At 37.4% G+C, this 71,451-nt stretch overlaps 4 protein-coding genes across 5 annotated transcripts; 3 read left to right on the forward strand and 1 right to left on the reverse strand.

Annotated features, from left to right (window-relative positions):
* Positions 1–26,583: 26,583 nt before the first annotated feature.
* On the forward strand, positions 26,584–33,546 carry LOC133819540 (ATP-citrate synthase beta chain protein 2-like). Its single transcript, XM_062252812.1, has 16 exons — positions 26,584–26,692; positions 26,800–26,902; positions 27,561–27,626; positions 27,719–27,842; positions 27,911–28,045; positions 30,052–30,112; positions 30,220–30,296; positions 30,853–31,008; positions 31,098–31,217; positions 31,369–31,501; positions 31,597–31,724; positions 31,842–31,947; positions 32,043–32,128; positions 32,236–32,297; positions 32,397–32,681; positions 33,246–33,546. The coding sequence occupies exons 1-16, from the start codon at positions 26,593–26,595 to the stop codon at positions 33,319–33,321; spliced, it is 1,818 nt and encodes a 605-aa protein (XP_062108796.1). The 5' UTR covers positions 26,584–26,592; the 3' UTR covers positions 33,322–33,546.
* A 1,141-nt stretch (positions 33,547–34,687) lies between these two features.
* LOC133819542 (phytochrome B-like) lies at positions 34,688–40,528 on the forward strand. Of its 2 annotated transcripts, none has more exons than XM_062252813.1 (4): positions 34,688–37,052; positions 38,009–38,816; positions 39,232–39,525; positions 39,720–40,528. In XM_062252813.1, the coding sequence occupies exons 1-4, from the start codon at positions 34,982–34,984 to the stop codon at positions 39,940–39,942; spliced, it is 3,396 nt and encodes a 1,131-aa protein (XP_062108797.1). In that variant the 5' UTR covers positions 34,688–34,981; the 3' UTR covers positions 39,943–40,528. The 2 variants fall into 2 exon arrangements, with proteins under 2 accessions (XP_062108797.1, XP_062108798.1); XM_062252814.1 differs by having other exon boundaries at positions 34,691–37,052; positions 39,235–39,525.
* A 2,206-nt stretch (positions 40,529–42,734) lies between these two features.
* On the forward strand, positions 42,735–48,947 carry LOC133819543 (uncharacterized). Its single transcript, XM_062252815.1, has 13 exons — positions 42,735–43,721; positions 44,173–44,581; positions 44,660–45,317; positions 45,656–45,696; positions 46,073–46,141; positions 46,512–46,612; positions 46,793–46,871; positions 47,084–47,182; positions 47,282–47,350; positions 47,451–47,500; positions 47,643–47,724; positions 47,973–48,067; positions 48,311–48,947. The coding sequence occupies exons 1-13, from the start codon at positions 43,309–43,311 to the stop codon at positions 48,435–48,437; spliced, it is 2,292 nt and encodes a 763-aa protein (XP_062108799.1). The 5' UTR covers positions 42,735–43,308; the 3' UTR covers positions 48,438–48,947.
* A 434-nt stretch (positions 48,948–49,381) lies between these two features.
* On the reverse strand, positions 49,382–50,842 carry LOC133819544 (uncharacterized). The gene is made up of 4 exons (XM_062252816.1): positions 50,575–50,842; positions 50,413–50,468; positions 49,727–49,793; positions 49,382–49,634 (listed from the first exon to the last, which is right to left on the reverse strand). Exons 1-4 carry the CDS (start codon positions 50,707–50,709, stop codon positions 49,554–49,556), a joined length of 339 nt encoding a protein of 112 aa, XP_062108800.1. The 5' UTR covers positions 50,710–50,842; the 3' UTR covers positions 49,382–49,553.
* Between the last annotated feature and the right edge of the window lie 20,609 nt (positions 50,843–71,451).

Genomic DNA, 71,451 nt, shown 5'->3' on the forward strand with positions numbered 1-71,451 from the left:
TGGTCAAATATGTAATTGAGACAAATTAATTAATTAATAAATTAAATTTCAAAATTAATAAATTAATTAATTATATTTTTCGAAAATAATTTTTTTAATAAAATGGTATTTTCGAAAATAACATTTAAATAATTAAGATAACTAATTAGTTTTATTTATTTAAATAATGTGAAAAGATATTTCAAATAATTCAAATTGGATTTGAATTTGAAATGATATTTATTCTTAATTAATCTAATAACATAAGTTATCATTTAGATATTTTTGAATAAATAATTATTAAATAATAATTAAAAGAAAATGGTTGGAACACATCCCTGAAATCAGGGGCGTGTTACACACCAACTACAGTGCATGCACTGTAGTTGGCGGGTAACAAGGCCCGAGAATGGGTCTTTGATATTTCTTTTATTATTTAATAATTGATTTATAATTTAAATTTTAAATTTAAAAATTTTAATTAATTCTTTTATAAATCTATCGGATGGAAATAAATTCATAAGACTCTTGAGAGAGAGAAAAAAATATATCGTAATATTTTCCTATTCCTTAAAACTGTCTTAGACCTAAAATTCAAAGATCTTGTGTGTTGAGAATATCTTGTGAATCATAAATTTTTTCGCTACCATTACTCTAGAGATACATCTTGGAAGATCTTGGTCTGAGTATTTTGAAGGACTACTTTGGATTGGATGTTCGTTGGAGATACAAAAAGATAGTAATGATTTTTTATAGTTCTTCAATGTAACATCCCAAATTACCTAATAAGGCCTAGGGCCTTGATTAGGGGGGGCTAGGATGGAAAATTATGGAAATTATGTGTTTATGTGATATATACGTGTATCATTATATGATTATGTGAGTTGTATTATAATATGACTTGATATGCATGTTTAGGTGTATTAAATATGCATGTGGGCCCGCTTTTGATTAAAAGGGAAATTTTCGTAATTTGGCCTGTTATGGGTACATTTTGCATATATGTTGTTGACGCCGTTTTTCGTCAACAGTGAATAAAGAGTACAAAAACAGTAAATAGTTATGGCCAGAAAAATACAATAAGACAAACATGATTTTTTATGTGGTTCAACAGTTAACCCTGCCTAGTCCACGAGTCTTTGTTATTAGAACTTAAGATGATTTCTGGAAATTCTTCAAGAATGAATTCTCCAGAGTTTCTCTCAAGATCACAAAATTTCGGTCCTTTACAATGGTGCATGACTTCTCTATTTATAGAGAAGATTTCAGAATACTATCCCACACGTTTCGGGAAGTTATTCTGTATATGTAAATAAATTTAATGGCATTGAAAGCCTGTAACTCCTATATACAAGGAAACGTCCCCTGAAGACCAGGGGGCGTATAACTGAATAATAAATACCCCTTTATTATAAGGGATTTACAACAATAAATGTAGACTGCGTCTCTCCAAAATGACTCACTAAGATATTCAAAGTTATCAATCTACATCGTCAATGCCATGCTCACCCAGGTCTCTTAATGACTTTCGAGTTGTAGCATTTTCCCCGAGATCATGTGGCTTCGAGCTCATACTTATGTCAGGCTTGGAACCCCTGATCCGAGGTCATCCGAGAGTAGACGTACTTCGATGTCTGCCTTTTGAGCTTGTGAGGATTTTGAGGCTACCATCTTCGAGGTTGCCCCTGCTTTGTAGGTTCGGTGCCTAGGTTGCGGACACGTGTTCCAGACATTACGAGCCCATTCCTGACGAATCCAGCTTTCGAGATCACAATTCTTAAGGCTCGAAATCTGGGTGTAACATTTTGCCCCCTAAAAAGTATTTGTTCGAATCCTATGAGAAGGAAACTTTTGAACTACTTTCTTCGGGAACCGCACCGTCACACATACTTGAGGGTGGACACGTGTTAGTCGGGTATTGCTCATCCAAGGTACTCGAGTACCTTGGAAATCCGCCCACGATCGTTCGCTTGCCACCTTTTCGGTACCATCTTGTCATTTGTCCCTGGCCGTCGGATTTTATAAGGATTCTGGCCAATGGCTTAGATTAATCCCTTTTTACCACTTTTTACTATCTATATATAAGGCCCTGGACATCTTCTTCCTCTTATTTTACACTCATCAGAGAAAAAAGAAAAGAGACAAAACCAGAAGCCATCCCAGAGAGCTTTTTGCTTTTGCATGTTCTCCCAGCCAAAGAAACAAAGGACCGCCAGCTTGTTCGAGACCGTGAGGTTATACCTACAGCTTCTCCTTCAATCAACGATTTCTCTGCAATCGCCATCATTGTGTAAGTATCTGATGATCTTTTCGTTTTCCTTTATACTGGTTGCTGTCTGTGTTGTTCTTTTATTTTTGGGAATGTACTGGTTTATTTTTTAGTTTGACATGCTAGGAAGCTCTGACCGATAGGCATTTAAGTTTAAGTTTCCGCGCTAGGTTTAAGTCACTGGTTACAAATCCAGTTTTGATGTAGAACAAGCTCAAACAAGGTCTCTTTTTTCTGGGTTTTCAAAATTTAAAAGACATGTCTTGCACACCAAGATATCGGGTACAAAATCTTAGTTTTAAAGAATGCGCGTTACCCAAGACTACCATTTCTGAATAACCGTCACCTTTTTCCCTGATATTTCGGGATTCTCAAAAATTAGATCCACTCCCCTCCTTTTTCTCATAGAATACACGTTCTGACCCTTAATCGGGTTTCCAGGATCAAGCTCGTTTCGCACCCAAGCCCTTTCCGAGCTTGTCTTGCCAAGCTCGTAATTCTTGAATCCTTGCATGCATGACCCTCACCATTTTTTCTTTCTCGCTAGATGTCACAGAATCTAGAAAGACGGTGGGGGTCGCTGCTGGCAATTTCGTACTCGCCAAAAACTCCGAGCCCAGAATCACTGTTTGCTCAGAACCAACGTCTGATTCGTGAATACGATCTCGCACGCGAACAGGAAGAAACCCGAGCTCATTATCACCGCCAAATCGTCAAGGTCATAGAAAAGAAGAGGAGAATCCTTCGAGAGGCTCTTTATCCGGAAACTGATTCAAGGCCCAGGCCGATCCCCCTTGACCCTAGGCTAAAAGTGACCATCGCGTACAACCCGGGAGAGCTCCAATTCTCACTAATGGGGGAGCCCTCTACCTCGCAGCCGAGGAGGGAGTTCTTCGAGGCCGAGCACTACTGGAGCTTGGTTACCTCGCTAGGTTAGATAAATGATATCCGTGCCTTCCATGGTCTCAGACTGTCAGGCTCCTTAAGGTGCCGAGCTCCTACCTCCCAAGAGCGAAGCTGCCGTGCCCCAAGAGATGGAAATCCTGATAACAAGCTGAGGTATGCGGCTTGGAGCCAGGAGCATAAGCAATCGATATTTCACGATCAAGGGTGTAGTACTATTTGTAGTAGCGGTCCTTATATATCGTATTAACAATCGAAAGATGGTCGAAAGAAAAAATCTCTATTTGACAGGGCTTCTTCCTATACCTATGAATTTCATTGGACCCAGAAATGATACATTGGAAGAATCTTTTTGGTCTTCCAATATCAATAGGTTGATTGTTTCGCGGGAATGCAAGTTTTCGTTCTAGTCATAACGGGATTAAGTTCGAGGCTCGGGGTGAGTCTTGGGGTTATTTTGATGATTAGAACATTACCGGGAATTAAAGGGTAATGGGGTATGATTTATTGGCATTTGAGAATGTTGAGATTAGCGGGAATTGGAGAGCGTTAATTATAATTAACGGTATAGGTTGGAAAGGACGGTTTTACCCTCGGAAGCCTTTAGAGGGATTTATTTGGCCTAGGGGCATTATGGTCTTTTGACCTTAAGGATTTATATCAGCTCATTTAGTTTGGAAGGCTGTGGAAAAGTGTAAAACAGAGCATCAACCTCATCTCTTTCTCTCCCTCCCGTACATGTTCTTCCCTCCATCTTCCTTTCAATTTTTGAGAGCCAACTTGAGGTATCATGCTAGGAGATCAAAGGTGGGGGCTTAGGACTTTAGTTCAATCATTGAAGGGGGTCTAAATCCAACTTGAGGTAAGGTTTCATCCAAGAACTTAAGCTTTACTCTGTTTTCCTTATGGTTTTTCAGTTGGGAACTTGAGGTGTTAGTGGTGGGAATTCATGGAAGTTTTTGTATAAGTTTGAGTGGGTTTTGATGAGGGTATGATATAGATGATGTTTGGTGGTTGAATTGGATGTTTGGGTGATGTTTGGGATTGGTTGGGAGGTTTGGTTTCAAGAGAAATCGCAAAGAAGATGAACCAGAAAGTTTCTGGTCTGTAATTGGCGCAACAACGCCATTTAGGGCGCAGCAGCGCTAGGCAGGGCTTAGAGCTGGGCTCTCTGACTTGGAAATAGGGCTGCAGCGCCATTTATTAGGGCTGCAGTGCCACTTGATAGGGCTGCAGCGCCATTTGGTAGGGCTGCATCGCTAGTCCATTTTTCAGCAAACCTATTTTAGGGCTCGGAATGATCCTTAAGGCTCGGGGTTTGGTTCCTTTGCCCCGTTTGAGTATATTAAGATTCCCGAGAGTGGGGGATTGATCCCGGGAGTGTGGTTTTAGATTGTGAACCATTTATTAATTTATTTTATTAATGGATTATAATTGGTTATGACTAGGTGACCGCTAAAGGACTAAAAGTTGATCGTTCTCAAGGGTCATTCTTTAAATCATTCTAGCTCGAATCTGAGGTAAGAAAATTGCACCCCATATGTGACATGCATGGCTATGATTGATGCATGTTGGATGTTTAAATGTAAACATTGATAGCATAATGAATGCTTGGAAATCTTGCCCATTTGCATATGGTTATTATTGAGGCATGCTGGATGATTAAATGTGATGCATGTCATGCACGAGAAACATGTGATTAGGGCATGCCATGAATGATGAATATGAGATTGGTCAGAGCTTGAGTCTCTGAGTTTTTGCATGATCATAATTGTGCTAGCAACTATTTAGTAAGCATGCTGAATGCCCTGTTCTTGGATAATTGGCATATGATACATAATGATAGCATTGCTTACTTGTGCATGGTACTGGCTAATTAGTCAGGTTTGGCAAAGGTGCTAGTATCAACCGTGAAGCTGTGACTCATTAGTCAGGTTCGGCAGTGGTACTGGGCACTGGTCACACAGGGCTGACTCGTTAGTCAGAATTGGCAAAGGTGTTAGTATCAACTGTGAAGTTGTGACTCACTAGTCAGGTTCGGCAGTGGTACTGGGCAGTGGTCACATTGTGCTAACTCACTAGTCATGACAACCCTAGTGTGTTTAGTGCAAGCTATGTCGATTGGATCTAATCGACCCTCTGCATTGAATGACTCAAAGAGCATTAATGTAGGACCGACCTCAAGTTCGATGAGTATAAACAAGCGTTTATCTAGCCAAAGGCTAGACACTTAGAGCCATTGCAGGAAAGCCTAGGTAACTGTGTTGTTACACGGCTATGGGCACTGGGCCCCTAGTGACTTGGTTGTCAGTCACTCAGTAAGGTTTACCAGAACCTCAAAGTGATATTCACTCATCTGATCAGAGCTATGAGCTCTGTATGATCATTTTGCTCATCATTTTCATGGCTTTGGGCACTGAGGCCCTAGTGACTTGCTTGTTGGTCACTCAGTATGGTTTACCAGAACCTGTTGAAGGTTAGAGGCTTACCCAACAGCCACCCTTCCACTTGAATTAGTGACCCGCTTGTCGGTCACTCAGCATGGTTTATCGGAACCTCAAGTGTTGCGACACTCATCTGATTAGGATTGACTTGATAGTCCTCCAATCAGAAGGCCAGGACTTCTTATCCTGGATACCCCAGCATCTGTTTGAATTCACTTGCATGCTGAATAGAGCTATGAATACTAGGCATGCTAGATATGATTTGATATCATGATATGACTGTTTATGAGCATATGAGTTTTCTTGCTGGGCTTCGGCTCACAGGTGCTTTGTGGTGCAGGTAAAGGCAAAAGAAAACTGGACCATCCTTGAGTTGGAGAGCTTAGGTGATGACGTGTACATATGCAGCTGCTCGACCAATACTTGGGCGAGGTTTGAAAGTGGAACTAGGGCTGAACCCTGTTTTGCCGCTTAGAACGGCCTGTTGTAAACACTTTCTTGTAATAAACTCTGAAATTATATTTTTGGGATCCCAATGTATACAGTAAACGTTCTAGTGAAACGTTATACCTTAACCAAAGTTTTTAACCCCTAAACCGCTAATCATGCTTAGTTACACGTTTATGGCCAAACGACTCGATTAGCGAGTCTAGCACTGTTTGCAATGTGCACTGTAGCGGTCCCTGGAGTTGGGGCGTTACATTTGTCCTCACTCACATGCTTCCTAGGAAAACTTCCCAGGAGGTCACCCATCCCTAGATTACCCCAGGTCAAGCACGCTTAACTTTGGAGTTCTCAAGTGATGGGCTACCGAAAAGAAGATGCATCTTGTTGATATAGGTAGTACCCATCAATCCATTCAAGCCCTCTTCAACTGTGTAGTCTCATACCTACACAGTCTTAGAATCATCACACTTGACCTTCCCCAGGCGGTGTGGGATTGCACAGCTTACCCAGTCTTTCCCCTTACGGATCACGGGATTCTGACTGTCACAAACTCCATCATCTTGGTTGTTGAGACTGGGTAGTCTCCCAAGGTTACGGGGAGTTTGATGGATCCCATGCAAGCTGTCCCTTCTCCAGAAAAGTCGTACAGTGTTGTTGCACATGCTTTCAGGTCGCGAAGAGTGAGCCCCATTTTCTCCAAGGCGGCTTTATAAAGAATGTTAACCGAGCTCCCATTATCTATGAGAACCCGGTGAACTCTCTTATTTGCGAGCTGGAGAGTGATGAACAGTGGGTCATGGTGAGGAAACTGAACATGGGATGCGTCGTCCTCAGTGAAGGTTATTGGCTGGGATTCAATCTTTTGATTTTTTGGATCTCTAGGCTCGGGTTCATAAGGAGACCCGTCCCCAGTCTTTAGCTCGTTCACATATCTTTTTTGGGCATTTCTGCCCATGCCCGCGGGATGAGGCCCTCCCGAGATGGTTATCACGTCTTCTCCATCAATTGGAGGGGGCCTATCTTTTTCCCTAGCTCGGTAATTGTTGTTTTGTGTGGGCTGTGGCGCGACTGCCCTCTGGCTCGTTGACGCCTGATTAGTATTCTGGTTTTTGACATATTGTCTGAAATAACCTCTCAAGATCAATCCTTCGATCTCATCTTTCAGTTGTCGACATTCATCAGTAGTATGCCCGGTGTCTCTGTGAAATCGGCAATATTTGCTGGAGTCCCTCTTGGACTTCTGATTTCTCATTGGGTCTGGACGCCTGAAGGGGACTTGGTTTTCATTAGCCAGGTATATTTTCTCCCGAGACTCGTTGAGCTCGGTGTACACTCTATACACGAAGAAATATCTCCCCTTTCTTTTTCTTTCCTCCCTCGGCCTCGGGGTTACTCCCTTTGTTCTTTTTTCTCTTGGAAGGGTTTTCTGCAGCAGGCTTTGAAGCTGGTGGGTCCGTCGAAGTTGAGGCAGAGTTTACGTTTATCGTTGTAGTTACGGGTTGGGAAGTCACATTAAGTGTCGACCTCGCTTCCTCTACATTGACAAACCTCTGTGCTCGTTTGTTAAACTCGGTTAGGGACCTCACCGATTTTCTCTGCATGTCATCCCAGAGAGCACTTCCTGGCATTACTCCAGCTTGGACAGCCATTAGATGACCGTTGTCATCCACATTTCGAGCTCGGGCAACCTCCAAGTTAAACCTTGTAAGGTAACTTTTCAATGTCTCGCCTGGCTGCTACCGAACGTTAGTCATAGTTGATGCCTCGGGTCTAACCCCCATAATGGCTCTGAACTGCTTCTTGAAGTCTTTAGACAGCTGATCCCAAGAAGTTATTGAGTGTCTTCTATATTTTTTGAACCAGCTTTTGGCTGGTCTTGTCAGTGATGCTGGAAATAACATGCATCTGAGCTCGTAACCCACGTTACTCGCTCTCATTATGGTATTGAATGTACTCAAATGGCTGTACGGGTCAGACTTTCCCTCAAACGTTGGGACGTGAGGGATCCGAAATCCTTGGGGAAACGGAGTGTTGGAAATATGGGGAGCAAACGGTTCAAGCTCCTCGTCAGAATCTTCATATCGACCCTGACCTTGCTCATTTTTCAAGAGCATGAAGGCCTTTTCTAACTGATCAATTCTTTCCTGGACCACGTCCGCGAGGGGTATTGCCTGAAATTGGTTGTCGTCGATCAATATTCCAGGTTCGTGTCTCCGCAGGTGGTCTTTACGCCTATTTAAACAATCCCTCAGGTCCGGGTTTATTGGGTTAACATTACCCCGACTCTGATTCAAGTGTTCCCGCAGGTCGAAGCGATTCCTGCGGCTCCCAGTATTCTTTCGACCTCGATCATGCATGCTGACTGATCTGGTATCTCCAGAGTCGTCACTAGTAAGACTTGTCGCATGATTATTTCGAGATGGGTCTCTTTCATGCCGCCTCGTTTTTGCAGTGCGAGACCGGGACGTTTGACTTTTTTTCAGATAGGGCGCCTCTCCGCTCCCGGAAAACTTCCCTGTTCCCTTGTCTCCTCCCCGCACGTCTTCCGTCCTCATCTCGAACTGGTTGAGCATTCCTGCAAGGAGGTGAAGGATATTTTATAGGCGATGGAGGGAACCGTATGGGTGACAGTGGCTGCCACCCATTTCGCGGCCTGGATGGTCCGGAGTTTGCCCGAGATGGGTTGGTTGCATTTTGTGTGTTCCCAGGGACTTGAGACCGAGCCTCTGCAGGGGCTCGGTTGTTCTCAGTTCCCGCAGGTATCCCCGCAGGTGGATTAACCGGGGCCCTAGCTCGGGTACTTCTCTGGGGTCTCGGGGGAGCGGATGGCTCTGCTGGTGCTGGAGGTTGTTCCGGCCTTCTTGTGGCAGCATTCTTTCGTGGACGCCCACGAGGCCTGCGAGGAGGAACATGCACGTCCCTCAGAGGAGGAGCTTGGTTTTCACGCGGAGGCGGGGGCTGAGCCGCCTGCGCCTCTGCGGTTATCCTTGCTAACTCCTCATTCCGCTTGTTGGCTTCTGCCAACTGCTGTTTCAGCTGCCGGTTTTCAAGTTCCACAATGGGAACGTACCGCTCAGGATTGTAATACATATCCTCATCCCTTGGAGGTGCGGGTGGTCCCTGGGAATCGGAGGATTCGCTTCTCTCTTCAGCATCCGAGTTTACCATTGACTGTTTCCCAGGGCGTCTCGGATAGTTTTCTTCAGGAACGTTTTGATCGTTAGTGACCATAACTTGTTCAGGGACTGAATGCTTAAGGCTCTCAATGAAAGCACCAAACTGTTGACGCTGTTTTTCGTCAACAGTGAATAAAGAGCACAAAAACAGTAAATAGTTATGGCCAGAAAAATACAATAAGACAAACAGGATTTTTTACGTGGTTCAGCAGTTAACCCTGCCTAGTCCACGAGTCTTTGTTATTAGAACTTAAGATGATTTCTGGAAATTCTTCAAGAATGAATTCTCCAGAGTTTCTCTCAAGATCACAAAATTTCGGTCCTTTACAATGGTGCATGACTTCTCTATTTATAGAGGAGATTTCAGAATACTATCCCACACGTTTCGGGAAGTTATTCCGTATATGTAAATAAATTTAATGGAATTGAAAGCCTGTAACTCCTATATACAAGGAAACGTCCCCTAAAGACCAGGGGGCGTATAACTGAATAATAAATACCCCTTTATTATAAGGGATTTACAACAATAAATGTAGACTGCGTCTCTCCAAAATGACTTACTAAGATATTCAAAGTTATCAATGTACATCGTCAGTGCCGTGCTCACCCAAGTCTCTTAATGACTTTCGAGTTGTACCATTTTCCCCGAGATCATGTGGCTTCGAGCTCATACTTATGTCAGGCTCGGAACCCCTGATCCGAGGTCATCCGAGAGTAGACGTACTTCGATGTCTGCCTTTTAAGCTTGTGAGGATTTCAAGGCTACCATCTTCGATGTTACCCCTGCTTTGTAGGTTCGGTGCCTAGGTTGCGGACACGTGTTCCAGACATTACGAGCCCATTCCTGACGAATCCAGCTTTCGAGATCACAATTCTTAAGGCTCTAAATCTGGGTGTAACATATGTGATATATGTGTGAGATCACATTATTATGTGGATATATTTGGGTTACTCGGCACGAGGCGATCTTAGGGAGCAAGTTAGTGGGAAAGTCACAACGGGACCAATACTTGACTCGGGGTGAGTCAAGGGGTACTTTGGGTATTTAGTACATTACCGGGATATTGGGTGATGAGAATGAATATTTGAGGATATATTTGGAGTTAGTGAGATCAGGAGGGAATTCTAGGGATTTTGACTATTTTTCCCTTGGGGACGTTTTTGGGTACCCCGAGCCTTGGGATTTGCTTAAGGTTACTTAAGCTTGAAGTAACCTCTTAGAACTATAAAACTCATAGAACATTCTCATTTTCTCTGCCATTCTCCCATTTGACGCTCGTTAGCATTTTCGAAGGAAACTCGAGTTTTAGGGCTTGGATTCAAGCAAGGTTTGAGTCATAACGATTATAGAGAAGATCAGAAGGTTGTTAGCCTGAGGAATTCAGCTAGAAAACAACATAATCAGAGGTAATATAAGTTTTAAGTTTCTGAGTTTTGTTTCCTTAAGCTTGAATTGGATTTTATGATTTTGATGAGTTTTAATCCGAAGGAAAGTCAGGTTTTGTTGCCTAGGATGTACAATTGATGTTTTGGGATTGAATTGTGGGTTTGGTTTGGTTTTGTTTTGGGATGAGTTTTGGAGGATTTTAATTAGAGAAAGTTGGGTTCGTGGGGTTGTTGTTCTTGGGTGTTACGATCCTCATGAATCTAGGGGCCTAGACGGTTCTCTGAACCGCTATCGCGTTGCGGCGCCGCGGCTCGTGTCCAAAGAATTTTGGCTAGACTCTCTGTTTGTGGAGAGCCACGACCCTAAGTGTGGGGGCATCACAGCCCTAATTGGTGGTGTCGCGACGCTAATAGATGATTTTGGCCAATAAGTATTTTGAGTGCGGGAACTCAAACCTTAGGGCTCAAGATCGATCCTACTATCTGGTTTAGTAGAATTCAATGTCTCAGAGGCTAGGACTCGATCCAGAAGTTTTTATTCGCTCATTATTAATGGGATTTTATATTATGGTTGTGACTAGGTTATTGCTAGGGGCTTGGAATTGGGATTGTGCTCGAGGGTCGTTCATTTGTAACTTGTGCTTGGACCAAAGGTAAGAAACCTGCACCCAATACGTGATGTACGTGACTAGGGCATGGTCTGAATGTTTAATATAGATTTGATCAGAGCTTGGGCCTTTGAGAATGTGCATGATTATGATTATGCCTGTGAATGATTGATTAAGCATGCTGAATGCTCTGTATCTAGATATTTGTTATATTATGAATGCGTGTTAGCATTATATAATTGAGAAAAGCATTGACTTATGAGTCAAGGACGGTAATAGCGTTGAGCGCTGGTCGAAAAGCATTGATTTATGAGTCAAGGAAGACAATAGCGCTGATCGTTGGTCTAAAAGCATTGACTTATGAGTCAAGGATGATAATAGCGCTGAGCATTGGTCGAAAAGCATTGACTTACGAGTCAACGACGACAATAGCGCGTTGATCGTTGGTTGTTTTGGTTAGGCCTAATCAGAAGCGCATTATACACTTGTCTAACCCAATGGTCGTGGAAAATTCAGTGCCAGGTACATTGGGCCAGCTCCAAGGCTTGTTATACAAAGGATATGGCTAAAGGCCCTAGGGTGACTTATTAGTCCCAGATCCTAGGGTTGGGCCCCGGACTTGACTTATAAGTCAAGAATGACATAAGCGTGCTGAATGCTGGTTGAAAGCATTGACTTATAAGTAAAGGGCGATAATAGCGCGCTGAGCGCTAGTCGATATGGTTAGCCTAACCAGAAGCGCATCATACGCTTGTCCGACCTATTGGTCGTGGAAAAAATTCAGCATCAGGTACGCTGGGCCAGCTCCAAGGCTGGTTATACAGAGGATAGGGCAATGGACCCTAGGGTGACTTATTAGTCCCATATCCTAGGGAGCTGGGCCTCAGTTTGACTTATTAGTCAGTTAACTGTGGCAACCGGCCCCATATGACATTGTAGTCATTTATATGGATGGTATGCATGCATGAGTATGGTTATTACTGCTAGGCATGCTTATTATGATTTGGTAACATGTTATTAACTGCTCATGAGCATGTTTAAGTTTTTTTGCTGAGTCTGGGCTCACGGGTGCTTTGTGGTGCAGGTAAGGGGAAAAGAAAGTTGGACCATCCTTGAGTTGGAGAGCTTAAGTGACGATGTGTACATATGCAGCTGCTCGGCCACCACGACATACAGACAACGACATACATCAATCCCTTCCCAAGGGTTTTCTTCCCTTGAGAACCATATTTCTTAAGAGCATTCAACATACGGACAACGACCATGTGCGCGTACTTTTCATCCTCCTCCTTGTCACGCTACTCCTTTTGAGCAATGAACGCTAGGATGACACTTAGCTTAGACTTATAAGGGAAAATTGATGCTCCATATGGCCTCTGACAAAGCCAACAAGGTAGAGGCTTATTTCCCTTGGCAGTGTCAATCCTATTGGAAGAGCTGGACTCTGTGGTCTTCTTCTCTCCCCCACTCTTACTCTGCCACGACTTCCCTGACTTCTTACTCCCATCATTACTTGATATGGTTGGAGGGATTTTCTTCTTCGGTTGGGTGATTTTTGGTGTGTGGTCTGTCAAGCGCTTGGCAGTAGCTTGAGTGGTGGCCAGGTTAGTCACCTGCTCTTTGAAGTTCTTGCTTACTCATGCCTTTAAACCTTCAAGGAAATAGAAGATTCTATCCACTTCAGACATGTCCTTGATATCAAGCATCAGTCCCAAAGAGGTTCTAGGGTCAAACCCTATTTTGCCGCTTAGGTTGGCTGGTTGTAACTTTTCAATTGCAGTTAACCTTTTTAAATGTTGTTTTGGGATCCCATGTATGGAAGTAAACACTTTAGTGAAACGGCTGTACCTTTTGACTAAGATTTTTAACCCTAAACCATTAATCACGTTTAGTTACTCGATTATGGCCAAATGACTCGTTTAGCGAGTTTAACACTATTTAAAATACACAGTGTAATGGTCCTTGAGTAGTAGGGCGTTACATTCAACTGGTAAATCCTCATCTTTTATTTCTCTATGATTTATGTCTTGCATGTTAATGGTTTCGATTATTTAAAGTTTGTTTAAATAATTTTTTTTGAAATCTCTAGGCCCAACACCTCGTGCTTTCCGTTGCGCACATGGTAAACTAGTTACCAACAATGGGTACTAGAGCAATCATTAATCTCTACATGCATTAATTAATGTGTGGGTATAATATGCATTCTTATATTATCGTAATATGTGATGAATTGATGGATGTTTATTTTGGTGAATGTATGTTCTTAAGAGTCATTAATTATATGGAGTTTTTGGTTTAGGAATTGTTCTTATTTTTCTAGATCTATAAAATTGTAAGCCATATGGGGCATAAGATTTTTTGTAATTTAATTTTCTGCAATAGCATGATTAGTTGCAAAAGTGTAATCCCAAGCCCCGAGTCCCAAAGGGTGCCCAGACCCTCTCAGCATGCCCTAGCCCGAGCCCAGGCTCCTTGCGCACAAGACTCGCAACCCCTGCCTATCGCGCCTATGCGCACCTGATGCCCCAGCTTCAACCCGCGCTTGATGCGCACTTGGTGTGGTGCATGCCCACTGTTGTCTATGCACCAGGGGCCCAGCCAGCACCTCTGGCGCTCCTCTCACGTCCCCTAGCGCGTGCTCCCCTGTGTCTCGACACCTCTGTCGCGCCTAGCCGAGCCTCCTGGCTCCAACCGCGCATTATGTGCCATGCTTCCTAGCGTGCCCAGCCACACCCTGCTGCCTTGCATGCCTGAGCCTTTGTGGCTTGGTGGTTTGGTGGCTCGTTGAGCCACCCCACCAACTCGAGCCCTAAAATTGCAAACCCAACTCACTTGGCTCCTTACCCGAGCCCTAGAGTGATTATTGGTTTCCTTGAATTTGTGGGCTTCGCCCAAATTGTTAATTAGAATTTTAAAATTCTAAATAAATTTTGATTTAAGTGGCCCAAGTTCAAAATTGACCTAAATGACCAATTAGACTTTTATTAGCCAAGTTCAATATTTTAAAATATTGTTTAAAATTATTGAAGTCATTTATAATTCAAAAATGGGCTAGATGACATAAAAATAATAGAAGGTCCATAAAGATGGAGATGGAGATTGTACACGATGCCTTGGTTTTATTTTTATTTATTTTGTAAATTATTGCGAGTATTGTAATTTTTCTAGAATTACCCAAAACACCTGGCTCACATTTATTTACTTATTCATTATTTTATTTATTTATTTAAATTTTTGAATGTATTAAAAGTGTTTAATAACATTGCCATGCATTATAACATGTCATTCATATTACCCACATAGTATATCTAATTCAAGCATACATCTCATAGCAAGTAGAAACATGTTTGAATTAGGAACGTCCTTTTTTATTGTATGCATTAAATGAATCATACAATTAATCTAGATTAATCTAGACCAAAGTGGTAAATTGATTTTAAGTGTTACTTTAAAATCCTATTTGATAATTAATTTTATTAGATAGACAAATGATATTCTTAATAATTAGAGCATTTACTGACTAGATAGTTTATAGGCCTATTTAGTAAGATGACTGAATCTTGTTTAATGATTTAAATGCTTAATGAGATTAGTAATTATTAGAATATCATTTGGTAAATTAATTTGATTAATTTAATTAATTAAAAAGCATAGGATGTTTTGAGAAAACACATATTCTAAAATAATGAGTGGGAGAAGGGGTAATAACAATAACTCATATGGTCTCCATTATTAGTTAACATCGATGTTTCATGGAATGGGTCTCGAGGCGCCCTTGTTTGCATCCCCCTAAGGAAGGTTTCTGACTATGTTATTATTCAAGGTCAACTTCTATATAGAATAAGATTGATGATGTATTTCAAGTTTGACTGACCCTAAGGTACACTCTTGAGTTAAGTCATTAATCTAAAATAATGGGTTACACTCACAAAGCTTAACTAGGCTTTCAAGCGGCTAGTTAATCTTGACCAAACTAGTGATTGTTCATAAGTCAACAGAGAAAATTGTTGATTTTAAGTTTTCACTTATGAATTTGAGAAGTGTCTCAAAATTAATTTAAGATTAGTCTGACTTATGAACAATAATTTTAAAATTATTTTATCGCGGAATTAATAATAATTATTTATATGTGTTATTTAAATTTGTTGCATTCATGCATCATATTTACTATTCAAAAAATTGTTGATATTCATAATATATGCTAAATTCAATTTTGTTTTATTTATTTATTTCAGCAATGATGAATTCAAACCCTATTACTTCTTTAGTTGCAAACGAGAAACTTACTGGTGATAAATTTATGAAATGGAAATCAAATATAAACATTGTTTTGATCTGTGAGAACCACACATTTGTCTTTACTGAGGAATGTCCAGAGGTCCCTGCTGCCACTACTCCCAAAACTGCAAGGGAGAAGTGTGATGCTTGGATTTTATCCAACAACAAGGCTAAGTGTTACATGCTCGCTAGTATGAGTGATGTACTCAGAAAGAAGCATGAAGACATGGAGACTGCATATGAGATATGTGAGTCTCTTCAAGCCATGTTTAGACAGCAGTCCAATCAATGCAAACATGAGGCTACTAGAACCTACATGAACATGAAAATGAAGAAATGAATTTCTGTCAGAGAACATGTTCTAAAAATGATAAATACAATGCATGATGCAGAAGTTCATGGAGCAACCATTGATGAGAGAACTCAAGTTAGTCTGATACTTGTATCACTCACTCCAACTTTTCCACATTTACTACCAACTATGTTGTGAACAAGTTGGAGTATAATATGACCCAGCTGTTAAATGAGTTGCAGACTTTTGAATTCAATCAATAAGAGTAATTCAAAAGTAGAAGAAACAAATGTTATTGACTCTAAACCTTCCTCTTCAAAAGGGAAAAATAAGAAGAGAAATAAATCCTATGACAAGGCTTATGACAAACAGGAAAGGAGGCCTAAAAAGTCATCCAAAGGCAAGGAGAACAAAGATAACAAAACTTCCAAGAAAAAGCAACCCAAAGGGACATGCTTTCACTGTGGAGTTGGGGTTTATTGGAAGAGAAACTGTCCTAAGTATCTCTTAGACCTAAAAGAAAAGAAGAAAGGTAAATATGATTTACTTGTTTTAGAAGCCTGTTTATTGGAAGATGATACATTGTTGATTCTAGTGCCACTAACCATGTTTGCTTTTCTTTACAGATTCTTAGTTCTTCGAGGAAACTTGCTGATGAGGAGGTGACTATGAAGGTTGGCAATGGTCAGGACATCTCTACCAAAGCACTTGGAGCAACCCATCTGGAATTTGATTGAAATAAATTTCTTGTTTTGGCCAATGTTTATTTTATTCCTAGATTTACTAGGAACTTAATTTCAGTTTCTATGTTGCATTAAATGTCAAAAGATTGATTCTGACAGTGAAACATATCTATGGCATTTGAGATTAGGGCATATTGGTTTGGATAGAATTAACAAACTAGCAAAGGAGGGACCTTTAAAAGACTTAACTGTTGGTTCTCTTCCAGTCTGTGAATCCTATATGGAAGGCAAGATGACCAAAAGACCTTTTTCTACAAAGGGTTCAAGAGTCATAGAACCACTCCAACTTGTACACACTGATGTGTGTGGACCACTTAATGTGCAAGCTAGAGGAGGTTTTGAATATTTCATCACCTTCATTGACGATTATTCTAGATATGGTTACCTATATTTGATGCAAAAGAAATCTGAAACTTTTGGAATGTTTAAAGAATTCCAAGCTGAAGCTGAAAAGCAATTAGGTAAATCACTAAAAGTTCTTCGATCGGATCAAGGAGAAGAGTACCTGGATTATAAATTCGAGGACCACCTATGTGAGCATGGAATTCAATCCTAACTCACTACACCAGGAACGTCACATCAAAATGGTGTTTCTGAAAGAAGGAACATAATATTATTAGACATGGTTAGATCAATGATGAGTTATTCATCATTGCCATTGTCATTCTGGGGCTATGCCATTCAATGTGCAATGTACATATTGAATGTCGTTCCTCCCAAGTCTATCAAGAAGACACCATTGGAATTATGGAATGGTACTAAATCTAGTTTACACCATTTTCGTATTCGGGGGTGTCCAGCACATGTGCTGAAAGGAAAGACTGAAAAGCTGGAATCTCGCACTGAACTGTGCATGTTTGTGGGATATTCCAAAGAGACTAAAAGTGGTATATTTTATAGTTCTAAAGAAAACAAAACATTTGTATCGAAAAATGCTACTTTTCTTGAATATGACTATACCAACAACCACAAACCTCGTAGTAAAGGTTGTACTGAGGAGATAGTCTCAGATCAATTAATAAGATCACCAAATGTTTCCAATGAACAATGACAAGAGGAAATCACGAGTTCTAGTCAGAACAATAAAGAGCTTCGTCGTAGTAGGAAGGTTTCTAGGCAGCCAACTCGCTATGAACATGAAGTTCAGATGCTTGTGTCTGACACAAACAAAGATGACCCATTGGCATACAGAGATGCAATGGAAGATTCTGACAAAGAAAAATTGCAAGATGCCATGAACCTGGAAATGGAATCGATGTATTCCAATTCCGTCTGGACTCTAGAAGATCTTCCTGGAAATGTTAAACCTATTTGTTGCAAATAGATATTCAAGAAAAAAAGAGGAGCAGATGAGAAAGTGGAAACTTTCAAAGCTAGACTTGTGGCCAAGGGTTACACTCAGAGAGAAGGGGTAGATTATGAAGAAACCTTTTCTCCTGTAGCCATGCTTAAATCCATATGCATACTCTTGTCCATTGCTGCTTGCATGGATTATGAGATATGGCAAATGGATGTTAAGACTTTTCTGAATGACTATCTTGACGAAACCATTTATATATTTCAACCATAAGGGTACATAGTAAAAGGTCAAGAGCAAAAAAATTTCAAGCTTCTTAGATCCATTTATGGACTCAAACAAGCTTTGAGATCTCGGAATTCAAGATTTGATGACACAATAAAAACGTATGGTTTTGAACAAAACGTTGATGAGCCTCGTGTCTACAAAAAAAATCAAAGATGACATCGTGATGTTCTTGGTTCTTTACGTTGATGATATCCTATTGAATGGGAATGACATAGGAACATTGACAAAAGTAAAGAAATGGCTAGCCAAGCAATTCTAAATGAAAGATTTGGGAGATGCAAACTATGTTCTAGGCATAAAGATCCTTCAGGATCGTCAGAACAAAGTTTTGGCTCTGTCTCAAGTTACTAATATAGATAAGGTACATGAGAGATTCAACATGCAAAATTTCAAGAATGGTGATATGCCAACCCATCATGGAATTATCCTTTATAAAGAACATTGTCCTAAAACACCTCAAGAAGAAGAGGATATGAGACATTATCCATATGCCTCTACAGTAGGCAGTCTAATGTACGACATGCTGTGTATAACACCTAACATTTGTTATGCGGTAGGGATAGTCAGTCGTTATCAATCCAATCCTGGATTGAGTCATTGGATTGCAGTAAAGAATATTCTCAAGTATCTTCAAAAAACTAGAGAATATATGCTTGTACATTCAAGTGGTGACCTAAACCCCACTGGATACACTGATTCTGATTTTCAATCAGACATGGATAGTCAGAAATTGACTTCTAGATCAGTGTTCACACTTGGTGGAGGAGATGTGGTCTGTCGTAGTATTAAACAAACCAGTATAACAGATTCTACCATAAAAGCTTAGTACATAGCGGCTTATGAAGCAGCTAAGGAGGCTATGTGGCTAAAGAAGTTCTATTCTGATCTAGAAATTGTTCCAGATATGAATAAGCCACTTGTCCTATACTGTGACAACAGTGGGGTAGTAGCTAACTTGAAGGAATCGAGAAGTCACAAGATGGGAAAGCATATTGAAAGGAAATATCACTTGATCATGGATATTGTTCATAGAAGAGAAGTAGCAATTATGAAGATAACTTTGGAACACAACCTTGTCGATCTTTTTACTTAGACTTTGTCTACCAAGTCTTTTAAAGATCATGTTAACAATATGGGTTTGAGGGAGATACCTTGGGATTAATGCCTTTTATAGCATATGTTTTGAACAATGTTTTATGAAATTAATAATTGAAATGAATTTTTGCATAGATTGTTTGATTATTATTATTATTATTAGAATAATATTATATAAATATCAAAAAATTCCTAAATTTGTTATTGTGACTACAATTTTGTATTGGTACGGGAGGATTAAGATTATAGGGAACATATTTAAATAGTTCGCAGTAAAACAAAGTTATATGGAATATTTGGATTAAATACTATAAGTACGGTTCACTAGTATTATGAATACATGTAATCTAGATCCGGATTACTGATGTAGTAGGACATCTTAGTGGGGGTACTTTGTATAAAGAGGTTATACATGAACAAGACTCAATATGTTATTAATACTTAATAATATTGTTTACTTTATAAGTATTAATTAAACATATCAATAAGATGATCATATACAAATTGATCTTAATCCTAAAATTATTATGAACTCTTGTTTATGTCATATGAGTTCTTTGATTCACTCGTTGTGGTTTGTCAGAATGATCAGGCTGAAAACTTTTGTTTTGGGAGCTCATTGATGTAAATGGATGGGGATATAATATACAAATATGAAATCTATACCTTTCCAAGAGGAATTGAATAATGATTCCCTTAAGGGTTGGCTTTTGGAACTGAAAGGTTATTGAGCTCAAATTCATAAATCAGTTTATGAATTAACCTTCACTAGTAAATTTAATGGTACTTAAGGAAACAAGATATAAATAAAGAGGTTAAATGGTGATTAATTCCTACTTTAATTATGAACCATTAATGGATGATTGAATTATATGTAGTGATTAAATCGATTGACACTTTTTATATATTTAAAAGTACTCAATAAATAAATGTCTAGTATTTTGAAGAACTACTTTGGATTGGATGTTCGTTGGAGAAACAAAAAGATAGCAAGGATTCTTGATAGTTCTTCAACTTATAAATCATCATCTTTTTATTTCTCTATGATTAATGTTTTGCATGTTAATGGATACGATTATTTAAACTTTGTTTAAATAATTTTTTTTTTGAAATCTCTAGGCCCAACACTCCGTGCTTTCTGCTGCGTACATGGTAAACCAGTTACCAACAGTCTAATGGGTGATGGAAGATGCCTTATTGGAGATGGAGGTGGTTTCTCGTTGTTCGCGGTTGGCCTTTCTGGTTTTGGGTTATTATTCCGGGCTGCTTGTGGGGTAGCTCGGTTGTTCCCAATGGTGACCGGAACCTCTCTTGGCTGGTTGGTTCGCGAGGGGTTTCGAGATGATACCCTAAATTGGTTGATTCCAGTACTCACTCCAGCTCTTGTTACTTGACTTGGTTGGGCTCTTTGTTCAGCTACCCTTGTCACAGTACTACCTCGAGGACGTCCCTTAGTCCATCGTGGGGGCGCTTGCAATTCCGCAACCTTCCTCATCATTTCTTCGTCCAGCCGCGTGGCTTCAGCCATACTCTCTCACAGTCTCTGGTTCTCCAACTCCACCATTGACACATATCTCTCGGGATTGTAATAATAATCCTCGTTAGGTGGCCTAGACCCCTAACCAGGTTCTCGCGGGGCTGATGACGCACTCCATTCAACATGATTTTCTCCATTCATTGGTTGTTTGTCAGGCTGTTGGGGATGTTCCTTCGTTTGAAGAGTATTTTCCTCGGGGATTCTGGGCAATGGTTGACCATTTTCAGAACCAGGGACGTTGCCAGCGGGTGCAGCCATTATTTGTTCAACGGAAGGTTTGAAAGAACAAGAATACTTAATGCTCTCAATGAAAATACCAAACTGTTGACGACGCTTTTCGTCAACTAAAAACAAAATCAATTAAGCAAATGTATAGTTTAGAGAGAAAAGAAGAACATAGATTTTTACGTGGTTCAGCAATTAAAATCTGCCTACTTCCACGAGTCACTTTTATTAAGGTCCGCGTTAAAGCTTTGAGAGCAATTTCACAGAGCGTTTCTCAATACAAAATAGTGCGTGAGTACAAATGACTAAATCCAGGCTATTTATAGACCTGGTTACAAGAATCCTTCCTTAATCTTAGGGATATTAGAATATATCAAATTTGAATTTGAAATACAAATCTATTCATTAAAGTGCAATCAATTTCATTAATTGTAGATAAATATCCCTAAACAATAAGGTTGATTACACGGTATGAATTAAATCCCCATGATTATAGGAATTTCCTAACAACATCTCTGTATATTAGTTTAATGCATCTTCGAGCTTGAACGCACTTTCGACATCATATGTAGCTTCGAGCTCGTCGTTCCAGTTGTTGCTACCTCCTTGGTTGATCGGTCTGTCGAACTCATCTTTCGGAGGAGACTCTTGTTACCTTCGAGCCAGCAACTCATGCTCGAGTGCAAATGATATGGCTCTTTGGAACTTCATGTTTATTTGTACAAGTATAATGTTAATAATTATTAATTCCGAGCTTACACTTTACGAGCTTACATTTCGAGACTTTATATTTATTTTCAAAATTTGGGTGTAATAGACATAAACATATTAAAAAAAAATTAAACTAAACATTGTCTATAGTTTTAAAAATATAAAAAATAGATAATTTTTATTTTAGAAAAAAAAATGCATTAAACCAACAATCCGTTGGATACACACTATACATAAAGATATAAATATATGGTGCATTCTATGTTTAAAATTTTTTTTTTTTTTCTAATTTTCTTTTAGAAAAAATACTTATGAATTTCAATATAAAAAATATTAAAAAAAGTATAAATTAAAACCATGAATCTAAAAAGTTTATTTGATCAAATTTTAATTATTTAATTTAAAAAAAAAAATTAAGCCAACAAAAAATTATATACAAATATATATTATCTAATTGGTGGCTAGAGCAATTAAAATAAATAATTTCTCTTTTAATAAAAAAAGTAAATGATAAAATAATAAAATATGTATATTTATGTGTTATTTCACTATTACATATATGTTTGGATAAACAATAAATGACAAAATAAATAATTAATAAAAGAAAAAAAAAATTAAGCACATAAATATTTTTCGATTTTAATTTTGAAAACATAATTGATAGAGTGATTCAAATACTTTAATATGAAATTTTAAAATATGTAATGATGAATTATTATAGCTTATTTATTAATTTTTTTTCTTCAATTTATTTACCTTATTAGATGACTTTATCACTTTTAAAAAAAAAATTATTTACCTTATTTAGGTGACTTTAAAACTAACAATATTAGAAAACAATAAAAAAAAATGTTAAATCTAACAGAAAACAACAATTTCTGTTAAACTCACATTTATAATATATACTAGGTCAAAGCAATGTACAATGTACGTGTTACACCCAAATTTCGATAATAGAAATTATGGTCTTGAAAGACAGGCCTGTAAAGTGTAAGCTCGAAATAAGCAAGTGTGCCATGTCATCAGCACTTATGTGAATTGGTTTTGACAGTCTCGCTCAGTATTAAAACGACAACGTTGGAATTGATGAGTTTGGAACTGCGCGCGGTCTCGAAGGTGTCCCGAGGTTACAAGTCAAGTTCGAAGCTACAATTACAAGCGTTCAATACTTGTATAAATTTCCTGGTTTATTCTTGGTGGCGATCTAGTATCAATCAAGAAGGTTCGAGCTTGGGCATTGTGAGCTCGAAGAGGATGATCTCGATAAAGTTACTTGCTAAGGCCAAGGCAATCCAAAGTGGCGAGCTCGCGATGATTAGTCGATCTCGAAAGTATGTAAGTTATATGTTCGAAGTCGGTAATCTAGTTTGAATACGGTTACTGTTTGAAAATCCCTATATCTAGGGGATTTGTTGTAATCTGCTATTAAATTCCGATTACCATGGGATATTATGTAATTAAGAGCATTTATTTGTATTTATTTGAAATTTGTATGATAACTTCCTGAAATAAGAGGGAATATATTTTGTAAACCAGTCTATAAATAGACTAGAGAAATTCATTTGTACAAAGACTGAATTTGGTACTGGGAGTACTCTGTTAAATTGCTTTCTAAAAGCTTTGGGAGAATTCCACGATTGAATAATATCGACTCGTGGACTAGGCAGATTTTAACTGCTGAACCACGTAAAATATCGTATGTTTTTCATTGATTTTTTATAATTTCGTGTTTATTACTCTCCTTTTCTAAGTTGACGAAAAACGACGTTAATAGTACGTTTGCTTAGTTTTTATTTAGAAAATATATTAATTATTTTTATTATATTTTTTAATTGTCATATAAATTATAAATAAATAAACAATGTTATATATATTATAAAAGAATAACAAAAATATATTAAAAATAAATTAAAGCAATACATTGTCTATAGTATATTAAAAAATAAAAAAAATAATTAAATCAATAATATGTTAGATACACATTTTTTATGTATAAAGATATGATTCATTCTAGTTTTAAAATTAAATATTTTTTTCTAATTTCCTTTTAGATAAAATACTTATGAATTTCAATTTAAGAAAATATTAAAAAAATCTAAATTAATATTATGAATTTAAAATGTTTATTTGATAAAATTTTAATTATTTAATTTAAAAAAATTTAAAGCGAACACAAAGTTATGTATAAATATATATTATTTATTTAATGACTAGAGCGATTAAAAATAAGTAATTTTTCATTTAAAAATAAATAAATATGCATATCTTATTTCACTATTACATATACATTTAGATAAACAAAATATGTTAAATGACAAAATAAATAATTAGTAAATAAATAAAAAAATAAATTAAAGCACATAAATATTTTTCGGACATAGTTTTGACATTATATATAATTGAGTAATTTAAATATTTTAATATAAAATTTTAAAATATGTGATAAAAATTATTATGACTTATTTCAATTTATTTATCTTATTTAGATGATTTTAGCATAGGGCCCTAATGGTGTTAGTTTACAATAAAAAAAATGTTAAATCTAATAGAAACACAATAATTTCTGTTAAATTCACATTTATAATGTATAAAAATACCATCAATTTATGTTAAACTCTCATTTATAATATATAAAGACATATAAACTATTATCATAATTAAAATACTTGATGAAAAAAAGTTTATATTAGCATAGGGCCCTAATTTTTCTAAAAAGTATTACGGTCCTCAAATTTTATTTTGTATCAATTAGAGCATTCATAATGGATGCTCTACTCCATCCTTTAAAATACATCTCTAAAACACATATTTTTCTATTTTACCTCCAAGTTTTACATTATACCATATATGAGCTTCTTTATATATTTCTCTACATCATTTAAATATTATATCTTTAAACATATTTTATTAATTAAAGTAAAATAAAATAATTGAAAAAGAAAAAAGAAATAATAAATATATACTAAATGGGAGAAAGAAAGCTTATAAAGAAAAATAATAATATTAAAATGATATGTAAATGTTATGTAAATGTAGATATGAATTAATTGGAGTTTATAAATATATGTATAAATGAGTTGATGAAATATGTTTTTGTGAGCTTTAGCTAAATATTATAGAAAAAATGTATTACAAAATACATCACCAAACTATATTTTTTTTATAATTTACATCAAATTTTTACATTATACCATACACCAGCTTCTCTATATCATTTAAATATTATATTTTTTAAAAAATATTTTATTCATTTTAAGAAATAAAATAATTAAATATAATAATATTACACTCATATATATATATATATATACAAAAGTTTATAAAAAAAATAATAAAATATTTATAGTTTGATACATATAGAGAAATACTATTCATTTAGGTAAAAAAAATACAAGTTTACATCACCCATTAAAAGACTATTTAACAAATTTTTTTCGATATTATAAAGAATTAACATTTTAGCTCCTCCGTTAGAGAGCTCTTAAGTCCCAAAATTTACTAAATATGTAACACCTGAGTCTTTCAGTTAGAAAATAGCTTACATAATGCTTAACAAAAATCTATCTATGACCTGTTAATTACAAAAAAAATTAATTACGTTATAATTTAGTTTTGGCTGAACCATAAATTTTTTTCTGCTAAGCATTCTCTAAACAATTTTCCAACTAACTAAAAAGATTCATGCCATACATATTTATCAAGTTCGGAGACCTTTTAGAAAAGTTGGCACTTGTTATAAACCAAAAAAAGAAAAACATTCAATCATAGTAACGACCTTGCGCCAAGTGAAGTGATCACTCCCTTTAACTTTCCCTCGTCGCTCTCTTTCCCACTCTTCTTTCTTGTTCATATGGCGGTAGCTTCCCTAATATGGCCTAATCTTCTCTCACTATATAAACCCTTTCATTTCCATTTTTTCTCATCTCCCAAACAACACATTCTTGCTCCCTCTCTCGTTACTCCACTTCACTCCATTGGCTGGTTCCGCCGAGGCCAGGAAATTGTGTCGCCAGAGGTAAAATTTTAAATGATTTCTCACTCTTCATTCTCTCGTTTGAAGAGAAAAGAAAGGGAAATTCTTGTTTTGCTTAGTATTGGATATGTTATGTTGGCTCTTTGTTCTAAGAAATTCGTTTTTGTGATTTTCTGTTTCGGATGTCATTGTGCTCGAAGTTTGAAGCTTTATTATGGTATTTGAGGGTTAGCATTGTGTGAGAGGTTGAGACCTGGTGATTCTTTATAACTTGAATCTTTAGGTAGCTACTTCTGGTCTTTGAATCTGCATGTATTGGTTTTGTTACTCGCATTTTGTTGAGTTTGCTTTGATCTGATTCAGTTGAGATTTTAATTCTGGTCAAGTGTGCTGAAGTTATCGTTAGTTTGTACCTATAGTTTACTCATGCATGTGGTCTATGTATATTCGTATATAATATTAATATAGTATAGTATGAGCTATGAGTATTGTTTACGGAACACTTAAATTGCTTTGTTTAAGAACTACCAGCCTTTAGATCTATTTTGTTAAATGTTTGTAGCTCAGATTCTTTGAGCTTTTTTCGCATTCTCTTTTGCTATGCAGAATTATCGTTTATTTGAATCTTTTTCAATCTGAAATGTCAATCATTGTAGTTTTTCGTATTTTTTGTATTGAATCATCTGCTGCTACTGAATCAAATAGTGGAAATTATTAATTGTATTACGATCTTGTTGTGCTCATTCCAACCTAAGATACATGTGGAAGCATGGCGGTTGTTCTGTATTTCAATAAGAAAATATGAGTGGTTTTGCTAACTTATGAGTGTATTTTAGGACTTGTAACTGCTATTATTCTTCTATGTCCTTTTCAACTGCAACCTGGTAATAAGGAATAACTTGTCTTCATTTGTGTATGCAGGTTGTCTTTGATTCTACGCAATGGCTACCGGACAGCTGTTCTCTCGCACCACACAAGCTCTGTTTTACAACTATAAGCAACTTCCAATCCAGTGGATGCTCGATTTTGACTTCCTTTGTGGTATGTATTGGGATATATAATACAATTAAATGTCTGCTTTATATTGTTGTGTTCATTGAACTATTGTTCAGTAGTAATACAAACATTTTATATTCTTGTGTATGTAGGAAGAGAGACACCATCAGTTGCTGGAATCATTAACCCAGGTGCCGAGGGATTTCAGAAACTCTTTTTTGGTCAACAGGAAATAGCCATCCCGGTGCATTCAACGTAAGTCTTTTTTTGCTTTCTCATATTCTGTTTTCATGTTTCCAACACCTTTATTTACTTTGACTTGGATCTTAGCTATTGATATAGCTTGGCTTGCATAAACTGAATAAATGTTCACGAATGTCAGTTGCAAAATGAGAGCTTACATTTGTGTTATGCTCCTCTAAGTCTTATGTTCTAACATGGCTTAACTAAAATACCACTAGTTCACAACCATAGTGAGTACAAAAATTATGGTTTTATAAATACTATAATAAGTTTGATTTAGTGGTCTCATATCTTATACGCTTTTATTCAACGTCAGTCTGAAAATTTATGACATATATTACACTGTTTAACCATTTTAATTAGCTTCCCCAGAACATAGATGCACAAACATGCACATGTAAATCTATATAGTTTCACTCAAGCCTACATATTTTATTGTTATTTTTAGGCCAACTAAACTGTAATGTATTGCAAGTATCCTTTTTTATTTAAGAAGAACAGAAACAGATGAAACATGTTTTGTCATCCTTTTCATGCACAAGATTGCAATACAAGATTACTTATGGACTTCGAAAATTAAATTTTAGGGCTAGTAAACAACAACTAAAATGGACTGTACTATCAGTTGGCCTTTCTTATTGACTAACCTTCATGCTGATTACTTTTGTGGCATTGAAGCAGCTTGTGCTGCACACCCCACTGCTGATGTCTTTATCAACTTTGCTTCATTTAGAAGGTAGGTACTAGTTATGCTCGTTAAAAATTGGAATTCTAAATTCCTACAGGAGTATTTTCAAATGAATATGTATTATTTATTTCTTGTTTCAGTGCTGCTGCTTCGTCAATGTCTGCATTGAAGCAGCCAACCCTTCGAGTTGTGGCTATCATTGCTGAAGGTGTACCCGAGTCAGATGCTAAGCAATTGATTGCTTATGCTCGGTCTAACAATAAAGTGAGAGAACTAGTGCAATGTCATGAAGATGATGAAGCTGAACTAATTAGCTGTTAATGGTTTTGCAGGTTGTTATTGGCCCAGCTACTGTTGGAGGTATTCAAGCTGGAGCCTTTAAGATTGGTGACACAGCCGGAACAATTGACAACATAATTCAATGCAAGCTGTACAGACCTGGATCTGTTGGTTTTGTCTCCAAATCTGTGCGTATAAACTCCTACTCTTTTTTATCTTTTTTGTTTCATTATGATTTTGCTGACAATATTCATCGACATATGACAACTAATTGTTTGAAAAAGTATGTCAAAGTTTCCCATAAAGTCTACACGTGATTTTCTCTATAGATATGCTCTTCTAAGAAAGTTCTGAATCCTTTTAGTGCAAGTGACAAGTATTCATGTTTGTATACATTGTAGAGGAGGGAGGCTGTCTGCCCGGCGTCCGTGGAAGAATATTTCTTCTCTCTACGAGGAGTATCTTCAGCTGGTTAGTTTCAGGGTGGGGAAAGGGGATCGTATTCGTTTCTGGGAAGATATATGGATTAGTGGGCCTCCGCTAAAGAATCAATTCCCAGATTTATTTTTGATATCTACATCCAGGAACTGTTTGGTTAAGGATGTGATGGTTTTTGGTGGAGTTTCGGGCTTGGAAACTCAGGGTTGGGATTTGCGCTTTAGAAGGAATTTGTTCGATAGGGAGGTCACCAGTCTTACTCAATTATTACTTTTGTTGGAGAGGGTGGCTTTGCCAGGGATTTTGGAGGATCGAAGGGCATGGTTACCAGACATTAATGAAGTGTTCTCTTGCAGGTCGGCCTTTTGGAGGCTTAGTTATGCTCAGTTGGGTTCCGTTCGGGAGTGGGCAAAACCTTTGTGGAAAAGTGTCTCTCCCTCTAAAGTCAAAGTGTTTGGTTGGGTGGTTTTCAACGACAAATTAAATGTCCACGACAATTTGCAACGAAGATGACCCTACCATTGTTTGTCTCCTGGGTGGTGCCCTTGTTGTAAGCAGGCAGGGGAATCCACTAGCCATTTATTTTTGGAGTGTCTTCTTTCTAGAGAGGTGTGGGGGAAAGTCTTCGATGAGTTTGGTATTCTTTGGTGTATGCCCTCTAACTGTTCTCAACTGTTTCTATCTAGGTTAGGGGGCGGAAAAAGGGTTTCCTGTCTTTGGCAAACTACTGTGTTGGCAACTTTTTGGGCTTTATGGCTAGAGAGAAATAACAGAATCTTCGAAGATATTTACAACTCAGCAGAGAATATTTGGGAAAAGATCCAATTTTGGGTGGCTACTTGGGTGTATAGAAACAAATGTTTTGATGGAGTCGCTTTCTCTGATCTTTCTAGGGATTGGAGAAATTTTTGGACTTAACTTTTTGGGGTGGGTTTGTTTGTGGGGTTTTATCCTTTTTATTTGTTCCTATTTGTAACCATGGTTTTCCTCCGCCATAAGTGAGGGCTCTCAATTTTATTGGGAGGAGGTCAACTTCCATTGACCTCTGTCTCTTTTTCAAAAAAAAATTCATGTTTGTATACATTGTTATGGAAAGTGTTGGAAATGAGGATAAATTTCCCAGTTCAAGAACCTTAGATGAATCTCGGTAAACCAGAAATGAATCTAAGAACACAAATCAGTAAAACTAATTATCAAACAATTAGAAAACGAAAAATATGAAAACATAAATCAACACAAGTATATATACTGGTTCAGAACAAGATCAATGTGATCTTGAACCTAATCCAGTTTTAGGAACCACTATCTCTTCTTTATTCAATCAACGAAATGACTACAAAATTTCAATGGAGCTTCTTGGATCAAACTCTCTAAACACTCAATCACACAAGTGTTTTCCTCTCAATCCCTGAGTAAGCACTTTCCCAACAGTTGTGCTTCTCAATACAATTCCCCAAACCCAGCTCTCACAACCTTCTCAATACTCAATCTTGATTTCCACACTTGAGCTCTCTCGTCTAATCTGATTTTCTGTTGTTTCATCTGTGTAGTGTTCTTCACTGTGTTCTTCTCTCTTCGTTTTTCTCTTCTCTGTTTTTGTGTCTAACAAGTGAATCCCACAAGTCTTTTTATAGACCTTGGACTGAAAGCTAATGAGGTTGTTATGATAGTTGAGAACCAAACAACTCATTAACAGAATTAATTGGGATTTGGAGAAACTACTCCCATAGAAAGTAATTCTCTTTTTCCATTGCAGGGTGGGATGTCTAATGAAATGTACAATACCATAGCTCGTGTAACAGATGGAATCTATGAAGGTAGACATATGTGCTTGCATTTCAATAGAGTTTGTCTTCCCTTACATTGTTATCTATGCTCGCAAAGATGAGGTTTAATAAAATTTGGAAATGTTGGACCATTGTAGGCATTGCTATTGGAGGTGATGTGTTTCCAGGCTCTACTCTTTCTGATCATGTTCTGCGGTTTAACAATATTCCACAGGTACTTTATTGCTATCATTTGCTCTTTCAAAGCGCATGCCGGAGCTCTACTTTCTGTTTACCTGGTTTTCCAAAAACTAACATTATATGGAAGGAACTGTCTTGTAGCAACTTGTATTTAGATATGTTGCATGATCTGTTAATGAATGACCTATAAAATATTAGAGTTTTATTACTGCGGGCTAAAAACCATAATATAAGTTGTTTAAAGTTACAATAACAGTACCAATAATAATAGAATTCTGTGATTTTAAACCATGTCAATGGTGCTGGTTACTTAAATCTATGTACATATGATTGTCTAGTTTTATAAGTTGTCTTAGGGGGAGAGATCTGCAATTTATGCATCGCTTGTTATATATATCTCACAAGCTGAGATTTCTGGTGACACCAATGCATTTTGTCTTCTCTTTTTGTGGTGAAAATGCATTAGGTCTGTGTTCAAATTGCATGACAAAAAAAGAAGAAAAAGGAAAAAAAATAATTGTCTCCTGAAACTGGACTTTTGCTCATGTTTTGTTCATTGTCAATTTAACTAATCTGACTGACTGACTCAGGTTAAGATGATGGTTGTGGTTGGGGAGCTTGGTGGACAAGATGAGTATTCTCTGGTAGAAGCTTTGAAACAGGGGAAGGTGAACAAACCTGTGGTTGCTTGGGTTGGTGGAACCTGTGCAGGCCTTTTCAAATCCGAAGTACAATTTGGTCACGCTGTAAGTTATAACTTCATTTTTCGTGATTGATCTTTGCTAGGACTAGTAAAATGTTCATTTTGATTAATCTTTTAGGTTACATAAATCAGGGAGCTAAAAGTGGTAGTGAGTTGGAGTCTGCACAAGCAAAGAATGAAGCACTTCGGGAAGCAGGAGCTGTTGTTCCTACTTCCTTTGAAGCTGTAATCAAGGAGACATTTGACAAACTGGTTAGTTCAGCATAGCTAGATTATTCAAGTGCTCATATATTGAATCTTCCTCTTTCCAACCCAAAATGACAAAAGGAAAGTTCAATGAATTCTTCAATATAGTTCCTTCTTCCTACTCATCCATAGATAACATATTTGATTAATTTCCCAGGCCGAAGAGGGAAAGATTTCGCCAGTAAAGGAAGTCATGCCTCCTCAAATTCCAGAAGACCTAAGCACTGCTATCAAGAGTGGAAAAGTTCGTGCTCCAACTCATATTATTTCTACCATCTCTGATGAAAGAGGTACTGCCTGAACTAGATACTGTTCATACTGCTCACCTTTCTGTGGCGTGCTTGTCAGATTTAATGCTAATGAACTTCTTTTAATCAATTTTCAGGTGAAGATCCATGTTATGCTGGTGTTCCTATTTCTTCTCTTGTTGAACAAGGCTATGGTGTTGGTGATGTTATTTCTCTATTATGGTTCAAACTCAGCCTCCCCCATTACTGTACCCATTTTTTTGAGGTAGAGTGCCCATTGTTTAAATTTTGTAGTTTCTTGATTTATGATGTTTAGCTGCTGATTCTTAAAGCAAAAATTGGATACTGGAGCTATGTAACTAATGCATTTATTGTTGACTAGATATGCATTATTCTATGCGCTGACCATGGTCCTTGTGTCTCTGGAGCTCATAACTCTATCGTAACAGCTAGGGCTGGAAAGGACCTTGTTTCATGCCTTGTCTCAGGTAAATTATTATTGTTGATTGTTTAGTTTCTCAAAATTGCAAGCCAGTATATTATTGGTATCTATAGAGAAATTAAAGATGATCTGATGAAACAGGTTTGCTTGCAATTGGTCCACGTTTAGGTGGTGCCATTGATGATGCTGTTCGTTACTTTAAGGATGCGTATGACAGGGTAAAATCTATAGTGAACTACAATGATCATTTGGCATAACTTGGTGCCTTACCACTAAATGTTTTTTAAACATTAAACAACTTATGTCTTGTCTGTTTTTTTACAGGGTCTTACACCCTTATGAATTCGTTGAAGGTATGAAAAAGAAGGGTATTCGTGTGCCAGGAATTGGGCACAGGTATGGAGACTTGTTTATTGTCTGTCTGTTTGTAATGCCATGCACTGCACCAATATAGACTGGTTTAGTTTTCAATACTGTTCTTTTGCTTGCCAAAAGGATCAAGAGAGGTGACAACAGAGACAAGAGAGTAGAAATGCTTCAGAAGTTCGCTCGCACACATTTCCCCTCTGTGAAGTACATGGAATATGCAGTGCAAGTTGAAACCTACGCCCTCTCAAAGGCAAACAACCTGGTCCTCAACATAGATGGTGCAATTGGGTCCCTCTTCTTGGATCTCCTTGCTGGAACTGGAATGTTCACCAAGCAAGAGATTGATGAGATTGTTGATATTGGCTCTCTGAACGGTCTCTTTGTGCTGGCCCGGTCCATTGGTCTGATTGGGTAAGTAACTTACTTCAGTCAATTTTCTTATCAACTTCTTTGCGCAATTTATCTGTTATGTTGCCTGTTAATGTAGATACAACTCTTGACACATCAACAGTCAAGATTATGACCTAATTTGCCTTTTTATCCCCAAGGGGAGATGTTCTTTATACTTTATGTGGTCCATAACAGATTAGATGGTCCTATTTTACTAATACATGACTAATTGGTGACAAAAGAAGTCGGTTTCATCTTTTTAGAGATTTATCAAATATAAGATACCTGGCTGTGGCATTTATTTTTTTGTTTTCAAATTATAATTGTAAGGAGGGGAAAAAACAAACAAGACCAGCCCCCCCGGGGACCCCGTCTTCATCATACTCAACTTTCCCTAAATTGTCCTGTACAACTTTATTGTGCAATAAGTATAAAGTTCCATACTAACTAATTGCTATTTTTCTAGAGTCACAAGAACATTACACATTTATTAAAATTGACATCATTGTTAAAAAAAATGTAATGGTTAAGTGTATATTTTAGATGCACATATGATTACTCTTTTTTTTTTAATGTATCAATCAGGCACACCTTTGACCAGAAGAGATTGAAGCAGCCGCTCTACAGTCACCCATGGGAGGACACTCTTTACACCAAGTGAGATAGAATTTCGACCCCATTTTCATGCCTTGCCCAGGGCAATGTTTGTTTTGATTTGTTTAATTTTTCTTTTTTGTCTCCAGTTTGCTGAGACATTTATTTCTGTTGATAGTTTCGTGCTTGTAATGCTAATGGCCGATCTGAGTATATATTCTCTATCCGTAAATTGTAACAAAAAAAAAAGTTCACAAATACAAACATTATCTTCATATTTTATCAAAACAAAAGTAATTTTATCAGGACTTATGGTTTCAAGGCAGGGAACACAAGGCTCTAGTCTAGATTACACAATAATCCCCCCCATAAACCATGTGTCAAATGTCCTTATTAAAGTTAGATGAAATAATTACTAGAAGACATTCTATGCTTGAGGCAAGCCCATCTGCCCATGTCTTTTCTTTTTCTATTATTATTTCGAAGCAGACAGTACCTTAGATTCAAAGTTGTCTCAAAGAGACACTTGAGTGGTTAAGATCCACTCCTTTTCAAGGGCTTGGCTTTGTTCAATCCCCACTGTGCTCATGTGTCGTTTCTCAATAACTCAAAACATTTTTTAAAAAAAAAAACTCAAAATAAAAAGAAAATATGATATTTATTTTTCTTAAGCAATATAAGAATATTCTTTTCAAGCACTGTTTTCTACATCTTACAAGTGAGTGAGAATATGTATATTTTAAATATATATATATATCAGATTCCCCATTTGGTTTCGAAAATTGGAATTAAAGATATTCCTTCCCTTGGAATTAAAAAATTAAAAAAAATCCTTGGACCTGATGAGTTTTTACAGCGTTTGGTTCTATTAGTAGAAAAACAGACCAAGACTAGGGCGGTTTTCTGTTTTAATATGATACAAAATCGAAGTGGGTTCCCTCTTCCAGATCATTTGGTCTTAAAATCTTATTTTATGTTAAAAAAAAACGGCATCAACTAAATCCCATTTGGATCTCTGCTTAGGTTTTTTCTTAAAAAAAATAAAAAACTTTTTGTAGGAAATCTTATGAATGATAAAAAAAAATGATTGAAAATTATTTAAGAAAAAAGAAAAAGAAAAGAGGAGTGCAGTGTCAATTTTTGTCGTGCATGGCCCAGAAGCTGACTCCATAGGACCACCCATCAAAGTGTTCTGGTTGATATTCCCACCGTTACTCTGCTCATGAACCCACATGCAGTTAACTCTGTTCTCATTTATGAATTTTTATTATTATTATTATTATTAAATGGTGTCACTTCATTCAATTCCAACTTCTCATTTTCTTCTTCACAGTAAATAGATAATTGAATTTTTAAAAAGCGAAATAAAAAGTTGAAAAGATAGCAAATTTCAACCAGCCAAAACAGCTTTCTTCATATGTGCTCTTTTAAAAGTGAGAAAAAAAAAAAGAACGAAAATCTTAAAGTTAAAGAACAACAGCAACCGTCCAAGCTAAAAACACTTGCTGTTGTTGTTAGCTTCGTCCTATTCTTCTCTTCTTCTAATCTTCTTTTACTTCCCCAAAGTTTTCTTTTCCATTTTCACGTAAGAATCTAAATTTGGGGACATGGGTTTTTCTTGTGTTGGTTGGTTTTGTACTGGCAGATAATAAGATTTAGTGAAAACGCAGTGGTGATTTGTGGAAGAAGAAGAAGAAGAAGGGAAGGAAAATAGTGAAGACCCATTAATGGCTTCTGGTGGTAAAGCAGCTTATGTTCCACAACAACAAGCTCAGTCTTCAGGTACAAGTAATATTCGAGCTCAAAATACAGAGTCGATGAGTAAAGCCATTGCTCAGTACACCCTTGATGCTCGACTCCATGCCGTCTTTGAACAGTCTGGTGAGTCTGGCAAGTCTTTTGACTACTCAAAATCCATTAGAACCACCACCACACAATCGGTTCCGGAGAAGGAAATTACGGCTTACTTGTCGAAAATCCAGAGAGGCGGCCATATCCAATCCTTTGGGTGTATGATGGCCGTTGACGAAGCCACTTTTCGGATCATTGGGTACAGCGAGAACGCTCGAGATTTGTTGGGTCTGACCCCACAATCGGTTCCGAGCCTCGAAAAGCCTGAGATCCTCACTATTGGGACCGATATCCGTACACTATTTTCGCATTCGAGCGCGTCTTTGCTCGAGAAGGCTTTTCGAGCTCGGGAAATCACGCTCTTGAATCCGGTTTGGATTCATTCCAAGAATTCTGGGAAGCCCTTTTATGCGATTCTTCATCGAATTGATGTTGGGATAGTAATCGATTTGGAGCCGGCGAGGACAGAGGACCCTGCTCTGTCCATCGCCGGAGCCGTACAGTCTCAGAAGCTGGCGGTGAGAGCAATTTCCCACTTGCAGTCTCTTCCCGGTGGGGATATCAAGCTGTTGTGTGATACTGTGGTGGAGAGTGTGAGAGAGCTTACTGGTTATGATAGGGTCATGGTGTACAAATTTCATGAAGATGAACACGGTGAGGTTGTGGCTGAGAGCAAGAGGCCTGATTTAGAGCCATACATTGGGCTGCACTATCCAGCCACGGACATTCCTCAGGCGTCGAGGTTCTTGTTCAAGCAGAACCGAGTTCGAATGATCGTTGACTGCAACGCATCGTTGGTTCAGGTATTCCAGGATGAAGGACTAATGCAGCCTCTTTGCTTGGTGGGTTCGACGCTTCGAGCTCCTCATGGCTGTCACACTCAATACATGGCCAATATGGGTTCTATAGCTTCTTTAGTAATGGCGGTTATCATTAACGGAAATGAAGAGGAAGCCCTTGGAGGGAGGAACACTATGAAGCTTTGGGGTCTGGTTGTTTGTCATCATACTTCAGCTCGGAGCATACCATTCCCGTTAAGGTATGCTTGTGAGTTTCTTATGCAGGCTTTTGGACTCCAGTTGAATATGGAGTTGCAATTGGCCTGTCAGTTGTCGGAAAAACATGTTCTTAGGACTCAAACTCTGTTGTGTGATATGCTTCTTCGTGACTCTCCTACTGGAATTGTTACTCAAAGTCCCAGCATTATGGACTTAGTGAAGTGCAATGGGGCAGCACTCTATTACCAAGGGAAGTACTACCCACTTGGTGTGACCCCAACTGAAGCTCAGATAAAGGACATTGTGGACTGGTTGTTGGCTTACCATGGAGATTCAACTGGTTTGAGTACAGACAGTTTGGCTGATGCCGGGTATCCTGGTGCAGCCATGCTCGGTGATGAAGTTTGTGGTATGGCTGTTGCTTATATCACGAAAAAGGATTTTCTTTTCTGGTTCCGATCCCACACTGCAAAGGAGGTCAAGTGGGGTGGTGCAAAGCATCACCCTGAGGACAAGGATGATGGACAGAGGATGCATCCACGTTCTTCCTTCAAGGCGTTTCTGGAAGTGGTGAAAAGCCGTAGTTTACCTTGGGAGAATGCAGAAATGGATGCAATTCACTCTTTGCAGCTAATTCTGCGAGATTCATTTAGAGACGCTGAGGCTAGTAATTCGAAGGCTGTTGTACATGCCCAGGTTGGGGATTTGGAGTTGCATGGGATTGATGAACTAAGCTCGGTTGCAAGAGAAATGGTTAGGTTGATTGAGACTGCAACTGCTCCTATACTTGCTGTTGATGTTGATGGCCGTATAAATGGGTGGAATGCTAAGATTGCAGAGTTGACTGGGCTCTCTATTGATGATGCTATTGGGAGGTCTTTGGTCCATGATCTTGTTTATGAGGAATCTAAAGACACTGTTGAAGAACTCCTTAACCGTGCTTTAAGAGGTAGTTTTTATTGTCTTTTGTCTCTTTTATTGCTGAATCCAAGAGGTTATCAAACAATAGAGTATAGCCATTTGGGAGGGGATAAAATGAGATATTTTTTTTAATTAAAAGTTCCAATCTTCATGATGATGTTTTTTCTGGGAAGTATACTTTTATGATTCCATACATTACACTGAATGATGCCATCTTTATTTTAATTTTTTAAAATTTAAATAAGGGGAAATAAAAGAAGCTGTATCTTGCTTGATTTGACAGATTTGTTTTATAAATTACAATGTTTAAAGAGGCGGTTTTGAGGTGCGCCTCAGTTTGAGGCGGAAAAAAACGCACCAAGGCATGCACCTTGCTTAGCAGAGGTGAGGCGTACGCCTCACTGTAGTGAGGTGCTGAGTTGGGGCGGCTGAGGCGGAAATTGAGAGAGGCATACGCCTCAGGGGTGTATTTTCGTAATGAGTTTTTTTATGTCCAAAAAGGCCCAAAATCAAATTAAAACACAACTCATCTAAATAGGCCCAAAAAAACTGATCAAAAGTTTGTTCTAGGATAGTAGAATCTAGAATTCTAGTTCTAGAAACAAAAGTTAACTTTATTTTAGAAATTTAGATAATTTATGAGATATTTATATTTGAGTTTTATGATACATTTTATGGTATGGTTGAGTTTTATGATACATTTTATGGTATGTTTGACTTTTATGACATTTCTTATTCTATGTTTGAGTTTTATTCTATGTTTGAGTTTTATAAGACACATTCATCTTACTTTATATCTTTAGGTGTTCTAAAAATATTTTTTTAATTAAATATTTGGGGCTTACGCCTCGCCTCACAAAAACAAAATGCCTTGAGGCGTAAAAACAATATTTTAAACATTGATAAATTACAAGGTCTCTATTTCATTCGTATAATAAAAATGCATTGTGATCATTTTATCACAATATTTTTTTTGTTATGCAGGAAAAGAAGATAAGAATGTAGAGATAAAGATGAGAACATTTGGCCCGGAACACCATAATGATCCTGTTTTTTTGGTGGTCAATGCTTGCTCTAGCAGGGATTGTACAAACAATATAGTTGGTGTTTGCTTTGTCGGTCAGGATGTTACTGGTCAAAAAGTTGTCATGGACAAATTCATTAACATCCAAGGCGATTACAAGGCTATTGTTCACAGTCCCAATCCTCTGATTCCTCCCATATTTGCTTCAGATGATAACACGTGTTGTTCTGAATGGAATACTGCTATGGAAAAGCTCACTGGATGGACTAAAGAAGAAGTTGATGGAAAAATGTTAGTTGGGGAGATCTTTGGCAGTTGTTGTCGGCTCAAGGGTCCAGATACTTTGACGAAGTTCATGATTGTACTGCACAGTGCCATTGGAGGGAGGGATACGGACAAATTTCCCTTTTCATTCTTTGATCGAAATGGAACATATGTACAAGTTCTCTTGACAGCAAATAAGAGAGTTAATATGGAGGGCGAAGTGATTGGAGCTTTCTGCTTCTTGCAAATTGCTAGTCCTGAGTTGCAGCAAGCTCTTAAAGTTCAGAGGCAACAGGAGAAGAAAGATTTTTCTAGGATGAAAGAGTTGGCTTACATTTGTCAGGAAATAAAAAATCCATTAAATGGCATCCGGTTCACTAACTCACTCTTGGAGTCAACAGAATTAACAGAAGACCAAAAGCAGTTTCTTGAGACTAGTACTGCTTGCGAGAAGCAAATGTTGATGATCATAAGGGATGTCGATTTGGATAGTATCGAGGATGGGTGAATTTTTACTATACAACTTATTTATTTCTTTATTGATGAAGCAATGTTCTTAATTAATTGATTCAGTAATCTGTTAGAAATTTGTGTCAATTTTTGGTGTTGTACTGATTTGATTTCTGGCATGGTGATATTATATTGCCATTATTCCCAAGGGATCCAAGAAACTGTCATGTAGAGGATTAATTTTGCTTTTTACTTTAGATAATAATGAAGATGAATGTCCATAGGGGTAGAATGTAAATTGAGCTACCACACATTTTCAGGGACAAGGGGAAAAATCTTTCTGCATTACTAGTCATATGCTGCTGATTCTGTAGTTGTTAGATTATATCTTTTGGGAAAAATCTGAGCTTCTAGATTCTTTTGCAATGGAGGGAGACTCAATCTTATTTGTTTTAATTTTATTTTGAAGTAGTTTGTTGGAGCTGGAGAAGGTGGAATTTCTACTTGGAAGTGTAATAAATGCTGTTGTTAGCCAAGTAATGATACTGCTAAGAGAGAAGAATCTACAGCTGATTCGAGATATTCCAGAAGAAATCAAAACATTGGCAGTTTATGGTGATCAGGTGAGAATTCAACAGGTATTGGCTGAATTCCTATTGAATATGGTGCGTTATGCGCCATCTGAAGGTTGGGTGGAGATTCTTGTTCGTCCTAGCTTGAGGAATGGTCAAGATGACCAGACTCTACTTCATACTGAATTCAGGTACAATAACGAGTTCTATTCCTTCAGCACGACATGTAATTAGCATATGTAGTTGTAAAATTTAATAATGAGCTCTCCATAGCAATTTTTTTGAGTAAACAGAAGTATCTAATAATCTGCAGTCTCATATTGATAACAACAGATATCTTGCTATTTTCATTAACATTTAAAACTGTATGTTGTTTATGGTAAAGGATGGTATGCCCTGGTGAAGGCCTGCCTCCTGAACTGGTTCAGGACATGTTCCACAGCAGTCGATGGATGACTCAGGAGGGCTTAGGGCTGAGCATGTGCAGGAAGATTTTAAAGCACATGGGCGGTGATGTTCAGTATATCAGAGAGTCAGAGAGATGTTATTTCTTGATTATTCTTGAACTTCCCATTCGTCGAAGAGCCTTAAAGAGTATTCTTGACTAGGTTATTGACACATAAGCTCACCTACACTTCTTATGCTTCTTTTAAGGTCTACCCTGAGGATGATTTTTGATAGCTAGTTACAGACTAAACTTGAACTGAAGCAAACTGATTCAGCTCAAGCTTATAATTAAATCATTCTACTTATTTTGGCTTTGCTATATTTATCCTAGCTGTTGGGCACACAGGACTAAATCTCCAACCCCAACTCATGTAGCATAGCTGATTATTTTTCAGCATAAGAGCAGTCTTTGAGAACTATTTAATGTAGCTAATACCATGTGCTAATTTAGTGGTGTACTACCATTTGTTTTTCCCATCAAGGAGGGCCAAGTTGTTGTCATCTGAGTTTGTCTTCGAAGCTTTAAAAAGACTGAAGGATATTGCCGATTCAGTCTCAAAACCAGATTTTGGTGCGTCCTTCATCGACAAGCATGTATTCTATCTAAATAATTTGTAATATTTATTCTCGAGTTTCGAAATAGTTGGTACATTTTTGCTCGCTTCTGAGTTACTCCCTCTGAAGCTAGCTCTCCCTCCTTTTGTAAATTTCAGCTTACTGTTGAATAAAACACCACTATTTTGTGCATTGACACTAATAACTGACAAATGATTAACAATAGCTTTTATATTCATTATGAGATCCTCTTGTTGTGTTTTGTGTCTGTTGTTTCTGTTGCAGCTCAATCTCTCAGATCCCAGTGATACAAGTGCTTTTTGGTGTCTACTTGATGACTTTCATACTGCCTTGCCTTGTATTTTATGTCATGCTGGTGTCTGATGGCTTATATGGAAAGGTGGGTAACCATTTACAATAATTATATTTTCCATTTAAGTTCATTTACTTCAATGGTTCACTTCTTTAGAAATGTCATTATAATTCAGTGTTGAGTAGTAGTTGACTAATAAGGACTTTCCAAGGATGGATGTTAAACAGAAATGGTCTTTTTTGTTCTAATTGATTATATATAGAAATAAATCTAAAGGGCTTTGATTGTTTACCTTGATGTATTTATCATTTTTTTGATATAATAAAGTCCTCTTGTCTGCATATGTTTTTTTCCCCCTATGTGCTGTCCCAACTGTTGGTTAGTGAGGTATAGCTGTTCCATTCAAAAAAAGAGAGAAAAAGAAAAAGAAAAAAAGTTCTTTGGATTCACGGTTATTACCAAAACACAAACCAAAAGGGAGAAAGAAATTTACATCATTCTCAATTAGAAATGATGAAGTAAGCATATAAATATATATATACATACATATTATATATTTTAATCCAACAGCAGGACATGATAAAATGACTCAATCATAAAATAAAATGATATAACTATTGCATATATTTAAATTGAAAAAAGGAAGAAGAAGAAAAAATATAGTTTATGAAGTAGATATTATCTGCATGTGTGGCTTAAATAAGCCACAAGAACCAATGAACTTAGAAGGAGATTGAGTTTTGCAGGTCAACTTGCCAGGTCATATCAGCTTATAAAATATGAATGGGTTGAAGATTTGTTCCTATTCAGAGCATGGAGCCTTTTATAATTTATTATGGTAAAGTTTTTAGCATTAATGGCCTTAATGGAAGTATCACTTAGTTTCCCTTATTTTTGATAATATTATCCCTTGGTTGTGGGAAGACAACAAAAGTACTGTATTTGTGTTTTGCTTTCTTTTGTCTCTTTCCCTATCAAATTTGTGTGCTTGCACGCCCCTTAATCCTTATCATGCTGTGCACGCAAACAAAAAGTTCTGGTCAGAGAAACCAAGTTTCATATACATAAATTTTGTATATATATAGATATTACTTTGATGTTGTTGCTTCCAAATGCCAACCTATATAATTATTGTAAGATGGAAAACTATTAAGATTACACCCGGCTTTCTTTTTTGTCTTGAGATTTTCATTTTGTTTATGTATGTATGGAAATTTTTAAGTCATAGTCCATGGTAGTATAATGAAAAAATATAAAATTTAATTGGTAAAATAAAACCATGTATTTGATTTTAAAAAATATAGCTTTCCAAATTTGTATTTGGAAAAGTTATTAATATGTAAATGCCATATTTATTAATATTAAAAAACTATATTTATAAAAATTACCCTAAGTTTGTGAATTAATAACTAACCATATAGGAGAAGAGTATTAACAAAGACTTTATTTTTATTTTAATGGTGTACTAATTTCCTCAGATTTAGTTTTAACTCAACAAAAAAGTAAACACATCTCTTTAATTAGTGATTAAGAGTAGCTTTTCTTTTTCTTATGTGAACCTTAATTAAACCCACAAAACATTAACTTTTTTGGCCATAAGAGAGAGTTATGGCAAAAGGGTTTGCTCATAATAACATGGGATGTACCACAAGTCTGTCCAATTAAATGTTTGTGCGATTTCAAATCACGTAATATAATCCTCAAGTTTACATATTTTATATCCGTAACTTTTTGAAAAACACATGATGAATTCAACACAAAATAGCAATTGGGAAATTAAACAAATAAAATACAATGCTTTGTATGAACAAAGAAAAAAGAAAAGGAGTAGAATAAGGAGTGGAAATAGGTAGAATAGAAGGGCCTTTTAGCAGGAAAAGGAAAAGACAATAGAGTTTGAAATGATAACAACCACATAACTTTGTTATGTGTCTATCATACACTCTCTATCTTATTCGACATATTGGCGGCAGTTCTATACAATGATAGGCTATTTTAACACGCGCCACCTTAGGCGCGTGGGTAAGTACATTAGTAGCCTATAATTTATAATAATTTATGGTCTCAATGGTTAGATTGAGATGATGACGATGGATTTGGAGCTAGACACACAACGAAGAAGAAAAAAAAACTCCAAAACCCAACAAAGGAGAGAATAAACCTAACAAAAAGAAAAACTCATTGCAGTGGGAAAGCTCTAAGGATAAAAAGAACAGAAAGAAAGCTTCTAGCTTGACCTCTCAAATCACTGTTGTTCGTTGGCATGGGAGTTTTGAGTTAGGAGAGAGAAAAAGTTAATATAAGTCAGAAGTTAAGGCCAAGTAGAGAAGAGAGAGATTTGTAAATCATACTCATACATATTCATCTATGTCTCATCAATTTTCAACCCATACTTACTCTTAAGTCTTATTTCTGCAAATTGTCAACTGGGTCTTGCTCATTTTTCATTGTTATTATCTTCTTCTTCTTCTTCTTCTTCTTCCTTGTGTTGTTCTTTTAGCTAAAAAGAGAGGACCCCATTTGAGGAAAAGAGAGAAACCCCATTAAAGCTTATGCTTTTGTTGTTGTTTCTGCTTCATGTTTTATCATTTGCAATCCCCCGAGTTGTTGGTTCTTAGCTCTGGTGGATTAATCTCAACTGTTTCTTGTTCTTGTTCTAATGGAAACCCCACCAGCAGAGGAGCTTCTAAAGAAGATCCAGGAACTCGAAGCGGGTCATGCCCACCTCAAGCAAGAGATGACCAAGCTCATGCAATCTGGTTCTGAAGATGCCGCCAAGCGGGATCAGCACCACCGCCCCCATCAAAGGTCTCACTCCATTTCGCCCCAGCGCTCCAGGTTTGGTGGTCCACGAAGAAGAGCTGCCGCTCTTGATGGCTCCCCTTCGCTCCGCCATTCCTCTCCGCTGCAGAGGGAGAGTCGGAGTCGTGATCTTTCAAATGCCACTGCCGCCGGAGGGGAAGGAGTTGGCCCTTCCGCTGTCAACTTTACTAATAAGCAGTATCTGAATATATTGCAGTCTATGGGGCAGGCTGTTCATATTTTTGATCTTAGTGGTCGAATAATCTACTGGTGGGTAGTTCAATCTCTCTCTCTCTCTCTCTCTCTCTCTCTCTCCCCCTCAATATATATATATATATATTCATATCTTAACTTTTGAACTCTTTTCTCGAGGAGATGGCCATTTGGGTTGTGCTTGTTTTTGAGATCATTGAGAATTATTTGTTTATGCTTTCTTTCTCTTTTCTTTCTATTATCTTTTATTGGATATTTGGATTGGTTGCAACTTTGTTTTCAATGTTGATAGAAACTGCAGATTAATGCTGTTTTTGGTATTGAGATTGACTATAGTGTTTGTGGTTATGATGTTTAGGTTAGTACCTTAATAAATTCTTGATCTTGAATAGTCAGGCAGGCACTGTATCTGTTACTTAAGAAAGCAATTTGGTCCATCTGTTACTCGTGGTTTGGATATTTATTTGTTTTGCAATTTTGTCCATTTGGAAATTTTATAATATTTCAGGAACAGGACTGCTGAAAATCTATATGGTTACTCTGCGGCAGAGGCCTTAGGCCAGGATGCCATTGAGCTTTTAGTAGATCCCCGTGACTTTTCTTCAGCCAATAATATAGTCAAACGTGTCACTGTGGGGGAGAACTGGACTGGACAGTTTCCTGTAAAAAATAAGACAGGGGAAAGGATTTTAGCTGTTGTAACCAATACACCTTTCTATGATGATGATGGTGCTTTGATAGGAGTAATCTGCGTATCAAGTGATTCACAACCCTTCAGAGAAATGGTGGTTTCACAAGTTGATGGAAAGCAACACTCAGAAAGCACTTTTCGGCCCAGAAATACTGTTACAACGAAACTTGGTCTCGATCCTGAGCAGCCTTTGCAGACTGCTATCGCATCAAAGATAACAAATTTGGTTAGTCTTAGAATTTTCATCTTCCTTGTGAATTATTGTAGTCTGGCATATCTTGATTGTTAGAACCAAAGAAAACAGGCATCCAAGGTGAGCAACAAAGTCAAGTCGAGAATTCGGTCTTCAGAAAACAACGTGGATCGTGAAGGTGGGAGTGGAGATAGCTATTCTGATCCTGGATACTTAGATGCTATTAACTCTGACCAACGGGAGGATGCTAATTCAAGTGGAGCTAGCACACCCAGAGGAGAAGTATCTGTACTCCCATTTGGCTTCTTTTCCAATCTTGATGAAAGGTCTCCAGGAAAACCCTCCAGAGATTCTGGCGATGAAAGTGAAGGAAAATCTGCAATCCACAAGATGATCTCTTCGAAGGCTGAGGCATGGATGGGTAAAAAAGGGCTATCATGGCCGTGGAAAGGGAATGATCGAGAAGGGTCGGATGTTAAGACTCCACGCTTTGTTTGGCCTTGGTTACAAAATGATCAAGAGAATGATTCAAGCAATCTGAAGAATCCTATTACAAAACTAGAAAACCATGCAAATGATTTTAACCGGCATGCAAATAATGAGGCTTCAGGATCCTGGTCGTCCTCATTTAATGTCAACAGCACAAGCAGTGTTAGCAGCTGTGGAAGTACCAGTAGTAGTACTGTGAATAAGGTGGACATTGACACTGACTGCTTGGACTATGAAATCTTGTGGGAAGACTTGACAATTGGAGAGCAGATTGGACAAGGTAGTGTTTTTTCTTTGACCAGGATGTGCTGGTAAAGTAATTATGTTGTTTATTTTGATGAAACTGTTCAAATAAAAATAATTATCAAGTGAAACCACCTATACATATATACAGTTCTCCTGAACAAAAGAACCAATCCTAGATCCCAAGGACTTACTAATATCCTGAAGGATTCCTATAATTTATTATTTGTGAGAAGCTCAAATTGTTATTGCCAATCTATAAACCCTGATTCCGAGCTTCTGCTTTTTTTTTTCTAGTAAGCTGTGTTGTGTGACACTTTACATATTGTTCATATTATATATCATGTGTGATTTATGTTTGCTTGCCCTCTGCAGGTTCATGTGGGACTGTATATCATGGCCTGTGGTACGGATCAGTATGTTCTTTGTCTCTTTCCTTGGTTCAATTGAATTTTAAGTCTATGTGTTGTTAAAAAGAAAAAGAGGAATATAAATAAACTTATTTAGGTTTGAAATGGTGGTGTGCAGTTAGAGTAATACCTAAACAAAGTTCAATTGCTTATATCTTCTGCAGAAGATTGTAACTTCACATTATAATTAGACAGCTCTCAATTGACCTGTGGTACAAGTAATAAAATTAGTGGAAATCTTTCTAAGTTTTAATCATCTCTACATCATCCTTTAAAAATATAAGGGAGCTTTTCTATAGTTTAGATGGAAGCCAGTTAATGCTAATTTTTTTGTGTTTTTGTAATGTTTAAGGAATGGTTGAATAATTGTTTTGTATGACAGGATGTTGCTATCAAGGTATTCTCCAAGCAAGAATATTCAGATGATGTGATAACCTCTTTTAGACAAGAGGTACGCTTCTTACTTGTCCTTGTTTCATTATTTTGGTGGCTTAATCTCTTCTTAGACCTGTATGCAAGCAAGAGGTCCCGTCGCAAATTTCTAATTAAGACCTTGAGAGGATAATCATGTGAAGCGAATACAGAGAATTACTTAAATGGTTCTCTTGGCTGTAAGACTTAAAAATCTCATGCTACTTTACTTAGATAAAGTGAAAACATTAGTAAATTTCCTTGACTTGTACATTACTACTTATTATACATGCTTACAGGAAGATATGCATATGTTTAGTTATATATCTTCTCTCTTTTTCACTACTTGTTTGATGCATTCATTCCTTTTCTTACATTTTCTCTTCTTCTTGTTGATTTTCCTCTTTTAGGTATCTCTTATGAAAAGACTTCGACATCCAAATGTACTGCTCTTTATGGGAGCTGTGACTTCACCAGAACGTCTTTGCATTGTGACAGAGTTCCTTCCACGGTGTGTTTAGAATGTCTCTTCTGTTTGCTATATACATCTTTGGGATTTATGTTTACTGTGTTTTCTGAATTTCTCTTCTGTTTTGATCTTTGCCCTTCAAGTTTATCAATTCGAATAGGTGAAGGTACCTTAGTTAAATTCAAGTTTTTTTATGCTAATGTTTTAATGCTATTACTGCAGTGGAAGCTTGTTTCGCTTATTACAGAGGAACACATCAAAATTAGAATGGAGAAGGCGTGTTCATATGGCATTGGATATAGTGAGTGTTATGTAATAGCTTTCATTTTGAACAGATTTCATGCGTGCAATTTCTCATATTATTGTTCATATTTGAATCTCTTTTAAAGTGTTATGCATTTCAATTTCCACTCTATTTTTTGTTACGGGTCCAATCAACTTGTCTATGAGTGTATTGAGTCATGTTACTCATAGTATCTATGTCCATACTTATTGCTGTTATTCATTCCACAGGCACGGGGCATGAATTATCTTCATCATTTCAATCCACCTATCATTCATCGAGATTTAAAGTCTTCAAATCTTCTCGTGGATAGGAACTGGACTGTCAAAGTACACTCTTATCTCTTATCTTTCCATTTGATTTCTCTCCCAGTTTTTTCTAAGGGTTTTAAGGGAACTAAAAGGCTTGTCAATTTTCATCTGAAATAGGTTGGTGATTTCGGTCTTTCGCGTCTGAAGCATGAAACATATCTCACAACTAAGACTGGGAAAGGAACGGTACTTTAATTGGAAAACATGATATCCTCTTCTTTTTTTCGATTTTTTGACTTAGAAAGCAATTTGTACTAAACATTTTACCATTTTTTCTGTTTTGTAGCCTCAATGGATGGCACCAGAAGTTCTTCGTAATGAGCCCTCAGATGAGAAGTATGTTCTTAATTTTAGTTATGGATTAACACCAATCATGTTGCTGAATCTTTATGCTCAATGTTATTTCCTCCCTCCCTGTTTATAGGATTTCCAGAGGAAGTGAACTTACGTTTTTTTTCTTTCTTGCTGGAAACATTAGGTCTGATGTATACAGCTTTGGAGTGATACTCTGGGAGCTTGCTACTGAGAAGATTCCTTGGGATAATCTCAACTCAATGCAGGTAGGTTTTCGCAATATGAACGGTGATATTATAGTCGAGTGGCAATTTGGATTCAATAGCTTTTATCAATCATATTCAGAAGTAAATATCCTGGTTGCTAAGAAGTATCAAATAAATAAAATGAGGACCTGTAGCCTTGTCTTTATGCTATTTGAGAATAGCCTGGATATTTTTACTACTATGTAGAACGCTTTTTTGTTATTATTATTTAGGCACATATGAACCTCAATGCATTTTGACATTTGCAGGTAATTGGTGCTGTGGGGTTTATGAACCAAAGGCTGGAGATTCCAAAAGATGTAGATCCTCAATGGGCTTCAGTAATTGAAAGCTGCTGGCATAGGTATATATATACCTCTTTTATTCTCTCTCTCTCTTCACATGATAAAATTAACTGTCAAGAGGATGCACATCAAAGCATATTAATGCAACTGCAACCTCTTAAGAGGTGTTTTTGTATCGGTTGATACATAATTTGGAATTCAGTTGATTAATCCATATGTATAGTTTATTTAAATGACATTATCTTATGATTTCTATTTGGTCAAATGGCTTACATTTTAATCCATTAAATGATCAACACCAGTGATCCAACACGCCGTCCAGCATTCCAAGAACTGCTGGAAAGATTTAGGGAACTGCAAAGACATTACGCCCTTCAATCTCAGGCAGCACGTAATGCTGCAGGAGAGAGTACTCAAAAGGAAGTGTAGCCTCGGCTTTTAAGTGATTCAGGTTTCTTTCTGCTTCATTCGCAACATTGCAACAGCTGAAGCAGCCTCTTTCCTTGGCAGATTTCCGAACCCTTTACTGATAAGGAGATGGTAGCCATTCATTGAGCCACAAAAACATCTTGTGGAAGGTATTGAATTGAATTTGGAACACAAAATCAGGCTGACCATTTGGCAGACAAGAAAAGGGAAAGGAAAAACATTGAAAAAAAAAGGAGGAAAGAGTGGTTGTCACTAGAACTCCTGTGTGCTGCCTAACTAACTAGAACGGTGATTGGCTTGGGTTGGGGTTGTGTGATGGTTGTTTTGTTACTGATATCATTAAAAAATTCTTCAAAGTAGGTCATTGGTGTATCTTCATGTGTCACCTTTCTTTTCATGAGATTTTGTATTGGAAGAATTGGCAGACCACTTTGTACAAAAGAAGAAAAGAAAAGAGTCATAATGTTAGATTAAAGCACATTTAATTATGAAGTGAATCTTTTGCATTCATTCTTGTGTTATTTTCACTTGGATCAATTTTTCTTTTACTTGAAATTTTCTTAGATGAAATACCCTTTAGTGGATCTATTTTAGATGAAATATACTCTAGTTGCTAGTGCTGTGCTGGGTCCATTTTCTGCCACCAAAAAGGCAATTTGCATGTGCACTGCCTGGCACCCAAAAACTTGTCGTGATGATAACTTTTTATCTAGTGCAATGACATCATCAAATCTTTGACTGGGTCGCGCACATTTCACACTATCGACAATATTACCATCTTCTCAAATTTCATTATTTTCGGTTGAATGACTTGGTTGAATGATGTTGAAGTGGATTAAAGAAATAAAGTGAAATCAAGTTCATCTTAATGTGGTATAATTAATCAGTTATAACCGTGAAATAAGTTTAATTATGCATGAAACTTATAATTGTGTGACTCACACTTTACATAAAGACAATCCCATCTTTTATAGAATACATATTCATCAGAACAAAAAGATGTTTTGTGTTAAATAACATAGATGCAAAGTTTAGTGAAACAAAACTTGTACAATCTTAGATAAAACAATAGGGTGTGATCATTTTTGAAACGTATGCTGGAAGCAACATGTTTTTCTAATGGAGTAAGTGTCTAATAGCAGCAACAGCATCGCCTTTGTGCTCCCTTAAGGTTCTCTCAGCAACCTTCCTGTCCAACTGTACCCAAAGCAAATGCCACCACAAGTATTACATTACAATACATATACACAAAATGGAGATTGTGTCCACATAAGAAGAAACTCACTCACCTCCAGCTCATTTGCGATTATGTCCACATCAGCTGCGTTGATCTTAACAGCAGCCAATTCTTTCTCTCTGAAAGAAATATATATATATCAAAACAGTGATACACAATAACCAACGTAATATTTGATAAACTAGGAAAAACATGGAATGTAACTAATTACAAAGGTAATAAAACCAAGTAATAGTCCAAGGAAAACGACATTAGAAATGAAGATAGATTTGTGTTCATTCGGAGGATGTGAAGAAAACAAATAACATTAGATCCTCCCACCATTTTATCGAAACCACAAGACTCAATGAATCCAAGGTTGCCAATTACACATGGGAATGCTAAAAAGTTTATGATAGCTAGACCGGCCATCATAACATGGGTGGTGTCTAGAGTCTAGACTAGCTCTGTCATCAGAATCTTGTTTGAATGGATTAAGAAAGTAAAGAACTTTCTGGTAAAATCCACAAAAGCCAAAGCTAGTGATACTTAACTTCACCTTATAAAACAAAAGAACTGCATAATCTCATGTTGCCCACTAGCCCTTTACATCTTCAATTCAATTCTAAAGTTGAATATTCATCATTCACAATATTGAATGCATGAGAATTTGTATACATCTCTAAGTCACCATAATATATCCAAAGATGAATTTGACCATTAAAAAGAGAGAAAAAGGAAGAGAGAGGAGGGTTGTACCTCATCCTCATGGCATTCCAATCAGCATCAGCAGAAGCAGCTATGGACGCCATAGCCTAACAAATTGAACCCAAATAAGTGAATAGCCATAAAATTCAAAATAAAATTAAAATAAATGAACCCCTTTACTCAAATAATCGAAATAATATAAGATAAGGATACCTCTTGAACACGAGTTGAGTCGAGTTGACGATCTTCGACTCGGTCAGTGAGCTTGTCGAAGGCTTTGCTCTGTTGTTGAAGGTCTTTAGAGTCGACCATTCTGTCAATCCCTCCGTCGTCTACGGTTCCTTCCATTTTCGATGACTCGGTTTGAGCTTCTCCGCTCTCTGCTCTGTACTCGCAACTTAATTAGTACAGTCGTATAAGTTGAAGATGAAGATGCAACTAAACTAAGCCCTAAAGAATACTACGACGATCACCGATCATCCGACTTTTTATGGCCCACAACTTGGTGCCTAATGGACTATAACTTAATAGGCCCAATATTAAGCCCAACACTAGTATATTACGGCCCAGTATTTTAAACAATAAGAGCAAATCCTATTCAACTCGACAACTTACTGACAAAAATAGTTGAGATTTTAAAACAAAGGAATTTTTTTAAAAGATATGACTTTTATATATATATATATATATATATTTTTGAACAAAAGGAACAACTTCATTCAAAAACGAACAAGGAATACAAAGCAAAAAGCCAGCTGCTGTCTCAAAAAGAACTACCAGCTTTCAATGAGATTCAATACATAATGATCCCCCTTTTAACTCTAGTGTTGTTACTACCCAACACTCTAATTTTGACAATGCTTTTAATCTCTCTACTAATAGCCATAACAGTCCTACTCATACAATCAAAAATACACCTATTCCTATTCTTCCACAACATATAGATTGTAGCTGCCAGAACAGCATTAATCACCAACTGCCTCAGATCGTAGAGTTTCTTTGAGCACCATTCTTGTAGTTCAGTAAAGTTCCTCGGCCAAAAATAACACCCCAACCAGTTTTCAATCTCCCCAAACACCTTTCTAGTAAATATGTAGTCCATAAAAAGGTAGTTGTGTGTCTCATCATCAATCTCACAAACAGGACAGCAACTAGAAGGGATTGGCATGATTTTACCCAAATGATCTCTAGTTAATAACTGGTTATTAATAGCCTGCCAAAATATAAATCTGTGCTTTGGAACAATTAACTTGTGCCAAACCGTATGAGCATATTCTACTTTATCAACAGACAGTAAAAAGTTGTAGAATTTTTTCACAATAAAGACTTTTATATTATTAATATGTAAAAATATGAGAATTATATTTTTATTGATTTGTATAAGAAAATTTATTAAAATAAATTAAAGTATGAGAAATATAATTAGTAGCTAACTAAAATATGGAAATGTTACATTTTTTTTATCAATGATTATGTTTTCTTTGATTTTGAAAGTAATTTTATTTTATTTTTTATTTATTTTTTTTCCTTCATTTTTTTATTATTTTTTCTTTCTTTTTTTCCTTAATTATTTTTTCTTCCATTTTTTTTTTACTAATTTTTTCCTTCATCCTTTTTTCTTTCTATTTTTCTATTATTCTTCTTCTTTTCATTTTTATTCATTTATCTATTTTTTTTCTTTCATTTGTATTGTTTTTTTTTTCCATATTTTTTCAATTTTCTTTCTATTTTTTTTTCCTTTTATTTTTTCTTCATTTTTGTATTTATTATTTTCTCCTTCAATTTTTTTTCTTTTTTGTACTTATTCTTTTCTCATTTCATTTTTTTCACACAAATATTTTAACATTACATAATTATTTTACTATTTTACTATTTTTTTATTTATTATCTTTTATCATTGTAATTTTTTTTATAGTTCTTTCCACTATGTAAAAAAATTCAAATAAATTTTTTCAGTATTTTTTTTTTACTGTAACACTTATAGGAATCCAAAATTTTGGAAAGAAACCTAATAAAAATATGAAAACGTGAATGGGTAACTGGTTACCTTCGCGTTCTAGTGTGTGTATTTTTATGAGTTCTTCATAGTAACTGATTACCTATGTTACTAAAATCATAGTTATTTCTTCTTCATTTTTTAATGAAGCGTTCTTCCTTTTTTTTCTTCAAATTTGATGTTTCTCTTATTATTTAATATGAGTAACTCGTCACCCCTCTTACGGCAGAAAATTACTCCTCTAAGATAACTAGTTACCCCTCTTGATGCATGTTATTTAACCTAACTCTATGATTTTTTTTACATAACTGTCAAAGATCAATTAAGTAATTGGTTACCTTATCTAGGATTTGAAAAAAAAAACGTACAATCTAAAAATAAAAAAAAATGTTTATAATAAATAAAAAATAATTTAAAAAACAATTCGTATTACAAAAAAAAAATTGCAAAACAACGAAAGAAAATTTTAATATAAAAACAATATAAAAAAATAAGCCAAAAAAATAATTATCAAATTACAAACATACCCTTCTGTTATCTAAAAAATTAGCATTGATGACGTGGCAAGTGATCTCTGGACACGTGTCTAACACCTGGAAACGTTCTGTTAGAGTATCGACCAGATGACACATTAGAAGCAGTGCGGACCAGTCTTACCTGCGACCAGTCTGGTCGATAATTCCGCGTACAAAGCAACATTTATGAGAAGATCTTTGTAAATCCCGAATTTATCTCGCACAATCTCCTGGATATCCGATTATTCAGGAGAAAATATCTGTAACAATCTTTTGTAACCCCCCTTGAGCCTATAAATAGCAAAAGATAGCTCAAGGAAGAGACTTTTAGCTTTTGAATCATTGGAGACTATAGTAATTCTCCTAGCAATATTGTATTGTTCTTCAGAGGTAAGTGAAACTCAATGAACCCTTGTTCTTTGATCACTCCTTTGGTCCTTAGATCAATATCAGTCTAAGTGGACGTAGGTCATTACCAGATCTTGGGGCTGAACCACTATAAAATACTGTGTCTTATTTACTTTTGTCATTACGTTTTTCTCTACGCACTCATTCATATCAAGCATATTCTGACTCCGTGTCAGTTGGCCAAATCTTGGGTCAACATTCTGGTGCTTTCATTGAGAGCTTGACATATCATTGCTGAGAAAAACCGATGGCGAAAGCTGGAAAGAAAACTGGACAGGCGGCCGCCGCTGCACCGTCGAACCCGCCACCTCCTCCTCCTCCTGCAAGCATGGCAGAGGATGAGCCACAACTGGACTTTGAGGAGGAGGAAATGGATGATGCAACGTTGAAAAGTACCCTGGGCGCGTTGCAGGAAGAGCTGGCTAGTCTGAGAGCCAATCAGGAGACTGCCGCTGAGATTATGGCGCGGCAGCAGCAAGAGATTGAACGGCAGCGCACGGAATTGAGTGAAAGGCAGGCGGAGGTGGACCGCCGCCAGAGCGAAGCCATGGCAGCCCTCGAGGCAGCCTTGCAACTGGCTAGAAATCAGGCTGCACCTGCTTCGCAGCCTGACCAACCTGCTAATGGGCCACCTCAGAGGGGTCCCAATCCTAGCCCACCGATCCAGCCTTCAAGTCCGCAGAGGCCCGAGCAGCCTCAGATGCCTCGTGACGATGTCCCACTGGATCCTGAGGCACAGCCACCATCCCAAGCTGCTCGGGGTAACCCCCCGCAACAGAGGCAGAATAGGGCCGAGCATCAGCCTCGCAATCCTAGACGCCGTAGGGATGATGGGCCAAACCTACCGAACAGAGGTTAGCACCCTCCTGGTAACAGGAGGGACTCAAAGTTAGGCTCTGCGGTCCGGGGTCCCCCACGGCATGATAGTGCACGGGGACACCACAACCAGCGTAGGCCGCCCTCTAACGCTCGAGACGTTTTTACCAGAGACGGGAATAGAGGGAACAGTCGATCCCACCATAGCCAGTCGAGGTTCAGAGATGGCCACGGATATAATGAGGCCGACTCAGGCAAGGGAAATGCCGGTGAGAGAGGCGAAGAAAGAGGTAAAGGCAGGAGCCAGGTACCTCAAGATGAACAACCCAACAGATGGGACGCTAGGGGGCAGCCCAGAAAAAATAATGTCTTCAACCGACTCGTGGGTAGCGAGCAGCGGAGAAGAGACGAGGACCTAAGAGATGTACTCAACGATCGCCGTGAGCGGCATGGCGAGAACGTCCCCCCAGCGACAGAGGCCACAGCAATTCCTGCCGCAGTACAGGCCCAGATAGACGCCCTCAACCAAGCAGTGCAGCAGCTGGTCGGGGGAAGAACTTCTTACATCGACCACGATAGGAGGAAAGGCACTCCTTTCGTACAAAGGATAGCTAATGCCGAAACTCTCAGCAAGTTCAAAATGCCTACACTCCCAAACTTTGACGGGTATGGGGACCCAGTGTCCCATGTCAACAAGTTTGAAATTCAGATGGACATTCAGAAAGTGTCCGAAGACGCTCGGTGCAGGATCTTCCCTGCAACACTTTCTGAAGCAGCGCAGGAATGGTTTTTTAAGTTCCCTCCTGCAAGCATAGTTTCCTGAGAAATGTTCGTAAGGGAGTTCTACGGACAATTCTACGCAGGTCGTGTGCATCCGACCGAGGCAAACCAGTTGGTTGAAATTCGCCAACAGGATGGGGAGTCAGTGAAGGACTACATCCAGCATTTTATGAGAGCAGCAGCTGGAGCGAAAACGGTCGGGGACGAAGGCAAAATGATGGCCATAACTGCAGGAGTTAAACGTCATTCTCCCCTCTGGAAAAGTCTTCGAAAGGAAGGAGTGAGAACTACCCAAGAATTTTTGGATCGGGCTGATCGCTACATCAAGCTCGAAGAAGCCATTGCCGACGATGGGAAGCCCTCAGGCAAGGATAAGAAGGCTTCCGAACCAGCCAAAGCCGCCAATGGGTCCAAACCTAATGGCAACGGCAAGGGCAACGGGAACGGTAACGGCAATGGCAAGAATGGTGGAAAACGGCCGTATAACGAGCCTCCCACCTCCGACAACAAACGAGCCAAGGGTAATCGTTATGAACCTCGGTTCACCAACTACACTGCCCTTGTTGAGTCTCGGGGAGAGGTTTATCAGGCCACAAGTTTGAGTGTGCCTTACAAAAAACCTAGCCCCATTCGAAAGGATATTTCGAAAAGAGACACCACCAAGTTCTGTCGTTACCATAACGACTACGGACATGACACTAATGAATGCAACCAGTTGAAAGATGAAATCGAGTTCCTTATTAGACAAGGACACTTGAGAAGGTACGTACGGGCCTCGGGAAATTCCCAACGAGAAGCTCCGGGAGGCAACGAGCAAGCGCCCACGCGCCAGCGCTCGCCACCCTTACAGCCTGCCCCCATGACTGGAACACTCTTAACCATCTGTGGAGGATCGCACCTCGCGGGAAATAGCGGAAAGGCCAGAGAACGATATGCTCGGACTCTGCACCACGACCAGGACATCGAGATGATGACTGTGGAGGACCGCGCACCAAAGAAGGCTCGGCCAGAAGAAGGAGAGATAACCTTCTCTGATGGCGACGCCCAGCATGTCAGGTTCCCACATTCCGATCCGCTGGTCGTGGACATCCAGATGGCAAACATGATGGTGAAGAGAGTACTGGTCGATACAGGAAGTTCAGTGAATATCCTGTATAAATCAACACTGGAACGCATGAAATTGTCCGTTAAGGACTTGGAGCCCTGCAATCAAACGATATACGGCTTCTCTGGAGAAGGACTCGCCCCAGCCGGATTGATCAGACTCCCAGTAACGACGGGTACAGCGCCTGCAACAAGGACATTACTTGCCACTTTTGTAGTGGTCGATTGTCCTTCGGCGTACAACGCCATTATTGGAAGGCCCATACTGGTTGATCTACGGGCCGTCATCTCTATGTGGCACCTAGCCATGAAGTTCCCAATAGACGTGAGGGTAGGACGCGTGTTGGGGAACCAAAGGGAAGCCAGGGAGTGCTACAACGCCTCAATCACCAAGGCAAAGAGTGGAACGTCGAAGAGCACTACCCCAGATAGGTTGCAGATGGCAGTTGATACGCAGGCCCAATCCGGTGATGAAGTCACCAAATAGGGTGTTGCCCAAAGTGAGGATAGAGATTTAGATCCTCGCTTTGGGGATTTTGAAGAAATTGTTTGTGACAGTCAGAATCCTGTGATCCGTAAGGGGAAAGACCGGGTAAGCTGTGCAATCCCACACTGCCTGGGGAAGGTCAAGTGTGATGATTCTAAGACTGTGTAGGTATGGGACTACACAGTTGAAGAGGGCTTAAATGGATTGATGGGTACTACCTATATCAGGAAGGTGCATCTTCTTTTCGGTAGCCCATCACTTGAGAACTCCATGGTTAAGCGTGCTTGGCTTGGAGTAATCTAGGGATGGGTGACCTCCTGGGAAGTTTTCCCAGGAAGTGTGCGAGTGAGGACAAAGCACGCTGGAAAGACTTGTCTTGGTTTGTAGGGCCAGTCGTCATTCCAGAAAGCAGTCATGGTGATGTGGGGCGTCACATTGTTGGACCTGTCGAGGACCTGGAGGAGGTCTAACTCGACAAAGAAGACCCGACCAGAGTCATAAAGGTTGGGAAAAACTTAGAGCCTACCACGAAGCACGCACTGGTAGAATTCTTGCGAAAAAACCAGGAGGTTTTCGCTTGGTCGCATAAATACATGGTTGGGATAGATCCTGCGGTAATCAGCCATGTCCTGAATATAGACAAGACCTTTCCACCCGTGCAACAAAAGAGAAGGCTGCTCGATAAGGATAGGTCAAGAGCCTTAAAAAAAGAAGTCGAGAGGCTAAAGGAGAATGGGTTCATCCGGGTGGCATTTTATCCATCGTGGGTCTCCAATCCGGTACTAATTCCCAAGCCTAATGGCAAGTGGCGGACCTGTGTGGATTTTACAGACCTCAATAAAGCCTGCCCAAAAGACTGCTTCTCACTCCCAAGGATCGACCAGCTGGTCGATGCAACTGCAGGACACGAGATCCTCTCATTCATGGATGCATATTCAGGCTACAACCAGATTAGCATGCATCCCCCTGACGAGGATCACACCAACTTTCAGACCGATACGGGCTTATATTGTTACAAGGTAATGCCTTTCGGACTGAAAAACGCAGGTGCGACTTACCAACGGCTAGTCAACCACATGTTTAAGGAGCAAATCGGTGTAAACATGGACGTATATGTGGATGACATGCTGGTAAAGTCTAAGAAGGCAGAAGGGCATGCAAGGGATTTACAAGAGTGCTTTAGTGTGCTAAACAAGTACCAAATGAAATTAAATCCCCTCAAATGTTCCTTTGGAGTTGGATCAGGGAAGTTTTTGGGTTTATCGTAAATTCAAGAGGAATTGAGGCCAACCCCGACAAGATAAAAGCCCTGATCGACATGAAGTCGCCAGAAAGGATCAAAGATGTACAAAGTTTAACCGGGAGGATCGCAACCCTAAGTAGATTCATTTCGAAATCAACAGACAAGTGTGTTCCTTTTTTCAATCTGCTTAGAGGAAACAAGAAGTTTGAATGGACGGGAGACTGCGAGCAAGCATTCCAAGGCTTGAAGGCTCATATGGCACAGCCTCCCATCTTATCAAAGCCGATCGAAGGAGAAACTTTGTTTATTTATCTGGCGATTACTGAAGTTGCTGCCAGCGCGGTGTTAGTACGAGAGGAGGAAGGCGTACAAAAAACAGTCTACTATGTCAGCAAAAGACTGATTGGGGCAGAATTAAGATATCCACCAATTGAGAGGTTAGCATATTGCTTGATCCTGGCCTCTAGGAAGTTACGCCCCTACTTTCAGGCCCATCCTGTTACAGTTTTAACTGACCAGCCCCTTCGGCAAGTCCTCCTAAAACCAGAATCGGCTGGACGATTATTAAAATGGGCTGTCGAACTAGGGCAGTTCGACATAACTTATTCACTGCGAGCAGCAGTCAAGGGACAAGTCTTGGCCGACCTTATTGCAGAGTTCACCGAACTCCCAGACAGCGAGCAGTGCGAACAGCCTGAAGCACCCGAGCCTCAAGATGAAACTCCTTCGTGGAAGCTATTCACGGATGGCTCATCCAACAAATCCCACGCTGGAGCGGGAGTGATATTGATAACGCCGGAAGGGCATCGATTTCACTGCGCCATCAGGTTCGACTTTACTGCATCAAATAATGAAGCAGAATACGAAGCACTCCTCGCTGGATTGAGAATGGCAAAGGATATGAGCATAAAGACACTTGATATCTACAGTGATTCACAGCTGATGGTGAATCAGGTCCTAGGAGAGTACCAAGCGCGGGGCTTGAAAATGGCGGCCTACTTAAATAAGACGAAAGACTTGCTAGCCTAGTTCACGAAGTACACCCTCCAACAAATCCCGCGGGATCAGAATTCAAACGCAGACGCCTTAGCCAAGCTTGCAAGCGCGAAAGATGCTAGCACTTTGAACATTGTGCCAGTAGAAAGATTGAGTAAGCCGAGCATACAAGCAGCTGAGTCTAGTATGGAGATTCGAGTGGAGAATACATGGATGGCACCTTACTTGGAGTATCTGACAAATGGTACGCTGCCAACAGATAGAAACAAAGCCAGAACTCTACAAAGACGAGCTACTAGATACATACTGGTCGATGGCGTTATGTACCGAAGAGGATATTCAATGCCACTACTCAGGTGCGTTACACTAGAAAAAGCTAAGGAACTCATGAAAGAGGTGCATGAAGGTTTCTGTGGAGATCACGCTGGGGGCAGAGTTTGGCAAAAAAGATCCTAAGGCAGGGCTACTTCTGGCCAACGATGGACGAGGATTCCATGGAGTTTGTACGAAGATGCGACAAATGTCAAAGGTTCTCCAAGATTCCACGAGCAGCTCCAAACGAATTGAAACAAATGCTAAGTCCATGGCCTTTTGCAGTATGGGGAATAGATTTGATTGGGTCCCTACCTACAGGGAAAGGCGGAGTAAAATACGCAGTTGTGGCAGTTGATTACTTCACCAAATGGGCCGAAGCTGAACCGCTCGCTACCATCACGACCAAAAAAGTTCTCAACTTTGTTATCAAGAACATCGTCTGTCGATATGGTTTGCCTAGAAAGATAGTTTCAGACAATGGGACTCAGTTTGACAGCGACTTATTCACCGATTTCTGCGAAAGACATGGAGTCATTAAAAGTTTTTCTTCAGTTGCACACCCTCAGGCGAATGGGCAGGTCGAAGCCGTGAATAAAACTCTTAAGAACACCTTGAAGAAAAGGCTCGAAGAAGCTAAGGGAGCGTGGCCAGAGCAATTTCCTGAAGTCCTCTGGTCGTATAGAACGTCTCACCGAATTGCGACAGGACATACCCCATTTTCCTTAGCCTATGGATATGAGGCAATGTTACATGTCGAGTTAGATCCCCCCTCACATCGACGTCTAACATACGACCAGGATCAAAACATCCAATTAATGATGGAATCCCTGGATGATGGACCCAAAACGGGTATGTTTTAAATATTTATAACTCGCAAGCGCACGAATCGTATTTATAGAATAGTTTTCGTGTAAGCACGAGATCGAACCCAAAGGAGTTGTCTAAAATCGAAAATGAAACTATTTTAAATCAAAATTAATAAATTCTAACCTAGCTCCAAAGATTGATGCAAATTTGTAACAATAAAAATAAAATAAAAGACAATAGTATAGAAATTAAAGACAATAAATATAAATAAATAAAAGACAATATATATAAATAAAAATTAATAATAGAAATGAAGATGGTAAAATAAGATTATTAAGGATTAGAATCCACAAAATATAAGTTCAATAATATTTATAAGTATATTGATTCCCAAGTTTTAGTGATAGTTAAGATAAATCAAACTATCATTTTCTAAATAGATTTATAATTTTAAGTACAAATTTCTTCCAAAAATATAAGATTTTTCTTCACTTTTCAAAGTTATAATTTCAAAGCATTTAGTGTAAATCAATCTAATGAAATAACAAATAAATCAATGAACATTATTTATAAGGCAAAACATAATATTTTTGTTCTAAGCATGGATGTGTACAATTTAATGACACATCTTACACAAAGAATATTATGTATTTGCACTAATGAAGAACAAAGTTTAAATATGTGCTAACAATCCAAAATACATGATATTTAAGATGAAAGAAGATATTTGAAGAAGAAAATTCTATAGACTTTGTTGCACAAAATGGGAAATCAACATACAAAATAAATACTATCTAGTTACAAAATGTTTCATCATCACCTTAATAATCTTAAAAAGATTAGAAACACATAACTAGAATAACAAATACACACTAAAAATTACAAACATAAATAGGAAAATTTGGAGGAGAAACTCCCAAAATTTCCTCTAAAAATACATAAAAAAAAAATAAAAAGAAGAAGAAGATGAAGAGAATTGAGAGGTTTTGAATGTGTAGAAACTTTGTGTAGAGTAACCTCCCTTCCAAAAATATCACCCCCTAAATGGTCTTGAAATACCATATTTATAGCCAAAATGGGATTATTAAAATAATCAATTTAAATTAATTAAATTGATTAAATTAAATTAATTAATTATAATATGGCAAATAGGGGTAAATTATAGGGTATAATAATTATGTTTTGGGGTAAAATGTGTAGAAAGTGGGGTAAAAAGTTGGTATTTTTAGACAAAAGGGACAATGTTGGGCTCAATAAAATTGGGCATGCATGGGCTTGGGTTGATCTTGGTGCTGGCAGGTGTGAGGCGTGGGAAGCATGCAGCTTTGGCGTGAAGGCTGGAGTGTGGCAGGTTGTAGGCTGGCCCTTGGATGTAGCTGATGGAAGAGCATATATGCAAACTTCCCTCAAATGAATGAGTTGGCTAGATGAAGGAAGTGCACCAGGAGGAAACGTGGGGTGCTGAAGCTGAAATTGGGTCTGGGCAAGTGGGCCTTGGGCCTAGGCAGGTGGGCCTGAATTGCTTGGAAAAATGCCAATTCCCTTTGCTATTCTTCACAAAAATGTCATCTTTTTTCATTGCTTTTCAATAGCTAAAATAATAGCACATAATTCCTACAAAATAAGTATAAATTAAGTCATGATAAAATATTTTCAATTATAAAATATATAACAAAAGTTCCATGAAAATATTAATTAAAACTTAATTTACTTAATCATTTAAGCTCAAAATATAACATTTTTTTACCACAAATTAAACTACAGTATATTACAATAAAATAACTATAAAAACACACAAAAATATATAAAATCAAAATAAGACTAATAAATTCAAAATTACTTAAAAACTTAATAAATTAATTAAAAACTCAAGAATTAAGTAACAATTAGCACATAAAAAGTGGTAAAATAACTCTATTTTGTAGAGTTATCACTGGACTCGATTGACGAGATACGAGAGAAGGCCCAACTCCGAGTTGCTGCATACCAACAAAAAGTCGCCCGGTACTTTAACTCCAAAGTTAAAGAAAGAAAATTCAACGTCGGAGATTTGGTGCTACGACGAGTTTTCTTAAATACCCGCGACCCTACTGCTGGAGTGCTCGGACCTAATTGGGAAGGACCTTACCAGATTGAAGAAGTCCTTCATCCAGGCACCTACAAACTTGCACGCTTAAACGGAGATCTCGTTCCACGTTATTGGAATGGAGAACACCTGCGCAAGTATTATCAATAAACAGCCCTTTCTAAAGGACTGGCTTGTAATAATTTTTTCTTTTTACAAGTTTAGCAAAGAGGGTTAGCCACGATGTATGGCTAATCGCTCGTATATGTAAGATTCTATTTCAGAATCACTCGTAAAGACATGTTTAGTCCATTTTTAATACGAGATTATAAGGGACTGTGCGCAGCCAGTCATTCTTGCCAACCTTTGTGAATTTATATTTACAAGTATTTGTTCATTACGTGTGTTGTTTTGCTGTATTACAAGTATCATCTTTACACACGAACAGGAATGTTCGAACATGTCATGGTCATGGCAAGTGACCAAGGACCTAAAGCTCCTCGATCACTTGGGGGGCATATAAGTCACATCGATAGCAAAGCGTACCATGAGGTATGTAAACACATGAACAAAATAAGTGAAAGCATGCTAGGGTACTTAGAGTATTTTTCAAAATTTATATTTTGTTAAATCATGCCAAAGTACTATGCTAAGTTCGGTCATACGGACAAGTGTTATAATAAATGAAAATATTATAGCATCATGCAATATTTTACACCGCAAGCATCACTGCTTGGATGTAATTGTTCAAGTAAAAGAAAAAAGATTTACTGCCCGTGCAGGAAAGTTTAAAACAAAAATATTGTCTTTACATCACGACCCGTGGGTCGTGTAGCCAAAAGGAAAGAAAAAATAAACGAAAAAGTTCAAGAGGTATTTGGGGCCGGAGGGTCCTCACAGGCATCCTGGATAGCAGCAACTTCTTCTTCTACGACAGCCAGGCTTGGGGAGTCAGGGATCCTCGCTCTTGCCTCCTCTTCGGCCAGTTGGGCAGCACAGCGCGCCAGCTCGGCAGTCCTAACGTCTTCAGAAAGATAGTTGAAGTCGGCACCCTGATTGTGTTTCCAGAAGTTGTAGAAACATTGGAGCGTCGTCCTCTTGTACCTCTCCAGATTTTTGGAGTTGTCAAGCTCCAGCTGCTTCACTTTGCCTTCAAGAGTGGCAGTGGCCTCATCCTTAGACTTTAGCAGCCCTTCCAACCTTTTGATTTCGCGAAGATGGGTTACGCTGGAATCTCGATACTGCTGCCTCGACTTTATTGCAGCTTCCTTTGCAGCTTCAACTTCTGACAGCTTAGTCACTGCAGCATCCCTCTCTCGAGCCATTGCCTCCAACTCCTTGGCGTGCCTAGCCTCTGCAGCTGAAAGCTCCTCGGCTGCCTTCACCTGATACCTCTCAATGGCCTTTGTCGTGGCCTGCTCGATGGAAGCCTGGGCACGGGTACGAGCAGTAGTAGCAGACAGCAAGGCCTGTAGATAAAACAAGAAGGAGTTAGAACCTGTCGTGAAGACTAAAAGACTAAGGCTTGAGAAACAAAGAAGTACTTACGCTGGAAATTTCATTCAGGGCCCTGTTCAGGATCATGTCGACCGACATGCTTTCAGCCTCAACCATTGCATTCTTGACACGGTCGTTTTTCCCAATGTGTACAAGGCGATCCTTAGCTAATCGCAGAGTGCGGCTCAAGATTTTGGCCCCAAGAGCTTCTTCTCGAGTAATCTGCTCTCTGGTGGGCGCAGCAGGAGGTTTTGGAATGGCAGAAGGAGTCTGTTTCTCTGTAGGAGTCGGGGAATGAGCAGAAGTTTTCCCAGTAGGTGCGTCCCTTGGAGGATCTTCGGTTCGACTCTTTTTGGTGGGCCCTTGACTGGTCTCGCCGGTGTGTTTCCTTGATGGCTTCCGCCGGAGTTGAGGAACTTCCTCTTCCTCCTCGGCCTGATACATGTCGAAAATGTTGGGAGTAGCCATGCCTGCATGCGAGTAAACATAGGAAAATGATAAGACAAGAGGCAAATGAAAATTCCTTATACAATAGAAAAGAGGTAACAAAGTGAATACCCGAGCTACAACTACTGGTCGCTATACTATTGACTCTATTAGTCATACACTCACTATCTGGCATGAAGAAGTCTGGCCCTAATTTAGGAGTATATGTAAAGTTGCCTTCCCCATCAAACAAGTGACAGGGAATTGGCAAACTGTTCAAAAGTAAAATAGTGTTATCGTTCTCATCAGAAGACTCCCCCGAGTCCACAACTGGCTCTTTGGCCTTTTGTTTCCCCTTGCCTTGGAGAGCAGAAGGCCTTTCTGCGGAAGGATTTCCCATGGGCTCCCTGATAGTAACCCCCGTTGGCCTCCTCTTCCGAGGGGACGCAGGAGGTTGCTGCTCGGGAACCCCCTCCGCAGTGGCATCGTCTACCACGGACCCTCTTGTTTCATGGCGAGGAGCCAGGAGGCCAGACCGCCTCAGGTTTTCATCTGTGACCAGGATCTTGACGCTTTTTGCTGCGTCGTTCATCCTAGCCAAAGTGTTGGACCTCAACACCATGTCTGGTGTTGGGGTCGGACGTAACCATGGGCCTGAAAAACAGACTACAGTTTGAGAAAAATAAAAGAGAACAACTTGATTAAAAGTATCGACCAGTCAAGTACAAGCGCTTACCTCCTCGAGCGAAGGCCAAGTTATTGCTGGTTATGTCCGGTGTAAGGAAGTACTCCTTACTGTACTGTCCCACGTTCGAGATGTGCGTTGTGTCACTCAGGAATGTCCGGTTGGTCTCCTGGTGACAGAAGTGGAAGAAACTCGTTCCGTGTTGTTGCGGGTTAGATTTAAGGTCAAAAAGATAGTTGACCTCATGAGGCGAAGGTTCTGGCCATTTCTTAAGTTTATACAGGATATAAAGTGCGGCCAGCATTCTATATCCGTTTGGAGTTATTTGGAAGGGGGCGCACCGAAATAATTGGCCACCCCCTCATAAAAAGGATGAAGAGGGAGGTAAGCTCCCGCCTCAATGTGATACCGGGACCAGGCGCTGTTTATGCCTCCGGGGAGGTTAGCTCTCTGGTCTGCGGTAGGACGTATAATGGAAACCCCTGTGAGAGGGTATTTCCTGAAGTAATTAGCAACCATTCGCATGGTCACTGAGTTGGCCGGGGAAGTATACCACTCGACATTAGGCAGATTCTGATGGCGAGGGCGGGCCTTAGTTTGGATATTAGGGTCGGGAACAAGATTTTCTCGACCACTGGTCGAGGGAGCCCTAGCCTGCGAATCAGGCTGGGCAGGAGAATTTGGGCTGTTTTCGGACTCAGGCCTTTTCTTGCCTAAAGATTTAGAGCGGGCCATTGGAGTAGGAAGGTGGGGTCTGGAAGAGGATCGCGAGAAAGGAATCTCGTGGACACGGTCGGCCGGTTGTTCTTCTCCCTCGAGCAGCTGGGCGAGAAGGTCGTCGTCAATGGGCCGCTCACCTCCCCACAAATCTGGCATCAATGTCTGCAAACAGAAGAATGGGGAGGTGAGGATAGAGAATTTTTAAAAGCTTTTTAGAATAACGCTGGTCGAGTATAAAAGTTAAGCTTTTATACAACAACATTCTAACAAAAAGCTAAATTTTTCTACACGAACAATTTGAAAAACGGATCAAAGGGTGAAAACAAAAGTTTTTCTGAGAAAGCTTTTTCAAGTCCCCTTAGGGCGGGAAAAACCTATTTTCCAACTAGCCTAAAGATCGAAATTTTACTTCGATTTTACGTCCTGAAAAGCATGATCCTGAATTTTAAACTAACTCGTAACTCTATTCTGCCTACAAGCGTCTCAAACCAGAAACAGATAAACTCAAACAGTCCACATTTAGAGGCATGCACCACGAAAATCTAAAGCATGAGAATTCGGAAACTTACCGAGGAAATGATCGTGGAGATGGAAGAAAGGTCTTCGGAGATCAAGGAACTCTCGGTCTGAGTCTTGGGAGTGCAGGAGAACGGTCTCCGGAGAAGTTTAAAACTCTGGTTTTTAGGTTTTCCTGCAAAGATAGTGGCATGCGTAAAAAGAAAAGGAAGACCTCGAAGATCTTATATAAGTTTGTCTCTGGCATTAAAAAGTGTAATCATTAGTTTCCCTTTTTCAAAGTATGGGGAAGCGGGATGGCCGTTGAAATCATTTCTGGGGAACCGAAAGGACGTGATTAGACAGAAGTGGGTTACTTTTTCCAAGAACACACAAAGGGTTCTGACACGTAAGACGGGGTTACCGAAGAGTCGTTCGTCCAAAAGTTTATTTTACTGCTCGTGATAAATAAACTTGGGGGGCAAATGTTATCTAAAAAATTAGCATTGATGACGTGGCAAGTGATCCTTGGACACGTGTCTAACACCTGGAAACGTTCTGTTAGAGTATCGACCAGATGACACATTAGAAGCAGTGCGGACCAGTCTGGTCGATAGTTCCGCGTACAAAGCAACATTTATGAGAAGATCTTTGTGAATCCCGAATTTATCTCGCACAATCTCCTGGATATCCGATTATTTAGGAGAAAATATCTGTAACAATCTTTTGTAACCCCCCTTGAGCCTATAAATAGCAAAAGATAGCTCAAGGAAGAGACTTTTAGCTTTTGAATCATTGGAGACTATAGTAATTCTCCTAGCAATATTGTATTGTTCTTTAGAGGTAAGTGAAACTCATTGAACCCTTGTTCTTTGATCACTCCTTTGGTCCTAAGATCAATATCAGTCTAAGTGGACGTAGGTCATTACCAGATCTTGGGGCTGAACCACTATAAAATACTATGTCTTATTTACTTTTGTCATTACGTTTTTCTCTACGCACTCATTCATATCAAGCATATTCTGACTCCGTGTCAGTTGGCCAAATCTTGGGTCAACACCTTCCAAATTAATAAAACTTGATTAAGAGTAAAACTATGATATAAACCAATCTTTTATACAAAAAATATGAAAAAATAAACTCATAAAAGTGAAAATTCTTAAAAAAATCCATAGATTAATTTTATTTTTTTTAAAAACCATATTTTTGCACACTCTATTAAAAATCTCATATAAAATGTAATTTCATCTAAAACAAAATTACTAAAAATAAGGAATCTGGAAAACATTATAAAAATATGGAGGGGCATAATCATAAATACATACTTTTTTTTTATTTTTTGTAAACAAAGTTTACAAATTTGTAACATTACATTTTTTTTAACAAAAAATTACAAATTTCTAACTAACGTTTACAAGTTTGTAACTATATGTTACAATTTTGTAAACAATATTTACAAACTAAATAAAAAATTGTAATCGATTACGAAACTGTTACAAACTATTATCTGAATTTTTTTAATTTTTGTAAAATTTTGTATTTTTTTATTTTTTTAAAAAAAAAAAAACTAAACTTAACGACTAACCTAATCTTGCAAATTCATTAATTATATTCCCAATGTGATATTGGGAACTTCTCTTTATAAAAAAATATAAGCAATTAACTTTTCTTCAAATTTATAGACATATTCCATTTAAATCACCAAAATTTATGGGATTTTAATTTCCAACAAATATTGCTTTTCAAATAAAATATGTTTTTTTTCCCTATTTTTATTTTCAGATGTAAGTTTGGTAGTCTTCCCTCCATAAGCCTACATTCTATAATTTAGGAATTCAATTCAAAGTTGTTCCAACTTAACTTAAATCTCTCAAAATTACATTTATTAGAAATCTCGTTACTTTAGACCCATCTGCAGTAAAATAAACATTGCTGAAGTTGTATTAGACCAATTTGTACAATCTTGGTACCGTTAGAAAGCTAATTCAAATATCTACAAATTTTTAGAAATATCACTTTTCTAAAATCGTTATATAACTAGGTCAAAACTAGGTCCCAAGTTACAGCATTCTAGAATTACAAAAATTACATTTAATTATCTAATTCTCCTAACTTCCACAAATATCTTAACCAACAAATTTAAATATTAAATAATTTCTTCCAATATGTGTGACATATCTTCTTATAATTAAATAATAGACTCTTATTGTAACTAATAAAGTCCAAACTTATCATGAGCTTTAAATTAATACCAAAGTTTAATCATAACTTCGAAAATTATCATACTTAAGCAATTATCTCATATCCACATTCAGAGTAGCGAGACAAAAAAACATTCTAGAAAGTAGAATACTAACTTGGTTATTACATTAATGAATCCGATTATTTAAAGTTTGTTTAAATATTTTTTTTTTTGAAATATATGGGCCCAACACCTCATGCTTTTCGCTGCGCAAATAGTAAATTACTCAAATGCATAAACTTTAAAAACATATATATTCAATAAAAAATATAAATAACATCACTTTGTATATGAGACCATTCCTAATCTTCCAATGAATATTAGACCATTATGCACATCATTCTCACAAAATTTCTATAGAAAAATATGAGAAAAAAAGTGTGAAAATTTTGTTATAGTTTCTGTAGTCTAAAAATTACATATCAAACTAAAACTCATATTTATAGAGCCTAAAAAAGGATTAAAATAAAAAAATAGAAATATATTTGGGTTTGTAAATAAATAAAATATAAATAATAAAATCTGATTATTTAAAACAAAATTATATTATTAATATTATTATTTATAATGTTATCATTACTATTTTTTTTGAGAAATTATAGTAAATGGTCTAAAATAAAGGCATCAAGAAGCTAATGTCCTCATTTTTAAAATTGTAGAGAAATAACCCTTTTACATTGTTGATTACCTAAAGTGCCATTTTTTATAATTTATTTATTTATTTAGGACTGTATGACTTTAATATAGTGATATATGTATATTAGTTTTGTTTAATTAGTTTTTATTTTAAAGTTATATTGATTTTTTAATTTTTTATAGGTTGTTGGTATATTATTTTTCAATTAGTGTATATGTTTTTTGTGGTATGGTATATAATTTTTTTTTTGGAGATATTTAGTTTCTATTTTATTATACATAGTGGTAATATATAATTTTGTATCATGGTATATACATTTTACTGGTAGTATATAACTTTATTAGCATAATTTATACATTTTTTAGTAATAATTTTGTATGTTTTGATGGTATATTATTTTTCAACTCAGTATATATATTTTGTGGTATGGTATATCATTCAACAACCCATAAAAAATAAAAATAAAATCAAAATAACTTTAAAATAAAAACTAATTAAACAAAACTAATATACATATACCATAATATTAAAATATTTATAATAAAATAGTAATTTATTAAAGGACATATTTGGTAATATGCGATATTAATGAGATGATTGGACTATTTTACTACAAAATTAAAAATATGGACATTTACTTACTTTCACATAAGGCTGTGCAAAAATTTTTAAAACCCGCCCAACCCAAATAAACCGACCAAAATTTAAACCGCCCAATATAACCCAACCCGCCCAATTAAGAATTTATTATTTTTAATATATTCAAATAAATATATAAATTAATTAAGTTTTGTTTTAATTTTTTTACTATAAATTTAAAATATTGTTTTAAGCTTAAAAATATAAACTTCACACTATTAGCACTAGTATTTAAAAGAAAAAAATTACAAAAAATGTTAAAAAAAAAATACCACTTTTGTTTGGGCAGGTTGACCCGACCAACCCGCAAAAAAAAAAATACCATTTCGGTTTGGGCGGGTTAACCCGACCAACCCGCCCGAATTATTGGACGGGTTAATTTTTTTTTTTCTTAATTGGGCAAGTTATGGGTCACTTTTGCTAACCCGATTATGACACTGGACGAGTAAAAATGCCTTGTAACCCGACCAACCCGCCCAATGCTCAGCCCTACTTTCACACATCATTAAGGGTCATTTTGCATCATACCCCTTTTTTTGTTGGGAATTTTTAAAAAATATGGCTTTTATACTATCAATGTGCAAAAACATGGGACTTGTATTTTTCTTAATTTGTATGGGAAATTTATTAAATAAAAAGTTAAAGTGTGGAAACACAATTAGTAGCTAACTAAATATATGGAAATAACATTTTTTTTTATCATAGTTATGTTTTCTTTGATTTTGAAGGTAATTTTATTTTTATTTTTTTCCATCATTTTTTTATTATTATTTTTTTTTCCTTACTTGTGTTTTTCTTTTTCTTTTTTTTTTATACCAATTTTTTTCTTTCCATTTTTTATTATTCTTTTTTTTTTCTTTTCATTTTTATTCATTTATCTATTTTTTTCTTTCATTTGTATTGTTTTTTTTTCTTCATATTTTTTCAGTTTTTTTTCATTCTATTTTTTCTTCATTTTTGTATTTATTATTTTCTCCATCCATTTTTTTCTTTTTCACACATATGAGCTTTTTTTTCATTTTTTTTCTTCTTCCATTTTTTTTTTCATTTTTTCTACCAATTTTTTCATTCATATTTTTTTCTTTTCATTTTTCCATTCTTCTTCTTCTTCTCATTCTTATTTATTCATCTATTTTTTTTCATTCATCATTTCTGTTGTTTTTTTTTTCTTTCATTTTTGTACTTATTCTTTTCTCATTCTATTTCTTTTTTCTTTTTCATTTTTTTCACACATATATTTTAACATTATATAATTATTCTAATATTTTTTTTTATTATCTTTTATTATTGTAATTTTTTTATAGTTTTTTCCACTATATGTAAAAAAAATTCAAATCAATTACTGTAACACTTATAGGAATACCAAAATTTGGAAAGAAAACTAATAAAAATATGAAAACGTGAATGGGTAACTGGTTACCTTCACATTCTTTGTGTGTATATTTCTGAAGGTAACTGGTTACTTTCACGTTCTGGTGTGTGTATATTTATGGTTTTTTTATGATAACTAGTTACTTATGTTACTAAAATCATAGTTACTTCTTCTTCCTTTTTTAATGAAGTGTTCTTCCATTTTTTCCTTCAAATTTGATGTTTCTTTTCATATTTAATATGAGTAACTCGTTACCCCTCTTAGGTAACTAGTTACCCCTCTTATAGCAGAAAGTTACTCATCTCAGGATAATTGGTTACCCCTCCTGGTGCATGTTATTTAACCTAGCTCTATGATTTTTTTTTAAGATCAATAAAGTAACTGGTTACCCTACCCAGGATTTGAAAAAAAAAACGTACAATCTTAAAAAAAAAATGTTTATAATAAATAAATAATAATTTTAAAAACAATTCATATTACAAAAAAAAAAAAATTGTAAAACAACCAAAGAAAAATCGAATATAAAAAACAAATAACCTAAAAAATAATAATCAAATTACAAACATACCCTTCCAAATTTGATTAAGAATAAAACTATGGCATAAACCAACTTTTATACAAAAATATGGGAAAATAAACCTATAAAAGTGAAAATTCTTAAAAAAAGCCATAGATTAACTTTTTTTTGAAAAAAAACCATATTTTTGCACTCTATTAAAAATTCCATATAAAGTGTAATTTCCTCTTTTTTGTTTTTTTTCTTATTTCACATGAAGGTAGAGTATGAGCAAAATAAGGGAAATTACGTTGATGGGCCTTCATTTTGACAAAAAATGAGCAGAAAT

The sequence above is a fragment of the Humulus lupulus genome, chromosome 2 (assembly GCF_963169125.1).
Source record: "Humulus lupulus chromosome 2, drHumLupu1.1, whole genome shotgun sequence".
NCBI classification, from domain to species: domain Eukaryota; kingdom Viridiplantae; phylum Streptophyta; class Magnoliopsida; order Rosales; family Cannabaceae; genus Humulus; species Humulus lupulus.

What these genes read in the sequence shown, in the direction of transcription:
- LOC133819540 (XM_062252812.1), top strand. Translation starts at nt 26,593, where the DNA reads ATGGCTACCGGACAGCTGTTCTCTCGCACCACACAAGCTCTGTTTTAC. An exon ending in AACTTTGCTTCATTTAGAAG is followed by an intron (nt 27,627 to 27,718) that starts GTAGGTACTAGT and finishes TTCTTGTTTCAG; the next exon opens with TGCTGCTGCTTCGTCAATGT. An exon ending in CGTATGACAGGGTAAAATCT is followed by an intron (nt 32,129 to 32,235) that starts ATAGTGAACTAC and finishes AGGGTCTTACAC; the next exon opens with CCTTATGAATTCGTTGAAGG.
- LOC133819542 (XM_062252813.1), top strand. Translation starts at nt 34,982, where the DNA reads ATGGCTTCTGGTGGTAAAGCAGCTTATGTTCCACAACAACAAGCTCAG. An exon ending in CCTTAACCGTGCTTTAAGAG is followed by an intron (nt 37,053 to 38,008) that starts GTAGTTTTTATT and finishes TTTGTTATGCAG; the next exon opens with GAAAAGAAGATAAGAATGTA. An exon ending in CTACTTCATACTGAATTCAG is followed by an intron (nt 39,526 to 39,719) that starts GTACAATAACGA and finishes TTTATGGTAAAG; the next exon opens with GATGGTATGCCCTGGTGAAG.
- LOC133819543 (XM_062252815.1), top strand. Translation starts at nt 43,309, where the DNA reads ATGGAAACCCCACCAGCAGAGGAGCTTCTAAAGAAGATCCAGGAACTC. An exon ending in TAACCTCTTTTAGACAAGAG is followed by an intron (nt 46,142 to 46,511) that starts GTACGCTTCTTA and finishes TTCCTCTTTTAG; the next exon opens with GTATCTCTTATGAAAAGACT. An exon ending in ATTGAAAGCTGCTGGCATAG is followed by an intron (nt 48,068 to 48,310) that starts GTATATATATAC and finishes GATCAACACCAG; the next exon opens with TGATCCAACACGCCGTCCAG.
- LOC133819544 (XM_062252816.1), bottom strand. Translation starts at nt 50,709, where the DNA reads ATGGAAGGAACCGTAGACGACGGAGGGATTGACAGAATGGTCGACTCT. An exon ending in ACTCAACTCGTGTTCAAGAG is followed by an intron (nt 50,469 to 50,574) that starts GTATCCTTATCT and finishes TCAATTTGTTAG; the next exon opens with GCTATGGCGTCCATAGCTGC. An exon ending in TAATCGCAAATGAGCTGGAG is followed by an intron (nt 49,635 to 49,726) that starts GTGAGTGAGTTT and finishes CTTTGGGTACAG; the next exon opens with TTGGACAGGAAGGTTGCTGA.